Here is a 57,646-nt window from a genome sequence, read left to right as displayed (position 1 = left end):
TAAAGAACAAAAATAGAATCCAAAGCTAAAACATGAAAGGAAATCCTACGTAGTCAGAAGAGTGAGTATATGTCTCTGCTCAGCACGATCAAGCTCCAAGCCTGGAACTGACGAACACTTGAAAAATAAGAGTGGGCAGGCCCACGAGTAAGTTCTACTCTACTACAATCCATACAGAGACCCGATACACAGATACATTCTAGATAACTCAGCAATAACTAAAATAGTCCATATATGTATAAATACACATTATAGGATACTCATTATCCCATAGGTCTGTCTCAGCCTGAGTAGAAGGTAACATGCAAATCGCACATAACGTGGGAATGTATACCTAGACCTACCAGGGGACTAGGTATCTACTATATCCAGTTATCCATCCTACGCGATATACGCACCCTAATCATGATTCTGAGACTCAAGCTTATATCACGGTACCATAAGTATATATATAAATAAAATCCATCCAAACCAAGGTATGTTATTCAATTGTTCATTGATCTGATACGAAGTATAAGTAGGATTTAATATTATAATTAATTCATTCCCTTATTCCAGAATAGGTAGGACTTAGTGTTTTGAACTAATCCATCCCTAATATGCCACCGTCCCATACCGGTGCATACTATCCACAATAAAATCCATTAATTGATAAACAGATATAAATATTTCATCAATTAAAATCCAAAGCTTATGCATAATAAAAATATGGTAAATATATGATCATATTATGCATCCAATACAAGATTTAGAAATCATGTCACAGTTGTTTTAATTGCTAAAATAAGATTAAATAATTAAATCATCTATATCCATTAACAGCATGCAAACTTATTTAAACTTTCATACTGTTCAAATCATTAGCATATAGATAAAAATTATGCATCATTGGATCCTAATATATCATGAAAATTATTTAGAATCCCCATTTATTAACCCAAAACAGTTCGGAAATCCCAAAAATATTTAAACAGTGCCTAAAAACACTTCCCGTACACATCGTATCAAGATAGCAAGCTCTCAAAAGTTGAGAGCAGGCTTTGCACCAATGGGAGCCGGCTCCCCTACCCATGAAGCCAGTTATGTACCCCTTCACCATGGAGCTGACTCTCTCTCTCTCACAGAGAGCCACGGCCAAAAATATTTAGGGAGCCAGCTCCATCCCCTTGAGAGCCGGCTCTGTCCCTGTTTCCCATCATCGTCTTCATCTCCGACGATGTTAAAATCCCTCTGTAAGCCTTAGTTAAAGTCCCTAGATGTCCGACCATGTCCCAAATCATCCAGAAAAAAAAAACATATAAACCCAGTACGCATCGTTAACATGAACTAAAACATAATATGAAACAATTTATACAAGAAATCTATTTCAATTAATCGACACATAATATAGTTTAAAGTCTGAATTAACATGCATACAATAACAGTTTTAAAGTCCGATTAAACCCTGGAGACCATTTAGGCATGCACAGAACACAAGTCTAGGGGAGAGAGTAAGAATAAAACTTGCCTTTGAAATTTCTAGTTCAAAACCTCAAACTCCTTCTTCGCTAATTAATTCGACGAACTTAGTTCCTTTCACAAACCCTCTGTTGCTCCTGGTTCAACCCACGAGCAAGCTTCAACCACCCCTCCTTAGTTCAACCATTGTTCCTAGCTAAACCCTAATTTTCCCTCTCAGTTCTTTCTCTCTGCCTCCACTGTTCGTGAATAGGGTTCTCAAACCCTTTGTAAACACATAACGATATACATATATATAGGCTTCTATGAAAACCTAATTCTAATTCCAACCCAATTATAAGTTGGCTAGCCCAACCCACTTGATTTTATAAACATATATAAAACCCTAAACCTATAATAATACATATATTAACTAATGTTACTAATTTAAAACATTTACTCAAAACAAACAATTTATTTAAATTGTCACATAAGCTTATAATAATGAAAACAAATAATTCAATTAAATAAATAAACAAATACTTCAATTAAATAATTAAACAAATAAGTAAATAATCAATTAATCAAATATGTAATAAAATAATTAATTAAAATATTGAGACTATCTTTTTAAAATTAGGGGTATTACACTTTTGAGATTCCAAGATGTATTCAAGGTGGTATAACTGCTCATTCTGTAGGCAACACATGCTTTTGATGTATTTCATTTTCGATGATTCTTGAAATGAGAAATCTTGCCTTTTTGACAAAAAAAAAAAATAATAATAATAATAATAAATAAATATAAAGATACTTTTTACATTTTGTTCTTAAAAGATAGTGATGTAATTGAGAAAGAAAGTGAATTAGAAGGTACAGAAGAAATATAATGTTAGAACAAATTATTATTAATATGCAAAAGAATCTCAAAATTAGAAGGAGTCCAAAAGGTGATATTGTTGAGAGAGAAAAATAAAGTAATCATGAGATTAAAAAAAAAAATCGGTTAAAAAAACTTGTATTAATAAAGATAAAAGTAGTTGTATTTATTTGAAAATTAACTTAATAAACAAAGCATAATTAATACATTAACAAAAATATGTAAAAAATATATAATAAATTCACTTGTACGGGCTCTTCTTTCATTGGAGGCCTTCTGATTGAGTCAGCAATTCATTTGGCATCAACTCATCAACTTTTTACAAAATATTATTTAGTTTGAGAATAGTCCTTAGTTTGAGGTGAAATATAAAGAATATAATTAAATAGAAGACCAATCCACCAAAGTAGCTTGAATGAAAAGGTTTTTAGAGTTTTAGTATTTTGAAATATCAATTTCCATAGAAGATTAAGTACATTAAAAATAATCATAAATAAATAATTACACTCCCGTACTTTCTTAGTTGTACCATTAGTTTCCCTGTTCCCCTCTTAAATATCTTACACTTGTTATAGAGGTGGGATCCATCTTATGACTAATTTGAAGAAAACGAGTTCACTTATTTATTATTCCTTTAAATGCGTTGAAAAAAATGCAATTTATAGAGAAGACTTTGAAATATGAGATGTATCAGTATTGTCTTGGTGAAATGTAATTGGTGGAAGGAGAGGTGAAACTTGTGTGTGTGTGTGTGTGTGTGTGTGTGTGTGTATATGTATATGTATATGTATATGTATATGTATGTGTGGGTGAAGGGTGTTAAAAGGAGTAGGTCGTGTACGTATGATTTCTCACTGCGGTCTTGATAAATATAATTGCACGTATCTTCTGATTTTGATGAAAACTCAGACCACATTCAATGATTTATTAGAGAAATATATAAAATAAGTCACGCAGTTAAAACACCAAATTTTTTTATATTATTTGTCCTTAATTGGTATTATTAATTTATGATCTGTTAAAGATATGTCATTAATGTATTGATCGTATTAAGTTTAAATATTACTAAATTGAAAGATTTTTCAGTTATAAAAATACATTTATTTTTGCTTCCAATACAACTAATTTGAAACATTTACATAGACAGAAATCTACCTGCATTTAATGTCCTAAATATTTTGTCCCCTAATAGAAAGATTCCATGCACACTTAGCAGAGTCAAACCCTAATCTTCCATTTAAAAGGAGCTGTAGGCTCTTGTTCCTCGTTCAAAATCTTTTTCCTACGTACTGTATTTTTTTTTCCTTATATTTTTATTTTTATTCTTAAAAAATTCAAGTAAACACATACGAAAAGTAATCATACCATCTAAATTAACTTCCACAGGTACGTATACATGCTATCTTTTAATATAAAAGAATGATAACTAAGTGATATAGACATATATATTATGCTGTTTTATGCAACATTTTGTTGAATAATCAACTAAGCTAGGTGTCTCTGATTTGAATGAATGAAACAGAGCAATGATGGTGGGGAGAGTAGTGTTTCAAATGTTGGTTCTGATTGCAGTAGTTGTGGATGCTAGGCCTCAAAGGATTCTGGTAGATACTGATGTCAATCTGGATGATATCTTAGCTCTCTTTTATCTGTTGAAGCAAAATAAATCAGAATTCAACTTGCAGGTAGTATCATCACTTTTCAATCTTCTAATCTATGTATATGCATAGTATATATGACTGATATATATATATATATATATATATATATATATATATATATATATATATATATTGTAGGCAATTACTGTGAATTCAAATGAATGGAGTGATGGTGGACATGGCATTAATCATGTATATGACATTCTCTTCATGATGGGTGGTGATGACATCCCTGTTGGAGTTGGAGGTGAAGGTGGAATATTGCTGGATGGCACCATTGTTGGTGATGTTGGTGGATATCTTCCTATTATTGACCAGGTGGGTGCATCACCTTTTACTTGCCTACTACTTAACTTGTTTGTTTGGATGTAAAATAATTTTTAAAATTTTTTTATTTTTTAATATTTAGTTATCGTAAAATATTTAAAAAAAAAAATATATATATATATATATATATATATTAACACTTAACATAGGTAAATTTTTTATTAATTTTCAACAACTTATTTTACACGTCTCGCTCGAAGGATTAAACTTCAATCAATCTCGACCTAAATATTTATTAAATAAAATAAAATAAAAAACAAAATATTTTATGCCGAAATAAATGGAGAGAAACAATATTGGGAATTGGGAATTCGCCGCCTATGATGAATTTTCAGAATGAACCAAACGTTTGACCAAGGTATTCATGTTTTAATGTAGAGAGAAATATATATATTTGATTACTTGTCATATCAGGTTGGTTTCTCTTCAGTATGAACCAAATGTTTGACCAAGACATTCATGTTTTAATGTCACATTTCAACATTAATACCCTAATGGAGTAGAATCCTATGGACATAATTCATATTTGACCCATATAATATATATAAAATCAATGTCTTATATACCCATAGAAAATGGACTCAAGTTTCAAAACCGGATCTTTTTTTATTATTATTATTATTTTTTTTTATGTGTGCACTTATTCATGTCCGATCAAGATTTACGGCTAATATTAAAAAAAATCAATATCTGACCCAGTTTATAATCTGAATTCAAAATTTTAATCCAAACCCGATGAAATGGATTCCAGGTTGGATCAAATTTCAGGTCAACTTGTACCATTTCATGCACCCGATTATTATTATTATTATTATTTTTTCTTTAGTAAATTCTTTATTTTTCTTCAATGCATGAAACGAATGATAATTTGGGCTCCATTTTGGGTTCAATTTTTCCAGCATTCCTATAATTGGACCTTTGGGCTCCATTTTGCGTTTAATTGGCCCAATAATTTACTTGGGCTCAGTTTGCTTGGAAAGAAATTCTAGAAAATAGAAAAAAAAAAAAAATGGATGGATATGGTTTTAATGTTTGGAATAAAATTTTGAATGGAAAAGAAAGAAAATGGAAGGATTTGAAGAAGTAGGCTAGCATTTTTAATAAAATTTTATAAATACTAAATTTATTTTACAAAATATAAAAAAATGGATATAATAAGAAATTTATTAAAATAATTATTTTTCTTCAAATATTCAAACACGATTACTCTGGTTCCTTCTCATTTTCTTTGTTAATAACTTAATCAACCAAACAATCTAATGTCCTCTCCTCACCTCTCTTTTTATTTTCTTTCCTTTCTTTTCCTTTCCTTTCCCTTTTCTCTGTGACTAATGTTATTTTCTTTATTTTCTTTTCCACCTTACCCAAGGATAGGTTTATGACATTTTCCTTAATTTGGTGATGCCATTATTACACAGGACACTTCAACAGTTGGTGGTTGTAGATACAGACAAGCAATTCCAGTGGGCTCCAGAGGCCGTTTGGATATCAGTACTCTCTATGGCTTACGAAAAGGTTTTCTTCCTCAGGTACCAAAAATGGAAATGTTTGGTGAATTTTTTTTTCAGAACTATTTCTCTGTTTATTTATTATAGTGAAATTTTCTTGGTATATTGTATAGATATTATGACATGGGTTTTTATTTAAAGTTGATTTTGAAGTTCCTTTTATCATATTCTCTCTAGTTTTCATTGTCAATGGATCATTCAACTATGATGTCTATGTGCTAGATATATTTTTATTTTTTATTACACACACACACACATATATATGTTGTCTGTGTACTAGTATGCTAGATAGATTTTTATTTTATATTTTGTTTCCCAGTAAATAACACACTCACTCTCAGTGAAGACTTGAACCCTAAACCTGCTGTAGGTGAGAAAGTACCACCGGCCTGAGTAAATCTGATCATTTTAATTAATTAATTATTTATTTTTGTAGTTGATCAGAAAGTATTAAGAACAAGTAGATAACTTCATAATTTGTATAGATTGTACATAATATTTTATTGTTACATGTCGAATTTAAACATTGTTGAATGGAATGCAAAGAAATGGAGGGAAGAGAGAGAGAGGATTTTGAGTTAGTGAAGATCATAAGCTGGGAGCATACATATGGTTTTATGTTGATTATCTAATTATTGATTATTGATTCTTTTTTTAATTATGTAATGCTATAAATAGGTTGTCCTCTTGACAAAAGAGACATGAGCTCTCTTTATTAACCATAAGATCGAGATAAGATCGCTTTTCAATCTAGTAAATTAATAGGAGAGCTCACGGTTCTTGTCAATAGAGTGACCTCTTTATAGCATTACTCTTTCGAGCATCAATTTCCTTGTGCTCTTAACATTCATGAAATTCATTCATCATTGATGTTTTTCTTGCTCCATGTTTTGTTGTTTCTTTCATAAGGTTATGCACTCTAAATTTAATTTATATTCTATGCAAATATCTGCATAATGGTAGTTTTTCAAACTAAAAGGACTAATGTGTGTGCTGGTAATTTTTCTCACTAAACAGGGCAGCAGGAAATATGATCCTCTTCGGCAACCCACCGTGCAACAAGTGATGACTGATGCCATATCTGCAGGTCCTATTGTTGTTTTTCTAATGGGAGCCCACACAAATTTGGCCATTTTTCTTATGAAGCATCCTCATTTGAAGAAAAATATCGAGCATATCTATGTCATGGGTGGTTCTATTAGGCCAAACTGTCCCAAGAAGGTCAAGCACTCTTCCGGATCAGGGCAGTGTGGCAATGTTGGTAATTTGTTTCCAGACCACTCCAATCCATATGCCGAGTTCAATATCTTTGGAGACCCTTATGCTGCATACGTGGTAATACAAGTTATTTCGATTGTGCTTTTGGAATCTTGGTAAAAAGATTTTGGAGAATGTGAAATGGTGGTTTTAATGCATTTGAATTAGTCACCATTAGAGTGGGCGCCCCCTTAACCATGTAGACACGTTTTGAGAAAAACCGAAGCTAAGGAACCTATAACAGTTTTCTTTTGTTGTAGGTTTTACATTCTGGCATTCCGGTCACACTCATTCCACTTGATGCAACAAATACAATTCCGGTGAGTGAGAATTTCTACAAGGCATTTGAAGCGAATCAGATTACATATGAGGCGAAATATAGTTTCCAATCCTTAAAAATGGTTCACGACACCTGGTTCAGTGACAACTTTCATGAGGTAATGTCCTAGATGATTCATATTATTCTCCATTTTGCGTACACATATGAGAATGTAGGGTCTGTTCAATTTAATTTGGTGAATGATTAAGTGATGTCTTTCAGCAGAATTTCTTCATGTGGGACTGTTTTATGGCTGGTGTAGCAATATCAATTATGCGCAATTCACACCATCAACATGGAGAAAACGAATTTTCCCATATGGAATATATGAATATTACAGTAGTTACTTCGAATAAACCTTATGGAATATCAGATGGTTCAAATCCTTTCTTCAATGACCGGGCAATCCCAAAGTTTAATTTGCAAAAAAACGGAGATCAAAGTGGCCATGTGCAGATGGGAATGCGAGATCCTTTCTGCCTTGTGCTCAATGGGAAAGGGAGGTGTCAGGTATTGGTTCGCGGATTGTAGCAATTTTGGATCATGCCAAATTATTATATTGCTGATATTAGTTGATCATACTTCAGCTGATTGCGCGTAGAATATGCTTTTGCTAACAAACTTTGATACAATTCTCACAGGATGGTTACACAAAGGAGGTAACTGGTCCAGAAGCAGTGCGCGTTCTTGTTGCAACAGAAGCCAAACATACTGATGATGTTAACAGTATGCTTGACAAAAAATTTTACAAAAACTTCTTGGATGTAAGTTATTTCTGGGATTCTATCTCTAGAAATTCTCAATGCTTGTGTTGAACATATAGGAACACATGTAATGAATCGAACATGCTAGCAGTACAAAGGTGAGACACTAACATGACCGGACAATTATATGTAGTCAACTGCCATGCATTCTTTATGGTAAACTTGTAAATTTTGAGCTGCTGATGAATAGAACTCCCTGATACATATTTTGTTGGATGCAGGTTATAAACCGTCCCGAGCAAAGTGGGAGGTTTAATGTTGCAACACAATTTCCCTATTACAAGAGCATTACTCGCAAGCCGGATTATGGAACAAGAAAAACTGGAAAACCAATTCTCTTTGACATGGATATGAGTGCTGGAGACTTTCTAGCTCTTCTCTACCTCCTGAAACTACCAACGGAACTTGTAGACCTAAAGGTATGGAAGGTGGTATTCCATTTTTGATAATTTTGTTTGAAGTAGCGAAGTCCATTGAAACATGTCATTGATTGAAATTATCTGCAGTACAAGTTATTAACCTCTATGTTACTTCGAAGAACTTAGTTTCGTTCACACCAAATCTTGAATAAATTATGTTTCACTTCAACTTCAACAGTTACAAATTCTGTACTGTAAAATATCGGGAATTTGCTTCTTAGATGGCATTTCAATGTTTGTCCAGGGAATATTGGTAACTTCAACTGGTTGGGCAAATGGTGCAACAATAGATGTCATATATGATGTACTTCATATGATGAATCGCGATGACATTCCAGTCGGTCTGGGAGACGTATTCGCAACTGGCCAAACAGATCCATCTTTCCCTTCTATTGGAGACTGCAAGTATAGCAAGGCTATCCCATATGGTTCTGGTGGCTTCTTAGACTCCGATACACTCTATGGTCTTGCTCGTTACTTGCCTCGTAGTCCTCGAAGGTGGTATTCTTAGTCTCTTCTCTTACTTTGGGTATATATATATTTTCAAGGTCATCTTTGATGGTGTGCATGATTTGCTGCATGTTGAACATTTTAAGTTAATACTGAATATAAGCAAAATATGAGACAATGAAAGAAGGTTAGCCCTAAAAATTTGCTTTTAGGGCTAACCTTCTTGTTCATTTGTATTTTACTAGTATGTTATGGAATCTGCCTGTATTAAATTTGAATTGATGATTCAGGTACACAGTAGAGAACTCTGTAAAATTTGGAGCTCCTCGAGATACTGACCACCCTGAACTTAGACAACCATTAGCATTAGATGGATGGCCTTCTTTTTTTGAACCCATTTTTAAGGAACTCGAAAATCAAATTGGTCAATTGAAAAATAAGTCTTTTATAGTTCTAAGAGTTTTAAATGAAAGAAGGTTAGCCCTAAAAATTTGCTTTTAGGGCTAACCTTCTTGTTCATTTGTATTTTACTAGTATGTTATGGAATCTGTCTGTATTAAATTTGAATTGATGATTCAGGTACACAGCAGAGAACTCTGTAAAATTTGGAGCTCCTCGAGATACTGACCACCCTGAACTTAGACAACCATTAGCATTAGATGTATGGAAGTCCATCATAAAATCGCTTGATCCGGGATCTAGAATCACTGTGCTGACCAATGGACCGTTGACCAATTTAGCCCAAATCATCAGTTCAGAGAATATTAACTCCACAATTCAGGTTAGTTTTCTTATTTGTAGTTGTAGTAATTGTCATTTTAAGTAATATTCATCAGTCATGTCAGTGTATGAGTGCAGCTGCACCAATTCCAATGAAGGGATAATTGATTCAAGAAACTAAGATTGTTCTAATAGAGAAAGTACGGAAGATGCACCGGTTAGGAGAGGAAAGGTCTTTTGCCTAGAATGTAAGCGACTGAGGGCTGCCAAAACTTACATCGGATGAAGTAATTAAAAATGATTTTAAAAAATCAAATATTGTAAGAGACATGATTTATAATAGGAAAGAATAGAAAAGAGAATTCATGTAGCCGAACTCATTCATATGGGACAGAGGCAAAGATGACGATGATGATTGTTGGCTCTGTAGGTTGTTAGTCGTTTTTGGACATACCGGATAACCAGATGGTCAAATGTTCTGATTCCTGTTGCAGGAAGTGTATATAGTTGGGGGACACATTAGCCATGAAGCCCATGACAAGAAGGAAAAAGGAAATCTCTTCACTGTTCCTGCAAATGACTATGCAGAATTCAACATGTTCCTTGATCCTTTAGCTGCAAAGGCAGTTTTCGACTCAGAAGTGAACATCACACTCATTCCTCTCGGTATTCAGAGGACAGTTAGTTCTTTCAGAGAAGTTCTTGAAAAACTGCAGCTCACTAATAGGACTCCAGAAGCTGTGTTTGCTCGGCATCTCCTTTCAACGCTGTGGCAGTTGCAACAGAAGCATCACAGATATCATCACATGGTAAAGCTATTTACTTTCAAGAATCTAAAAGAATTCTTGTATTCTTTTACAAAAATGAAATTAAATTCATTAAATTCGAAAGTTGTGTACACTGAATTCATGGATAATCCGTCTCAAAACATAGAAAAACACACTGAAAGTATAAAGATCATCATCCAAAAGAGAGGAGAAAATGGAGAACAATTGCCACTAGACATGAAAACACTTTATGACATACAAAGTATAGCTAAACAGGTTACCATGAGAAAATTTTGAGTCGAATGATTTAAACTTGTTCTACTAGGTTTCTGCCAAGATAGAAAACATGTTCTACTAGGTTTCTGCCAAGATAGAAAACATGATGGGATGAATGGTAATAAATGGAAGGGCTGGCACAGTGCACAAGGCTCCCGCCATTGCGGGATCTGAGGAGGGTCAGACGTACGCAGCCTTATCTCCGCATGGAGAGGCTGTTTCCGGTTTTGAACCTGTGACATCCAGGTCACAATGTATGAATGGTAATAATCCTATATGAAGAAACCTAAACTAGGCTAAGAAGATTATAGAAAGTTTACCATGGGTAAAAAGTTTTTTCTCAGCAGGAGTTTACTTTTATCTGATTGACACTTCACAGGATACTTTCTTGGGAGAAATCCTTGGTGCAGTGATGTTGGGTGGCAACCATCATCTAAACCAGACCTTTCAATTTAAGCAGCTCGAGGTCTCGGCAACTGGTGACATTTCAAGAGATGGACAGATAATTATAGATGGAAAACAAGGAAAATCTGTCAGAATATTAGATAGTGTTGATCATGAGGCATATTATGCTCATTTTGCCAGTGTTTTAGGTGATAAGAGGAATGCTGCTGTTATAGGGAGCTTTGATGACCAGAAAAGACTGTGGAATACACCACCAAAACATGACTGAAATGAGAACAGTTCATATTTTGCTGAGAAGTGGGATATATATATATGTTGACATGTGATAGTCTGTATTTTAGATGCTGACATTTTGAGAAGGAAAAAGGAATACAACTACAGATTTTTCACCCTTTTCTAGTTCTGCTTTGTTTTGTTTCATCCATCTTGTTCTTTACACACGCACACATGTATAATAAAAAAAAAAATTAAAAGCAAACTATGAATATCATTGCATTGTGATTTGTGAGGCTTGACAATGGATCAGATCATCGTTCAAATAATTTTTAGTTGAACTGGCTATGCTCCTGTAAACAGGCATATATTTTTTTAATATAGTTCAAAAGTAAGCTATGCTCCTGTATTTAATCATTCTAGAACTTCTAAACTTTATCAACAGATTTGCCAATACCTTCAACTTCAAGTAAATAGTTTTATGATAGTTTATTTGGCGAAAAGAGATGGGCACTGACTGCAATAACAATAATTAAAAATATATAAAAATAGACAAATCATGGTCACGTTAAAAATAACTCTCTCCACACTGGAAAAAATTGTTAAATTTTTTTTTTTTTAATTTCTTTAAGTTCCATTTGAAATCCAAAATTGCTCCAAAGTTCCTAAGAGTCAAACAAGTTGAAATTGTGTGTCAAAACAGTCGAACAATTGGAAAAAGGACTCCCAACTCTCTTTCGAAAACTGAGTGTCAAAACACACACACACCACAATATCTAACTACTTAATATGAATTTTTGTATACATATTTTACACACATTGGCTACTAAATCATCAGATTATAGATGAAAATTGAAGAGGCCATTACCCACCTTCAAGATAATTGCTTCTTTTAAGACAATTTCTTGCATTTAGAACATGAGGCTTTAAATTTTCACAAATAGAATATATATCTACACACGATTTCAAAAACAATAATGCTTCAGCAAACTTCATTTTTGTAAATCAAAATGAGCTCTTTTTCAGTTTCCTTCTTATTTTTTTTTTTTTCATTGAAAACAAATGGTGTTACACAGCATGAAAGAACATGTTTACACAAATAATGTCTCATGAATTTTTATATACAAAATGTACATGTCCATTTGAAGGGAAAAAAAATTAGGCATTTTTTTCCTCCAGCGAAACTTTGATGAGCAAAGAATAGGTGTCACAACTTCTGTGAATTAGCAGCATTTGGTTCTTAAAGCAGCAATAGCAGCAGCACTATTTACAAATAAATACGCACAACCTTCATCCGGCTGACCTCAAACCAACCTTTCGACGACATTTTTACTGCAAATTTTGGGGTGGCATATGGCTAGCGTGCGGGAAGGCAGGAGTCAGCCTGCAGTAAGAAACAAATGTTTAGTTAAATTAGGTAAAAACTGTAAAACTTTATGGTATGGAGCTTCAGGGACTATAAATCAATAGCTCCATATTGTAAATTAATTTATGTGATTTATACCACAAGTAACAACACCTGCAACATATAGAAGTAAGTGGCATGCAATCAGACCATCTTCCTTCAACATCCATAACTAAATTGAAATAGCCTCAAAATAGTTTCGCAACCCTTTAAAAGATCCTTCACCCTTCAAAAAAAAGAAACAAAAAAAAAGAAGAAGAAAAAGATCCTTCAAACACAGTCTGGATATTTTAAATGTCTATTTCAACACATTTTTAAAAGAAAAACTACAGAGAAAAAAAAAAAAAAAAAAAAAAAAAAAAAGGTACCAAAATTACGATTAAGCTTTAGATTTGTCAGATGAACCTAGTGGCTAGTGTGTATGAAAGGTGAATGCATTGTAACTTGAGTCCTTTTTGGTAACTTGTACATATGCTTATCCACTTTGGAGGTCCAGGGATCATAAGAAGCAATTTTTATGCCTCTAAAAGATACCAAGTTTTGGCTCAATTCATTAGCATGATATGCATAAAATAACGAAACATAAACCAATTTGAAAGAAACAAGAATATCATGCTAAAAATTGCAAACGATTAATATGTAAGAAAATCCAAACTGCATAATTTCCTTCAGATCCCTACCTTCTTCAGAGAAGGCAAACATAACTCCGAGCATGTCATCGTTGTCCTCATCTTCCTCAGCTTTCGCCTTGCCACAAGGACTAATGCTGCTGTCAACATCAGTAACAACTTCTGTTGATTCAGAGTATCCATCACGAGTTGATGCTTTATAGTACCCCTCTTGAAAACACTGTCCAAAATCTAGTGGGTCGTGCACATCTTCATGCACTTGCCCGTTATCAAGAATTTTCGTAGTCGAGTCAGAAGGATTAGAACTTGTGTTTAAAACTTTGCTGGTCACAGCACTATTTGAAGGCTGAACTTCCCCGGTATCAGTTTTTCCAGTAGAAAGTGAGCCACTCTTTGGAGTAGATGGACTATTTACATCATTACATTCTCCACCAGAAGAAACTCCATTTCTTGATAGTTCCAGAGAAGTTAAAGTGTCACCTCTGCTAAAGGAGCTTTGGTTCAGTGGAGGTGATGATAAAATTGCACTCCGACTTTTTAACCCATCCTTCCCATTTGCAGTTGGAACAATAAAATGATAAGACTTCCCTGTATCTATTTTATCTAAACCATGCACAGGTGCAGGTGTTCTTGGTGACCCTGATGGAAAAACCAATAATCAAGTCGTATTAATAACCAATTTTTAACAAAATTATGTAAAAACATAAGGTGCATTTCAGGGACAAATAAGTGTCTTACCAACTACTACTTTTTCAACAAAGCCAGGTGACACCAGATTAGGGTGGGAAACTACACTATCTTCTGCAAACTTATCTTTACCACCATGAGAATAAGAACATGTAGTTGAATAACTTCCCCCAACAAGGCCACTCTGAGAATAAGAAGATGCAGCTGAAGAATATTTGCCTCCAACAAGACTCCTGCAGAAACACGTAGTAGGCATCAGATAAATATATCAACCATCAAACACCCGTTGGGAGCCACCCTAGCTGATTATGGTCTTAGCTCATGTTAGTAAAGCATAATGTGGTACATTCCCATGACTGATCCTTATAAACCAGTGCATACCCATAAATGATAGCTTGAGCAACAACTTTTCAAATACGTTTCTGGTTTATACCACCAAATATAAGTATATGTTCAAGTATGATATGCACAATATTTATTGTTTAAGTTAAACAAAAGTACCAAACGACCATTAGGCAATGGGAAAATGAGACTGTCCCTTTGTTAAACACTTGGTGGAAGGGAAAATATACAGGTCACAGACTCTGACAGAGCCATATTAGTCACTGCAGTGTAGGATTTCTTGAACGAATATTAAAGTTGCTCCACCCTCTTCCACTGCTTTCGATTATTTTATCATTCTAAATTTCTAAGCCTAGAAAATCAGCTTCAAGCCAAATTCACTAGTCCAAATGTCAAACTTAAAATCTAATACTCCGTATTCAACTTGAATTAAGTGATTGGGCTGCAAGGATTGCCATTATATATTACTTTGAAGAAACCTTTTTTCCCAAATTGATTTGTGATGCTGAGTCAAGATTAGTTGAATCTCGTGATTGACACTGTAACCTTAATACATTAGATTTTCCGTCATTTTTAGTTTAGCTATATTCTGATTATTCTACTTGTTAATTTAGTTTTTTACTCTTGGGAACTTTGTTGTTTTTCTAGTACTTAAATCCTAAGGGAATAGTACTTAAATTAATATGTTAATCATTTAATTAATTGACTTTAGCACATTAATCGTTTGACTTTGGTGCTCAACTTAACAATATATGATAGCTATTTAGCTACTAAGAGAATTAATCGAAAGCTATTAAGAAAAGAAAATAGATCTCCATATGGAGTCATTGATTCAGGGAAAGCCTATAAGAGTCCCCGGATATAAAATATGATGGTTTTACAAAACAAAATAAGTCATGGATAGATTTGGTGATATAATGAAATGGGTATATGATAGGAATGTGATTGTAATAAGAATGGCTGCAGTAGAAACAAATGAATTTTAAATTACTTAAAGTTTCAGTTAATTAAGAAACCACATAAATTCCCTGTCTTTTTTGCCTTGATTACAAATGATCGAAATGACGGTTTATGGTGTACTCTATTTACTGATGAAGTTTCAGCCTTGGAGCTTCTACTACTATCAGCTACCTACCTGTCTTGGTCCAATGGTTTGATTGATGAAACTAACAGATGAATAAGAGATAAAGTTAGAGGTCTGGACAGATACTCCAAAATCAAGAGAAGATGAGTAGAAATCAGATTGCATATGCAGAAAGTAACATGAACAAAACTAGAAATGCAAGTTGGGTTGTACTGAAGGTCAATGATTGCAAGATACCAGAATGCGATAATTTCATACCTAAGCTTGATTTTTCACACTCGTGCAGTGATCCAAGATAACGTTTCTCATATAATAAATCCAAGATGAGTTAAATGAGTACTTCTATCATATTGTGTGATCAATCTATACATCCAAGACTAAAAGGTAAATTCTAAAAAAAATAGTTATTAGATCTAACATACTTCCTGATGTGTAGTTATATACAATGAAAGCCAATAATTAAGATATTGTAGTTATATAAAACCAAAGCATCTTCTGAAGATGTCGTATACTATTACATTTGTTAAAAGGTCAAAAAAGCATCTTTGAAGATTAAAAGGTAGAAAAATAATTAAGATAGTGTAGTTATATGCAACAAAAGCCAATAATTACTCCAGTGAAGAAGAGTAATGTGGTATATATTGAAAGTAAAGCTAGAGAATCGGAAGACTAAAATTAACATGAATTGAGATATTAGAAAGAGAGATGATAGGATGTGACTTAACCAAATTATGGCATAAGTAGAGCATAATGGAGAAACACGATTCATGTAGTCAATCCAAAATAGTTTGGACAAGGCTTGCTTGATTTCAGTTGAGTTGCCAATTAAAGAGTCTTAGCATCAGGATTAGCAACAGATATATATATCAGGTACAAAGCTTAAAAAGTAAATTCTTATCCAAGAGGAGTTATAATAGGATAATTACTAAATGGTCAAGCTAGATTCAAACTACCAGATTTCCAAACTAATTCCAACAGCAAACGTCCACATCCAAAAATGTACAGATAGCATTCCATCTTAACCAATTCTTTAAGCATGAGATCTTTGAGATCTGACAGCAGGAGAGAGAATGATATAGAAAGTATGTAAACAAGGCCGGCCAGAACAACACCAGTAAAATGGCCTGGAATAACAACTGGCATTGTTAGCAAAATGTAGAATCTCATTATCCAAAAAATGGATATTGTAGAATGCTCAAGTAGGAATTGTTCATTCATCTGCTAATGACTAACGTAACATATCATATAAATGATAACAAGTTAGAACTTGCACAAAGATAACTAACAATTACCTATCATCAGTCTGATAGGACTGAGACCTGTGGAAATAGTCAAAAACAGGAAGTAAATCCTTTTTCTTCATTTCAACCTCGTGAATAGGAATCTTTTCAATTTCAATCTCTCCACCAGTATAATCTTTAGCGAGATTCTGCTCTTCACCCCCCAGTAGACTCATAGTCAAGAAATTTATCTAGAATACACATCGAAGGATCATAATCATACATAGAAAGAGTCAAACATACGAGCATTTCAGAATCGAAAATATAATTCTTTTTGTGATAACTAGAATGAAACTTATGGTTATTACCTTAGACTTTTGCCAAATAGGTATTCTCCCAGTCCGCACCTGTACCTCTGCATTGGAGAGATACCAATGAGATCGTTCATTTGTCTTTACCGAATCTGTTTCCCCAATATCATTATCTTCACAATCAGAAGTATCTGTGACTGTCTCTGCAGCTTGTTGTCCACAAAGAGCAATCTCATAAATGCTTTCCTCTCTTTCTGGCCAATCTGCTCTTCGACAGACATCCCACCATTGAACAGGTTCACCTTTCACCCGTAACTCCTCCTCTTGCATCTGCACTGATGAACCTGTTCCAGTTCTTGAAATAGATTCAGCTTGTTCTCCCGCCATTAAAGGCAGAAGTTCATGTTTAATTACATTACCAGAAGGAGTATAAACCAATAGATGTTCCAAAGCACTGGCATTTAAGAGAGTAGGCTGTAAATGAGTTCGTAAAGAATTGTGAAAAACTGCAGCAACTACACCAGATGACGTAGAGACCTTTCCGGCTGCAGAAGTTGCAGCATTACTCACTGTATTAAGCCAACCAGAATTACCCGTTCTTATCCTGCCAACCACAGAAAGAGTAACAGGCAGTGGTGGGGGAACTGACTGCTGGCTTATCATAAGAGATGAAGCAGACCACCATGGTAGTGATAGAATAGGAATGAGGGTAGGCCCATCAGTATAAGAATTTTGTATTTGAAGGCCGGTCTCGCCACCAAAAGGGGATAAAACAAAAATATGGCAGGTTCCCTTGGATGAAACAATTGCTATCCATTGACTATAATGACTAAAGCAAATGTCTTGAATTACCTGTTAGATAAGCACAAGGTATTTAAGTCTCATATAAACTGTTACATAAACAAAAATAAATAAATAAAATAAATGCCCCATGAGTATATAGAAAAATAAGGAATATGAAACAGCTAGGGTATGAACATACAGCCGAAGTCATCCCACGATGAAGCTTGTAAAGGTGAACATGAGAAGAACTCCAATCATAGCTTTGAGTGCTAGACCCATTTTGGGAGTAAGCCGGAATGATCCGAAAGATATTTATATTGTTCCCATGTATGGAGGCAGTAACAAGAAGAGTCCCACTTGGGTCGAAACATAGAGCAGATATAGGACTGTTATGAGCCCTAAATTGTGACACAACAGTTCTTGATACGAAATCTTTTATAACAACCTGCAATTAATGAGAAGAAATAATATTATCATGCTAGCTTTAATGATTCTAATTGCTGGCCAGAACACAAAACCGCATCACTTAGAATGTAAAATTCTCTAGGCTGTGAATGCGTGGTCAAGAAGGGCAGCAATTTGTACAAATATGTCAAAAGTAAGTTTATATCTAGTCCAACCCTCCCAACACCCTCGGCCACAAGTAACCACATTAGGTAATGGCCTTTAATCTCTCTCATAATTTGTAAATCTCCAGTCGTCAGAGAGGCTTTAACATCTAGAGAAGTAATCAGATTCACAAAACATTTTCTTTTTTCTACATATATTGTATGGGTAAGTTGGCCTTGAAAAGATGAGATATTGGCAAAATTGTAGATTCCCGCCCAAACATTTAAAATTGAATTTTGTATTATAAAAAACAACAAAATTAATTATATTTCATGAAGACTAAAAAAATGACTTTTGTGCAAAACAAATTGATATTGAGTCTTTTTCTTCATAAACATCGACTGTGACAAAAAACTGACTTTATTATACTGGTTGTAAATTGTGTAAAAGACGAACCATCCCAGCGATATCTGTTTCAGTTGAGTGCGCTGCATTCCTACCAACTTTCCAGTTGGAATTTGTTGACGTAGGAGAACCAGAAGCATCAGGAAGAAGCTCGTGACAGTATTTAGAGAAAGTTTTGTAGCCCATATCCCCCAGATTAATTAATCCCGCAGCTAATTGCTTACTTGATTCCATGGCGTACCGAGCTACCAGATTTCCACTGCTAGGTGAAGTAGAAGGACTAACACCTGGAGAAGGACTAAGACTTTGGGGACTAAGGCGTCCTGTGTTTGACAATATTGGGTTGTTGGAAGCATACGCTAACCACCTGGTGCCCACAGCCATTGGACCATAGCCAATATTAACTCCAACCATCCCGTGGCCTCCCAACTGAGGAACAGGATAAGTAAGGACGCTGAATTTATTCTCAAGGGTGAGTGCATCAAAACAGTATATCTGCCAGAAAACATAAAAACAGATTAGCCATATCTTGATTGTTGGCACCAGTAGTAATCAAAATCATGTAAGCTTTGTTTCAAGATGATAGAACCTTCCTTCTGGTATGTTAAAGAGACTCGATGAACAATCCCTTGAAATTTTTTTTTTTTTTTAAAGTTTCAATCAGATAGCAATGAACATTTGGTCTGTTCAATTTTGTCCAGAATATTTTCCCATGAAAATTATAATTAAATAGTCCCAAACTAAGGTTTATGCATACCATAATCATCACTATTCGCAAAGTTAGACCTGTAGTAGATGAATTACCAGATATGATATTCAAATAATAAACAAAACTACTACCTAAATAAGAAAATTAATATAAGTATATGCTTACTTGCGATGCGAGACCCACGGCCACTATTTGTGGACTACATCTAACCATATAAACAGCTGACCGGAATCTAAGAACGTGGACATAACTATGAGACCTAAATGAGTAAAACCGAACAGCTGTAGGAGAGTTAATAAAGTTTCCTGTTTGAGGTTCGATATAATTGTCTCTGACCAAACCATCTCTCCCATTTTGCATCGTACTTGAGCTTCTTGTTTCATCACTTGCAACTACTAAGAGCAAAGGATGTGATGCTCCAAATCCTTCACAACCTTCAGATTTTGCAGGGAGAGGCTGCATCTGTAAGAAAGTGACTGGATCATCACGCCTTGAAACCAGTTCACGGACATTTGAAGTATCTTCAATATCAAGAACTTGAAAACCATTGGAATAACCAAGTAAGAGGACACGATTGACGGAAGAAGAACCAAGTTCTAGTCTGTCAAAGCAAGCCCATAGCACCTGTTTGGCCAAAACAATTCAGAGCATGCTGGTACACGTGATAAATATAAAATAAATACAAAGATAGCAGAAAAACTGGTATTCATGAAAGCAGAATGCAACAAAACAAGAAAACGAGTGGGTATATCAAACCTATCAATACAAATTATGTTAGAACAAATCATTGACTCGGCGGCAGTATGATGCATATGTAACAAATTGGAGCATTTGAGCCTACCACTCCAACTTCTAGAAGTTCACACCTTTTGCATGAACAAGATATTTTCTCGCTAATTTTATCCATGTCACTTGTGGCTATCTTGTCCATCATTCAGCAAGCAATGTTGTAGTGTAACTATATGTAGGATGGAGGGCAAAATGACAAAATAGGAGAGTTCCATGGAAGGAAAAATGCAGCCACCTGTTTTATATTAGTAGATACATATATGCACAAATACATACATATATATAAATCATGTTCCTTTCATCGGTTAATCAGTTATGACCTTATTTAATATTTTTATTTTATCTAAATATAAAAATAAAATTTACGTCAAATAGGGCCTAAAATAGGGATTTAACTCATTTTCAAGCTATAATCAAATGAAATTAAATTATTCGGTATGATTTTTAGATAAATGTCCAACCAAATGTGTCGACACATTCCATATCTCTGTCCTGACATTTGTGTCTGACACAGGTTCCTCATATACTTTTGAAGAGTACAATTATCATAGTTATGTTGCACATGGCATAATTATACAAACTTGAAGAGTGATCCTCATTTTGACTTCAAAATGCACCGTCTTGTCCTATCTTTTTCTGGTTTGGCTATCCATTCACCTTATTAAACTTGTTTCAGCGACGCCTATTTTTCAAAGGTAAGTTCTTCAGTGTAGATACCATAAAAAATGGCTAATCTTTAAGCCATCTCATAACAAATCAGCCTTCAACATTTTGTAGATGAGTTATTTGGAACTTATTCTTCATCAATTAGGCTAAAGCATCATTAATTATGCACTAAGAGTCCACATCAACACAACTAAAGGCATAAATTGCCAACTATAATTTAGAAGTAAGATATTTTATATGGACCTAGGCACTTATATTACATGCAGGTACAAGTGGACCTCCCATCATACCAAATCTTAGTAAATGCACACTTGGCGTGAATCATGTCCAAAAGTTAGGGGTGGATACTTGGACACATCCTAAACATAATAGGTTATGCTAATAGTAACATATGATACTACTGTTCTTTAAAACATACTGCATTATAATTTAAATTAAATAGGATGAGATTAAAAAGGGGGATTCCATATCAAACTTAAACTTTTCTTTAAAAGGGGGGATTCCACATCAAACTTAATCTTTTCTTCTTCCTCATCATCACATGTAGAGGATCCAAGTGTTCAACATGGGTGCGAGTGTCGATGTTGGGCGAAAGGTAGTTGTAGAGGAGCAGTTGTGAAATGGCAATTCCACCCTTTCCATTGTAGGGATTGGATCTTCCATAGACACCTGAGACCTCCCTAAGGCAGGCTAAACATATCCTCTACCGATACACAGCATGAAAGGAAACAGGAGAGTCCATGTAACAAAAGGAACATAAATCTCAAGTTTTGACAATGGAGTGTATGGAGGCAATGATTTTTTTCATATATTATGATATATAAGACTATGTAGATTATTGTGAAGATTGATGTCGTCATTTAGTTACATTTTCTTAAAGCAATGAAATGATGAATCTTCAACAATTATAGAAATAAACAAATGTAAGTGAAGGAGGTAGTGATAAAATATTATGAAGATCATATAAATTGTAGATAAAAAAAACCAGGGAATTATGGCCCGAGCAGTGGAATAGGAACACAGTTTTTACATGAGATGGAGAATGCTTATCGGCGTTATAATATTTGAAAGTTTTGAGTTAAAAAGTTGAGGATAGAGAGAAGTAAACCATAGATAGAATTGTCGATTTTACGAGGCATTGTATATATGAGTCCAACTGATCAAAATAAATAGTATGGATATAGTATAAATTAAAACCAGATTGATAATGAGGGCAAATAATGGGGTAGAAAGGCATTTTTTTCAAGGCAGGAATAATGGAACTATTGTATCAGCTTCCAGCTGTAAAACCCAATCTAAATGGAATGACTAAATGTTTCCTCAGAGGTGTTGGAGAATGGTAAAGAATGAGGTGACGCATTTCACTGATTTGATTCCACATAAGAGCATCACAGATGATATCAGGGGCTTTAGGTCAATTGGTCTCTTGGAATGAATTGACAAGCTCTTTATGAAGGTGTTGGCCATCTTGTCTCAAAGAATGGCGTTCAAAATGGTTATGGAAATACCTTTCTGAGTTTGAGGCAAATTTTGGATGCAGGATTGTTAAATTATGTATGTTTCAATTCAACAAAAAAGAGTGAGGAGCCAGGTTTGATTTGTACATTGGGTATTTAAAAACCTGTGATCATATTATTTATGTTCTGGAGAGGCCAAGTTCTCAAAACTAGTACAAGAAAATAAAAAGGCCATCTAGTATCTAACAAATAGTGACAGATATTAATCTATATTGCTCAATTCTGGTGAAGGGAATGAATCTAATTGTAACTTCCATAAAAATTCTTGCATCATCGTTTTCCTCTTACACTGATTTCAAAATTCTTCTTGAAAATTGGAACTACCACACGGCCCACAACTATCAATTTACAATGGAGAAAATGACTTTGGGATGTTTATTTGACATGATGTTACACGGACACTTCAAAATGTGTGTGGTATTCAACTCAGAATTGACACAACAGATAATGTGCACAGTATGTCTTCAACTAGTTCTTTTTCACTAAAAGTTTTTCAATGAAATACTTTCCTAATTTCTATATCGCATGGATATTCCATGATAAGTGAAGTACTTTTTGAGTTCATTATGTTTCATAAACATGTGACCTACCATAAAAGATAGAAGAAGAACACTTGACAGTTGAACAATTCAACAATATTGCATGTACTAAGATTTGAGTATAAAATTGAATCCGATAATCAAGCAAACAACCATATTTCAATGTGAACCATGTCTGAATACTCTCTCTTATCACAAGAAACATAACAAGAACAACCATGCACAAGAATACTTATGCTTGGTACTCAAATTGGTACTAGCATCCTGTGACCAAGATTCATCAACACATTCAAACTCTGTATCTATCATTCTATGAGCTTTAAAAACCACTAAGTTGTAATATTTTTGGGTACCAAGAAACACAAGTTAGAAAGATGGAAAAGAAGTGAGGAAAGAAGAGTCTGTTGATGTGACAAAAGAAAATGAATCGGAAGAATGATGAAGAAAATAGTAACATGGCTACATTAGCATGAAGACAACTGCGACTGTCTCCTTTACTTTTATCTTTTTCTTCATACATCTAAACATATTCATGACTAGTTGAGTATGACAAAGCTACTAGTAAAAAATAAGCTAATCAAGTATTAGCGCTGTAACTAGTGTGGTTCAAACTGGAAGCTTTTCTCATAATTTGAAGCACTCAACTCACAGATTATAGTAAATTTTCAAGTTACAATATATAAATAAAACAAGAAAGTAATTCACAATTGAAAAAAGCAAAAGCTTTATAGATTGTAGCATACAAAATTCTTATTTCTTACTAAGTAATGTTTCCTAATACAATCACATAGAAAGTGCAATATATGCTACCAACTAAATATCAATAAGTGCAAGATAAAATGTTGTGCTAATTCTTTTTATTTGTGCTTTGAGTCAAATCAGGAGTTTAATTCATTTCCTCCAATAATTGAACTGGTCAAGAAACAACAGGCGGCAACTAAAAACAATCAATGCCCATCTGGTTGCAAATGCAAACAATATTAACAACAAAAAAGCTCAACTCTTTGGTTCCCAGTTAAAAAAGAACAAAATGAAGAACCTCCAAAAACCTTTATATAACCAACCACAATACAACTGCTTAGCAGAAATAAAACTTTTCTTTGGTAGGTAAAGATGCATGCTTTATTTTTCATTTCATTAATCAGGAATTATGTCCTGATTTCTGTTATTCATTGATCAGGAGTTTTATGCCTATAAAATCATTCAATAGTAAATCACCATTTGCAACAAATACAATCAACTATGTGGGCTTACTTGAACTGACATTTTCAATTCTCGGAAAGCAAAAAGAAAGCTTTCCTTTCCTTTGCCTCAGTTTTACCACCAACCAAACACAACCTCAAATAATTCCCCGGAAACAAACAATTCAAAAGTTTCAACTATTGAACCAGAACCCAAACTATTATCAACCAAAGCACTGTTTCAAATATACATGTGTTTTAAGAAATGGAACAAAAATCACCAATATTGATAAAAATGAAGTTATAACTAAAAATCAATCAATGATTAATCGAAAAACGATCATCAACAACACCTGGTCCTTGTGGTGGTCATCGGAGTCGCCGGAGATCGAGCCAGAGACAGAAGCTCCGGCGGAGCGGACATTCGAGGATACGGTCTTGATACAAGAGGAAATAAACCTGAAAGAATTGGGGATAACGCCATTGATGCTATTGTTCTTGGCCAGATTTTTGTTGCTGTTTAGGTTTTTCTTCATAATCGAAGACCTCTACAGCTTTTTGTGGTCACCGGAAAGTTGCCGGAAATATCTAAACCTTCGCCTCCTCCTCCTCCTCCACCGCCTCCGCCACCGCCTCCTCCAGCCGCCGGCCGCCGACGAAGACTGACGATCAGATATAGCATTAAATCAGAATCCAAAAAAAATATCTGACACACAAATGGAGATAACACCGGCGAGATTGTGGTGTCTTTGTTGTTTGTTGTTGTTAGGTTTGACCTTAACTGAGATGGTTCCTCTCTCTCTCTCTCTCTCTCTTTCTCTCTTTCTCTCTCTACGCTCTCTCTGTTTAAACTGCTGTATGCAATTTTTTGGAAAATGTCAGAGACCTCCTATGATCTTCTTTGAAATGTCAATGACTTCCGGTGGCAATATATTTAATTTACAATTTTGTCCTCCCTAAAGATTTTATTTTTTAAAACCGGATCACTCACATTTATGTAGAATATTCCCGTCTAATTCAAAATGTATTTTTACAAAAATTTGTAATAATATATATTTTATTAATATATATACATATACATAGTTGTTGTATTTATAATAATTGCGCTCATAATGTAAAATTGTTGTATTAAGCACAAAACAATATTGAAGAATATATAACACACTTAAAAAGTTGCTACGAGATATTTGCAAAAGATTTACTTGGAAAACAATTATCACAATACACTAAAAAAAAATTCTTAAAAATAGTTCTTATATATTTTAAACCCCACTTATGTTATTCTTTGATCAATCAATTGAAATTTAAAAAATGCCCTAAAAAAAAGAATTAGGTTTAAACACTGAGTCACTGACAACTGGATCCTTAGCCGATTTAGGCATCCAAGTCCATCCTATACAATGCATTTATTAGGCCTCCAAAAAAAATTGTATTCTTTTATTTAGGTCTCTACTAATAATATAAATTAATGTGAGCACTATAATTTAATTATCCTATTTTCTTTTCATTGGATTAGGTTTTTTCATTGGATAAGTTGTATAGAAAAGTGATAAAACTTTCCATCTATTCTAGAATTTTCTCCACCTTCTTACTATTCTCTTAAACTCCTAATTTTTATTTTTTGATTTTGTTCTTATCCTTATCTCTCACTTTTTTTTCTTTTTTTTTTTATTTATTATTTAGAGATGTTTTCTTTTTTCTTTTTTCAGCACCCATATAAATTTTTTTTTTATCTTATATTCCTAGACCCAACCATTACTATATAATGTGCCGCTATAATTTATTTTCTATGTAATGGGTAATTTGTATTGAGAAGGCATAAAACTTCTCATCTACTTGTTTTTCTCAAATTTCTTACTTTTTTTTATTTTTTATTTACCTCCTAATTTTTATTTCTTATCTCTCCTTCCATCCTTACCTCTCCTCAAGAGAAACACTTTTTTTATCTTATAAAAAAAGAGATATAAAAAAAGAGCTTTTAATAAATTTGTTACAATTAATAATCACAATATTGATAAAAAAAAAAAAAATCAACAAATGAACAATTTAGTAGTGACGCACTCTAATTAGTAACTCAGCATTTCAAAAAGCAAAAAGAGTATTTTTTAAATAAAAATTATTAACTATATTAATATTTTAAATATTAAAATATCACTTTTATATATTTTGCCTAAACCCTCAAATTATGTTAAGCTGACTCGGAATTAAACAACACTACTGGTCAATGTGACATAATATTTTTTTTTTTTTTTTTTTTTTTTTTTAACCTTGTAAAGGGCATAACATTTCCATACTCTATATTAGAAAAGACTTCTTTTTTAAAAAAAATGTCTAGGTTATGGAGTTCACGAGTAGTTTCTTTTATGAAAAATAAAAAGTTAACTTGGTGATCTTCGTATTTTTTATTATGTGCAATTATTAGCAACCCACACATATCTAATTCATACTCTTTTTTTTTTTTTAACCACGTGATAGTTGAATTCAGAATGTTTGGAATTATATTCGTGTTTTAAACAGATGGATCGGAAACTAAACTATGTGGGAAGGGGTTTATGGTGTTATTTTGAAAAGAATAGGGGAGGTATTTGATATTATCCGAAAGATGTAATGTGATAGAAAACAGTTGAAGAATACTCTTTACGTCACGACATTGGATTAGAATATCTTAAAAAAGAGATGCTGAAGCTATGAAAGAATTCACGGCTAGCTAGCTTATATTGCACATAATGATTGATCATATAGCGTGTTGCCAAACACGTCACAATCGAGAGAGAGAGAATGCTAACTTAACGGGGCTTGTCACGCCTCTCTTAAGACACTCACCTTACGTGTCGTATTTTGTTGATTTCCATCAATTTCTAAAGCCAATTATACCACAACACGTCATCATAAAGGTTGTGTTTAGAACCCGCTCTCTGCTCCACCTAAGGTTCCAGACGGATCCAAGCCATTCACTTTTTTTAAACCACTTTTTTATTTATTACATTTATTTATTTTCATTTTCGTTTTTTCATCAAGTAACTCTCTTGTGGGAAAGACTTGAGACTTCCATCATTGGAATTGGATGGAGAGGAGATACTATTTACCACTAAATTATTTGTTAATTATATGCATAATTTTTTTTTTTTTTTGGGTATTTTAAAAATAAAAAAATAAATAATTACCTTTGAGGTATATATAAGGGTTTTGATTCTCTCCTCTAAACTCATTCATGCATCACTTAGTGCAAAATAAAGCTATTAGAATATGTCAAAGTAGGAAGGTGTTAAATGTAGGTGACTTTACCCAAGCAAAAATACTATTTCCTTATTTCAATGTCATTTTTAATATTAAAAAACTAAAGTTAAAGACTTTGAATCTGTTTGGTACGCGTTTTTATGTTTTTGTTTTAACCGAAACAAAATAAATGTTTTGAATGGTAATTGAAAACATGTTTGGCAACGTCCATTCGTTACAAGAATTTTGAAAGTAAAAATATGAAAACATGAAACATTTCATGTTTTGTAAAATAATGTTGTTGGTTTGAAAAATATAATGGTTAGTTTAAAAATGTTAGTTAGAATTTTTTTTTTTTTAATTTTATTTTATTATCCATTGCTAAGTATTCGTTGTTACCGTGCTAAAACATGTAAAATTACCAAATTGGTGTACGTTTCGATTTTTTGTCACTATTCACAAAACGTTTTCGACAATATCTAAAATAAAATAAATAATTCAAAAATTTTGTGTAAATCTATTATGGCACATGGATTTACACAAAGAAATATACACAAAAATTTTGAATTATTTATTTTTAATTCCAGCGATTGTTTTATACATTTTGTGTAAAAATATATCCCTTATAACAACCCACTAGTGTCATACCTGAACCCCACATAATTTTTACAAACTTACTTAATATAGGGTTGATTTGAAATACACAACAATTTTACATATTAGTGACGTGGCAGTTTATCTTAACAAACTACTATAGATAAAAAAAAAATTACACATCATACGTTTGACAGTGTATATTTTACACAAAAGAGTGTTTTAACATAATTCTGAAGATGCTTTAGTGTTAAAATACACAAATGTGTAAAATTGTTGTATATTTTACACAACCTTTTTATATATCAACATCATCGTATTTCCTTTCTTCTCTCTCTTTCTCATTCTATTAACGAATTAACCCTATATTAAGTAAGTTTATAAAAATTATATGAGGACACGTAGTTGATTGTTATTGGCGGATACAATCTTTACACAGAAGGCATAATATAATGGCTCGAGTTAAAGAAAAGTAGTCCAAAATTTTTGTGTAAATCTACCATGATATATAAAATTTACACAAATATATATATATACACACACACACACACACACAAGAGATGCTCTATCCAACAGTCTGTTAAAATATTATTTTGTGTAAAAATATACACTGTCATGTATGATGTGTAATTTTTTTTTTTTTTATCTCCAGGCATCTGTTAAGATACATTGTCACATTACCAATGTATAAAATTGTTGTATATTTTATATAACCTTTTTACATAGTCACATCAACATATTTCCTTTCTCCCCTCTCTTTCTCATTACATTAATAAATCAATCTCATATTAAGTAAGTTTGTAAAAATTATATGGGATCCAAGCATAACACTAGTTGGTAGTTACTGGGACATATATTTTTACACAAAATATATAAAACAACTGTTAGAGTTAAAAATAAGTAATCTAAATTTTTTATGTAAATCTAAAAAATGGTATAATAGTGTGACAGAAAAACTCTGTTTAAGCCAAAGTGGGTTAAAAAAACCATCTTTTGTGGAAAACACATCACTTTCATTTTGCACCATTGGACAACTTTACTCCTGCACTTCTAATTTTACAACATGCCCTATAGACTCACTAAAAAATTTAATAAGAATAAATTGAAGCAACATCAATTGTGAAGAATAATATAAGAATATTAACGCTTCAAAGTATAGGATTTCACTTGTCGATGGAAGACCAATCTAATTATATTCTGATCATAAACTGAGTCAAAGACACTTTAATTAAATTTGTTGTCAAATTAAAAGCACAACTTGCCAAAAACACATAAAGTGGAGTTTTTCACATGTCGTAAAAAAAAAAGGGATAATTACACTTACCTCTCCTGAAGTTAGGCGTAATTACATGCAATACCTTCAACGTTTCAAAAATATCAGTTACCTCCCTTCAATGTGATAGCAGGTAGGTTGCGTTAGAAATCTATGTAAATGTACTAATATACCCCCATTATTATATTAATATTAATAACTGATTATTAAATTACTCTTTTACCCTAACAACTTCTTTTATTTGGAATTATTATTATTTTTTTGGAGCCTTAAATCTGGAGAGCCACCATCTTCACCACCATCGTAACGGCCATAGCCACCGCCTCCGCCATTCCTAACTCCACCACAACCACCACCATAGCTCGAGTCCTAGGCTTCATAAGCCGTACAACGATTTCTAACGTACAGGTGAATGATGTCAGATCCATCATCGAGCGACCCAGTGTAGAGACTTGCAATCTGGGCCCATATCAAGCAGAGAATCGACTCGTTGGCGGCGATCGGAGTAGCGGCTTTGACGAATCTGTTTCCGGCAAACTGGAAGAGGAACCCCCTGCAACGGCGAGCTAAGGATGAGGCGCGGTGCTTGGCGGGTTGGCTGTGAGCCGTGGCTGTGATGGCAGCTGGCACAATTGATCAGAATTTCCCAGCTGATGTGGTTCTCGGGAACGGACAGAAACTTGCCGGTGTGTCACTCTACGCCGAAGAGCCTCTAAATGGGAAAATGTATCCTCGAGAAATGGCTTTTATGTGATTTTCAGCGCCGAAAAATTGTGACGTCTGTCTGGGGCTATGGCGGCGACGACGGCGTCAATTCCGATGAGAATGATAAAAGTGTAGCAACCCGGGACGGAGGTGGTGAAATCAGAGCCGTCGGAGAGCAACGATCGAAGCAGTGGTGATTGTTGGAATGCCGGTGAGACAGACTTGGGACGATTCGCGGCTGCTCACGGTACCGGCTATAACAAGAAGACGGCTGTGATGTCCGGCAACAGCGAGACTGAGTTCGACAAATCCGGCGAAGACTAGATGGATGGGTCGGCAGATCTTCGGAAGGTCGCAGAGAGGGAGAGAGAATGTTTTCTGCTCCTTCGGAGTCCATGGGTACTGATTCAACCCATATGGCGGTGAGGTCGCCGATGATTGGCTCAATCAGGGGTTGCGCTCGCGCTGGAATTCTAATTTCAAGGAGGAACTCCAGCGAAGGATTATTATGTATGCCTCAGTACCTCTGTCAAGCCATCGCTAACGCCAATCAATCAAATACATCAATGCCAGTGATCGCCACTACCCCCTATCGCCGCCGCCACTCTGCCTTCCTAAGCTCCTTAGTCTCCATGGTCATGTTTTTTGAACCCTTGAGGCTCTGTAATAATAAGTTTTAGAGAGAGAAAATGTATACACAGAAGAATCAAATGTGATATTTGATAGTGTACGAGGGTATAAATGTCTTTGCAATTATAATAAGGGTAAATATGGTACTTCATGTTCAAAATTTGCTGACATCATCAAAAAAATTTATTGATCGGCATTGACTATCACCGGAAGGGGCTAAGTGTTACGACCGAGCAAACCTTGAGGGAGGACGGTGTAATTTTTGAAACGTTGAGAGTACTGCCTGTAATTACGTCTAACCTCAAGGGAGGTAAGTGTAATTATCCCAAAAAAAATTTATATATATATCAAATGGCATTCAATTGAAATGAAAGTGTAAGGGTGAATAATTATCTCTTCACGTTCTCCAACACACCGACACACACGTGTATAATATATATATATATATATATATATATATATATATATATTAAAGGGTAATTTTTATTTGGACCTAAGGTTTGTCTATACATCATATAGATCTCCTCAAATATGCATAATTTCAATTAAGTTCCTTACTTTTTCTAACACACGTCATATTCCCCTTATGCAACGGTCAAAGATGTTTTGTGCTGACTTTATCAAAAAGTAAGCCATAATGCCAAGACTACCCTTCTCATTCCCCCAATTTCTTTAACAATTTAACTCCAATTTCCATCCACTTTGAGTTTATTCACTCCAAACACAATATTATTTATTAAAATTGCAGTTTATTTCATAATTTCATAAAATTAGAAATTTAAATCATTTCAATTCCCAACCTTTGTAAAATTTAATTTCAAATAAATTTAATTTCCGAAAATAAAAAAGTAGTGAACATTACCAATTTAAACCTTTCCTTAGTTGATCCGAATTTCATAAGATAAATTTTAATCCTTTCAAATTCCAACCCTTGTAAAATTCAATTTACAAAAAAAAAAGAAAAAAAAAATTAATTTTAAAAAAATTAGTGACTAATTTAAACATGTCCTTAGTCAATAAAAAATTGATAAAATCAGAAATTTAAATCCTTTCAATTCCTAACCTTTGTAAACTTTAATTCCCAAAAATAAAAAATTAATGACTAATTTAAACCTTTCCGCAGTCATTCTAATATGATAAAATCATAAATTTAAATCCTTTCAATTCCTATTCTTTGTAAAATTTAATTCCCAAAATAAATTTAATTTCCGAAAATAAAAAATTAGTTACTAATTTAAACCTTTCATCAGTGGATCCTAATTTGATAAAATCATAAATTTAAATCATTTCAATTCCTAAGCTTTGTAAACTTTAATCCCAAAATTAATATAATTTTCAAAAATAAAAAATTAGTGACTAGTTAAACCTTTCCCTAGTGGAACCTAATGTGATAAAATCAGACCCTTTCAAATCCTAATCTTTGTAAAATTTAATTTCAGAAATAAAAAATTAGTGACAAATCTAATTTCCAAACCTTTACGTTGTGATCAATGTGAGAAGCTGGAGTGTTTGTTCTTGAATGAAATAAAAATGAGGGTAGATTGGTTATTTTGTTCTCTCGACAAAACTGATAAGGGGTCTGACTGAAATTATGCAAATTTAAGAGGATCTCATTGATGTATAAACATACCTCATGGTCTAAATGAAGAATACCCTATATTAAATATTGGTGTATTACATATAATTGTTATTATATATTAAATGTAAAGATTTTCTTTTTTGTGTGTATTTAATGTTCAAGTATTAAACCTAGATATGCATTATCAATGTTTAATTATGGTATTTGGATAAGGATGAATCCTAATCCTTTTCTTTTCTTTGTTGTTGAGTGGTATAGCAGATCGATGAGAGGTGTTGAGTGGGACTCAAAGCTATCATGGCAAGATGTCTCTTCCTTGTACATTTTCATGATATTGTTTAAAACTTTTTCAAATTAGAGGCAAAAGTGTAAATTTCTTACAACATAATGAATTCGTTTTTTCTTTTCTAATCTGGCAAGAAAGTGGTACCACTCAATTTTTTGTTTGAAGTAGACGTAGATTTTTTATGATAATTATATTATTTTAGACAATTTAAAAACTTTTTATTTTTTATATATACAATTTTATCCCTAGTGTTAAAAGAATATACAAATATTATGAAAACCAATTTGAGTTGTATGAAAACTGGAACTTGCTAGTATTGTTGTTATCGTACCTTTTCCTTTTAGAAACCTATATATATTATAAATTCTTATCCTTCCTTTTAAGAAACCTATGCATTATAAATTTAAGTTATATTAGAAGTTTAGTTTAGTAGGAGTTCAGTTCCATAATCATCCAATTTTTTTTTTTTTTATTTATCCACAAAATCTATATTTATATTATTTCTTATCCATATATCAGCATCTTTTTTTAGATCAACTTCTTAAATCGGGTAATTATTACTTTTGATTAGAGTTGCATTGGAAATTTTTTGAATTTCACTCTTAGGTTAACTTTAGTTAAAACTAAACTCCTAAAATTAGTATATTCATGAAAAAAATGAAGCTTTTATTAGTAAAAATAAACTTCTATTTTGAATCTTATACAATTTGCATTTTATAAATATGAGTGTTGATGTTCTATTTTTTTCCTTTGGTAAGCAAGAATTCATATTATATAGAACCAAAACAAAATATACGGAGGATAAGAATTCTATTAGTAAATTCAGTAGTAAAAGTGCTTTAAGCAACATTGTTACCAAACAAATTTAAAAATATTATAAATATAAAAAACGCTTTATAAAATACATCACCAAACACATAAAAACGTTTTCATAATTTTAACAGCAATTCCAAACGGCACATATTTAAACTAAAAAGGGCAAATTTATAATTTTATAAAGGGTCAATACATTAATTACATGTTTCCTTAAAAATTTCAAATTTTAAACATGACATCTAATATTGGAAGAGAAGTGGGCGTAGAACAAAAAAACTGATATATTTGTTTTCTTAAAGTGTTTGTAGCCGTTCGTTGTACTACAGGATTGTTGCAACTGTTTTAAATAGAGAGAGTAGTATTTTTCAATATTACAAAGGCTAATTAAAAAATAAAATATTGTTATTAGGGTTAGACTATAAAAATTACAATATAAAATTTTCATAACCTTAATGGATGACCCCAATCACTAACTTAATGGTACATTCCCACCATGAAAAGTAAAAGATCCAGGGTTCAAGTCTGTTAGTTAGCGTGTTTTTAACTGAGATTGAAAATAATACTAATAAAATAATGAATTGTCCCAGGTGCATTTTTATCTATCCACGTTCGAATTTAAATTGGCAACAATTTGAGAATTATCCCAATACAACTCATGGTCCGAAAATAGTGGAATTTTCTATTAATATGTGTCAATACTACAATGAAAACCATCATCAACCCATAAATTGCGGTTAATTCGGATTTGATAAAAATAGAACACCCTCTTGTTGGAGTTTATCCACTAATCATCTCCCCCTTTTCTTCCATTTATACATTTTGATATTGGTCATATATCTATATATGATTACATTACACTAAGCTTCTCCATTTTTGCCTCTTCTTACATTTTGATATTTAGATATATCTAATGTATATAGATATATCTACATATATCTAATATATATAAATACAAACCATAGGTAAAAAGCGCCATTTTTTCTTTGTTGCTGCAATTGTGTTCAAAGAATTCAAGGGCATTGAATAAAGTGAGCAACCTCTTACATGGTTCATGGGTTTTTTAATTTTTCAAAGTCATTCTATTTTTCTTCAACTTTATTTTTTATTTTTTATATAGCTTTTAAGCTAATTAATTTTTTGTGGGTTTTTATTTTATTTTATTTAATTGCTGTTAGATATGGACCCCAACAGAGATGTAGAGAAGGTTGGTGAGAAGCATGAGGAATTATCACAACCCCTCATTGGGCAAAAGACAGAAGGAAAAGAATTGCAGCTATGGTTTGTTCTTCTCAGCACATTTGTGGCTGTTTGTGGTTCTTTCTCGTTTGGGAATTGTGTAAGGAACAAATCATTTAAGCTTCATGTCCTTAAAACAAATGTCATTAGTCATTTGAGTTTTGATTAGGAAAAAGTCATGTGATCATAAAAAATTGTTGTTGATAAATGGGCTCCATTTTCTTATATTTTACCTTTATTGCGAAATGACATAATTGCCCTTATTTAAATTCATTAAATTCAATGTAAGGGGGCATTTTTGTCACTTAATTTAAGGAAGAAAAAAAACCACTCCCAATTGTCAACAAATGGTTTACTTTTTTTACTTTAACCCTGACTTTATACTTTGAAAACTATAGTGTACCATTGATAAATTTGTTTGAATTAGCTGATGGGACTTCTAATGGTTTTTTTTTTTTTTTTTTAATGGGATTTTGTTTGCAATGTCTAGTGATGGGTGATTAGGTTGTTTTACTCATTTTTGGTCATGTTATAGTCTAAAAATACTTCATTTCTGAAACATACCACGCATTATATTTTTACCCATATACATAACAATACTATATCAATTTTTTTTTTTTTTTTTTCCCTGCATTATATCAATTAATACATGTGAGTTTGTATATATATATATTTTTATCTTAATAAGTTCAATATGGGCTTTGCAGGTTGGATACTCGTCACCTGTGCAGTACGCTTTAATGGATGAACTTCAACTATCATATTCTCAGGTTTTTCTATCACTTCAATAAATTTTAACTTCAATTTTAATTTGTTTACCATCCAAATATTAGTTTTTGATGAGAAACACTATCATCGTTAATTGCAGTACTCTGTTTTTGGATCCATATTGAATATCGGTGCAATGCTGGGTGCAATCACATGTGGTCGGACTGCAGATATTTTAGGTCGAAAAGGGGTAAGTTTACTGTGCAAATTTATTACAGGAAATTATTTTTCAAAATGAAAAACTAAACCATGCGGGACTTACATGAAAATTACTATGAGTTATATGATATACATATCTATATAAATAGTGTTGTTTACGAGGTTTTTAAACTTGTAAGAACAGTTTTTGAGGTGGATACCAAGGCGCTCCACCTGCTATGCTACAAGTGGTATCAAAACAGGTCAAGTCCTTGATCGGGATGTCACACGATTTAGACAGAGTGTGGGGTCGACCACAATATTACCATTTAAATATTAATTAATGTAACAACACAAATCTCTCCCTAATGAAAGAGTGAGTTTTTCACAAAAATGATTTGCATTTCTTCTGTTGTGTGCAAGCAGGCAATGAAGCTGTCAGCCATTATCTGCATCATAGGGTGGATTGGAATCTATCATGCTTCGGTAAGTGATATCTTCATTCATTCAACAATATTATCTATATATATATATATATATATATATATATATATATATTAACTATAAGAACAACATTGTCTAATACTCTGCATGTGGCATTCTCTGAAGGAACCTGTTTTGCTAGACTTTGCAAGATTTTTAACAGGCTATGCTGCAGGAACTATTTCGTATGTGGTATGCATTTGTTTCTCTCTGTTGCTTCTCTTTCTTTTAGATAAACTACTATAAGATATGCATTATATATGCATACAATAACATATTCATTCTCAAGCAATTCTCTCTTTTTCTCCGTGTGGTTGACTAGGTGCCTATGTTTATCGGTGAGATAAGTCCGGTTAGCATTCGAGGAGGACTAGCAGCATCAAATCAGGTTGAATAAAGATTGTATTTAAGTCATTTTGTACAAATTCTTAAAATCACTCTCTCGATTTTTCTTTTTTGGAGTATTAGATATGTGAACTTTGGAGCCATTAACTTGAAAAGGATTAAATTCACAAAACCCCAATTTTTGATAGTCCAAAATTTATAGAGTACGTTTTGTGAATTTAACACTACTTAAAATTACCTAGGAACATGTTGTCAATAACTGTAAAGAAGTTGAATTTTAAAGCCATACCTTTCGTGAATTTGTATGGAAAACAACCTAAACATGCAAAAGATTAATTGGTTATTAGTTAATTTTTCTTTATCATTGTCTGCTGCAGTTTACTAACTACCTACTTATATGCTTCGCAGCTCTTTATTGTTATCGGCTTGTCCGCCTCCTATGTAGTAGGTGTATTTGTAACATGGAGGACACTTGCTATAACTGGTACAATCAAATATTCTTGGCTGATGCACTGATAGCAAGTCATTTGAAATCTATATGTTATCAAAATTCTAAAAGCATTAAAAGAACCAGTTAAATGAAATTTAATAATTGGTAACACATTTTTTTTGCATTTTTTTTGCATTTTTTTTTTTTTTTTTGCAGGAGTTATCCCATGTGTGGTTCTGCTTGTGGGGCTCTTTTTCATTCCAGAGTCCCCGAGATGGCTGGTAAGATTGTCTGCATTTCAAAAATCTTGACGATTTTTTTTTTCTTCTCTGAATTTTGATCCTTTTGATCCTCTAATAACTTGAATTTGGGCGAAACTTATGAATTTTGGGTTACCATAGTTCATGACCATGCCGGGGGAAGATTTTACATTAAGTACCTCATTTCACCTCCTTAAGCGACTAGAATATGAAGATGGTACTGATAAAATCTAACCACATTCTGTGCTGCAGGCAATGGTTGGCCAAGAGGAAGAGTCTGAAGCTGCATTAAGAAAGCTTCGAGGACCAGATGCTGACATTTCTCATGAAATGGCTCAAATACGAGTATATCATCTTCTTGATTCGTCAATATCATTTAAACCTTCCCTTTATCTTATTTCAAATTCGGAATTCAATTTTGTTGAGATCCTCCTTTATTCTTGTTAGCTTTTTTGGAATGCACTAGACCATAAGAACGCGTTTAAACCCCTCTAGCCCCTCTCTCTTTTATTTATCTATGGTTTGGTAAAAAGGGATTTTTTTTTTTTTTTTTTTCAATTACATTTCTCATCTTCTAGTTTAGTTTCTTAGTTTCAGTATGCTTAGATAAGAGAAAAAGTGTAAAGAGGTTATAACTCATCTTTTGTTATTAAACAGGAGTACTTAGAGACTCTTGGAACACTCCCAAAAGTTTCAATAATAAACATGTTCGACAAAAGTAATATCCGTCCAGTTATTGTAAGCATCATATCTCTCTCTCTCTCTCTCTCTCTCTCTCTCTCTCTCTCTGATTCTTCTTTGTTGGTTAATTTGTTCTTTAATGCTAACGTTTCCTCCTTCCATTCACTTGATCAATAGGTCGCGGTTGGATTGATGGCGTTTCAACAGTTTGTGGGAATCAATGGAATAGTGTTCTATGCTAACAAAATTTTTGTATCAGCAGGTGAATTCACATTGATTAAGCTCATTTATCAATGTTGATCAAGCTTTGTTACTGAAACTCCCTATGCTAATTGTTATCGGTTCTTTGGTATCAGGTTTCAACCCCAATATCGGAAGTATTACCTATTCTTGTCTACAGGTTTCACTTTGCCATCTCCACCTCTGTTGAGTGTGTGTTGTGTGTGTGTGTGTGTGTGTGTGTGTTTAAGTTATAAAAATGATTTTATTCCCTTTCCCAGGTGGTTGTAACCGCGTTTGGTGCAAGCATAATTGATAGTGCAGGAAGAAGACCAGTTTTATTGGTACATTGTTCGAAATTATCCATCTTTTGAATTCCCATTTAACCCTCTTAAGAAAGATTGAAAAATTAAATATAATGGAAAGAGATTTTATTTTTTTGATGAAAAATAAGTTCTTGATGTCCCATTTCAGGCATCTGCATCTGGGATGCTCGTTGGCAGTCTAATAATTGCGACGTCCTTCCTATTTAAGGTAGACATCAATCAAGCTTGCATATTAGAAACTTTGTTTGTCTTTGATTTCTTCAGTTTCTCATAACGCGGCGTTTGATGTTTGTTGACAGACTCATCAATTGGCAACTGATTTGGTTCCGATTGCAGCAGTCATCGGTGTTATGGTAAAATGAACTGTCCTTTTCATATTTAAACTCAACAATGGTCACTTGACTTTTGTCACTGGATTGATATGCTAACACCACCAGAACAAAACTTCCAATTTTGGCAAATAGTTCGTTTTAAACTGCTGCATTTGTTTGATTCTTGGAAATACTGCTCAAAATCTTACCTCATCCATATGCTTAATACATTAATATTATGTTCATAAATAATGTAATCTGCACAATGAGAAAAAGAAGGTTCCATCTAATATCACAAACATTAGTTTTTCTTATCCAATACCATCATGACACAGACACTGTCCCTGGTTTTATGTTCTATTTAATGTACACAACTTTTTTTGAGAAGAGAAAAAAAAAAACCGACCTTATACTTTGGAAGGTGAAGAAGTACTACTAAGCTAGTGTGCACAGCTTTCTTATGTGTTTCATACTTTCAGGTTTATATAGGCTCCTTTTCAGTTGGAATGGGTGCAGGACCCTGGCTTATTATGAGTGAGGTAAAGTCGAGATTGTGAAAAATAACCCTTTTTCCTTTTTTACCGGAAAGTTCAAGCAAATGCACACACTCACAATATTGCTCCTAGCAAAGCTTGAACTCTCAACCTCCCCTTTGGTCTTCGATGCAGGTGTTCCCTCTGCACGTGAAGGGAATGGGCGGAGGCATGGTAACATTGATGAACTGGTTTGGTGCTTGGGCTGTTTCTTTCTCCTTCAACTTTCTCATGCTATGGAGCTCATATGGTAAGCTCTCTTTAATTTTAAGATACTAGTATCGCGATTTAAAAACATTCAAAATTTTCTTAACAAACTTAGAGAAATTTGGGACTTTTTTGTGTCAGACCATTACTGCTATTTCATGTAACAACAAAAATTTCTGAACTAGAATTAAATGAATATCGTCAACGAATTTGTTTGATTATATAAATTTGTTTTTGTTTTGTTTGTTTTGTGGTTGTTCAGGTACATTTTACATTGATGCCTTTGTTTGTGCACTCGCTATCCTTTTCATCTACAAGTTGGTTCCTGAAACAAAAGGTCGAAGTCTGGAAGAAATTCATGCATCCATGAATTCATAGAAACGTAGAAGGGGTGGGTTGAGTCATTTTGTTCTGTGAACTTGCCATTGTAGTATTGTGTACATGTTAAAGTTGGTGGTCCCTGGAACAGAAGGCCATATCCTTTCTTCCATGTGAAATGACCCTCTTGTACATGGGTTCTTGTGTTGGTGGAATACTCTGCAGAACTATTGTGTTCCAAAACCAAAGCAGTACAACTACCTGTTTGTTTCTGAAGAAATCATTTTCCCGCGGAGAAATTATTTGACAGCCTCATGTTCACAAATTAAAATTTCTTTCATTTTCTTCCCCCAGTTATTTATTTTTTATTATTATTTTTTTTTCTTGAAAAGTTCAAGCAAACACACGTGCTCATTACTTATATTTTTGCCCTCACCGAGGTTCGAATACTCAAACCTCTCTAAAGAGGAGGAGAGAGCTTTTATCATTTAGAATAGAACCCATTGATCCATTGCTATGTTGTTAAAATTGCGTTACGTCTCTCCTTTATCATTTATGTACGCTTATTTCTTAATAAGTCATTTACATACCGAGACATTTTTTGGGTTGGACTTGACTATATCATTAATTTATTGATGTTTAGCTTTTGATTATGTGATAAATTACTTAAAACCCTTTTGAAATTACTATTAATTTGAAGTTATAAATTTTTTAATTTGATCACCTCTCCCTCCTACCTATAAATATCCTAGCTCATTAAAAAAGGCAACTCCTAGAATAAATTAGTGGATTTTTGTTGGTTCAAGAATCTTAGCATGAATTCTGATGAGTGTTTAAATATACATGCTAATATACCCCTTTTTACATTGAGAATTATTTTTCAAAAGTTAGGTACAGAACCACTTTCCTTTACTTGACTCTTGAGTATAACTTATGTTCGACTTAGCTACTATTACTTTTCGGTCATTCGGTACAGCCTTTGAAATATTTGTTTATTTATTTATTTTTTTAAATATTCGTTAGGTTCAAGTACTTTTGTGCACATCACCATGAAATGATGCACTTAAAAGTAAAGGGCATATTAAGTAATTCAAAATAATTCATAATGTTTTTTCATGTTTACCAAATTCACCTATTTAAAATTTACTTCATTCTAAGTTTTAAATTAATCCAATAAAATGAGAATAACAATTTTATTTCATTCCATTCTCATTATAATCACGCTTATATGAGAGATGAAATCCACTTTGATCAATGCCCCATAATATTAGTAATCAAATAAAAGATATTTTTATATATTATTTACACCAAAGACTTCAAAGAATGACAAATCTTTTGAATAAATAGGCGTGTTGTGGGTCCATCGTCTTCATTACACCATTCTTTCTTTCTTTCTTTCTTCAGTTTCATCTTCATCTTCATGTCTATTCTTTTTTTCCTCCTAACATAAACAAATCTTATGTATCCTTTCTTTCTTCTTCTTTTTCCCATGTTACACATAGCCTAATTAAGTACTGGTCATGAAAAGCATCACATGAGTTTATTCTAACAGTTTTTTATGGCTTGAGGGAAGCTTTTGAAATAGTAATCTAGAAAAGGAAAAAGTTTTTTAGAGATTTTTTTTTTTTTTACCATTTTTGCCTTTAAAATAAGGAGGCAAAAGTGTAAAAAAAAAATCTGAAATTTCACCAAGCGAGTACAATACCTCCTATAGTATAAAAGTGAGCAAGTGTATAGTTTCAAAAGTGAATAATTTGTCGGCTTCCAGCCACTTTCTTTTTATGTTGTAATACACGTGATTGTTACTTTTTATTAATTCCAAAAGTATCCTCCCATATGACCGATATATCCCATTTTCCTATAAAAAGACTTTTGATTGCATCAGCTCTGTATGTTCTCCCTCCAAGGTTGGTTCATTTAAACATTTTATATATATATTTATGTTCACGTGTATTTCTTTCATTTCTGTCTTTTCTAAGCTGCTAGAAAAGTTTTGGGAGCTAGACTTTATGATTATATCAAATTGTCTATAATGTAATACTATATAACTAAAGATATAACACAACCATAAAATGTACGTAGTCAAAGCCTCTCTTACATATGATTTGAAGTGTGGGATTGTAAATCCCTTTTTGGCCTCAAAGCCTTTCTCATTCTTCACATTAAAATAATTTTCAAGGATTTCATTTGCTTGAAACTTCAATAAGTTGCTAGTTAGTTTTGTGTTCTGAATAATTTTTCATCTTTTCGCTCCCTACTAAATTAGGCCATGAATATATATGAGGAAGTGTTATAAAAAAATAATAATAATAAAACACAGATGAGGAAAAAGTTAATGAACACGTGTTGTCCAATTCTGTAGAAAAAAAAGAATATGAAATCCATTGGACCCAAGTTCACATAAACCAAGCAGAGGCCCACGTGAGAAGTAACAACACCTAAGTCAATTTCGAGTCATGTAATACCTCTGTTTTATATAGAGGGCATTTAAAATATTTTGTTTTTTAGTTATAGGGGTAGTATGGTAAATACACAATGACATCAGTTAGAAAATGATAGGAGGTGAAATGTAAGGAGTCAAGTTACTCTCTTTTCGAATGTTAGAAATTAGCTTATTCACTTTTATACCACAAAAAAATATTTAGTTCACTTGGTAAAACTTAAGGGTAATAATCTCATAATTGAGGGATCCAAACCCACCTACTCTTAAGCTAGAGTTTTTTATTTCTAAATATTAGACTCTGATTGAGAGTTGATTGTGGGGAGTGGTCCATTTATAGGAGTAGTTGTGTAACACATGGCTTGTCCACAGGGACAATACTTTTTTAATATATATAACGTACGGATATAATTTAATAATACAAGCCATATATAATAAATTAATGCACGTCCGTCAGTGCATGTTCACTGTACACATTTTTTTGCCTTTACGTTATTTATTTATTTATAAATATATGTGTTAAATTTGTTAAGATTTTTACTTGCGTCGATTAGTATAAATTTAACAAATTATATACAAGTAAATATGATAAAATATGATTCAATTTGCACGTTAAAAATAACCCTTGAATACATTAATACCACCTTCACATAAACGCATCATTGACCGAGTCACAAAGTTTTTACCATAGGTAAAGGAATATAGTGGAGTATATATATATATGTTTGTGCTAATAATGATAATATACAAACTCATTAATCCAAACTAGTTCAAACCGCACTCAATGGTAATTATTGAACATTAGAATATATATTTCTGGGTCATACATTTCAAAACCTAGCTATTACCAAACATTCTACTCTGACAGTCTCACTGAAAACAAACTCTCTATAGATGTGTGTATGTATATATATATATATATAGTTCTATCAGTTATGATTTTTTTTTCTTGTGTCTCTATAGATATGGAAAACAAGGAAGTAAGGAAAGCTCTGCTTGAAGGGGATGAAGAAACAGCTAATGGAAATGGAGTTGATGATGGCAATGAGATCAGCTCAGTCACGCTCTCTCTTGTGTTCAGTACCTTGGTTGCTATCTCTGGCTCCTTTGGTTTTGGGACTGCTGTGAGTAATTTTTTTTTCATTTCATTTAAAGAATAGTTATTTTTTTTTATTTTTAATTTTAAATAACTGATCATCCAATACTAATTTTCGAAACATCGTGCAAAGCAATAGTTAGTTTAGCTCCTCCTTAGTTTTGTTTGTGGGACAAAATTTTGAACCTTCAACTCTCTCAGAAATGATCTGTGCCAGGGAATGAAAAGGAATGGTTATAGAGATATTAGATTTATGACTATGAATAGAGGAAGAAGCTCATACCATAATAGTAGCATGAATAAGAGCTGAAATAGGACTACACCCTTCCATAACATCGGTGATGGATGGTGTATAACCTGATAGATATGGTACATTTTCGGTTGGAATTTTTTGAAAAATATTTTAATAATTTTTACACTTGTTATGCTGATATAATGAGAAATTATTTATTTATTATAAATTCTCTGTGGTGTCTCATCTCTTAAGGTTGCCATAATTTAAAAAAATTCGAGTAAAAAATCTGTATAAGGCGATTAAGGGAATTGTGCAGATTTAGCACACCCAGTGATAAATAATAAAATCAGTCTCATTTTTAGAAAATTATTGACTATTTTGAATAAATTCTGAAATTACTTGTTATTCAATATAAACTTAAAATTTCTAATAATAAACAAAACTTACAAAAAAAAAACTTTTGGCGGAAATCGACAGCTGAAAAAAAATGTTAGTGAAATAGAGAAAGACCAAAATATCCTCTCAACACACTTAGGAATCCTTTGTAATACACCGCCGCCACCATCATAGGCTCCCGCCGCCGTCACCTTTGTTTCCATCAACCACCACCACATCTCGCTCGCTCACACACGTAATCTCTCTATCTGGCACGCACACGCAGAGAAACTCTCTCTCTGCCCAACCAAAAGCTCCAATCTTTGAGATTTTGTGAACCTTTGATGGGAAGCTAGGGTTTATCGGTTGATTCGTCGATTAAGGCGAAGCCAAGTCTCATTGGTTCGATGGAAAGCATGGTGGCAGAAGGTTCAAGTCAGAGAATATTTCTGATGGTGGCCGTGGAGGTGGTCGCCGCGGGGGGCAATGGTGGCGCTGGGACGACGAACTTCCCGTGGAGCAGCATGCGGTCTTCCAGGTTGCTAGTTCCGCGTTGCAAATTAAGAATTGGACAATATGCCCTATGTTCTACCTGAGTGTATATACAAATGATTGTAGGGGAAAACCATTACTTTCCAAGTCCAAAAACCACCATCGCCACTGCCACTGCCACTGCCACGGCCTTCTACTGTCGCCTCCTCCTTCCACCACCACTACCGTCCTTACCACACCCACACCGCCACCGCCACCGCCCACTGCCTTCCACTACTTTCACCATCAATGGTAATATTATTTCATTCCTACATCATTTCATATTTATAACTAAATAATAGAATGAATTTCATTCCATTCCCAATTCGTTCCATTCTCATTTCATTTTATTTTTGCCCGCCAAAGTGATATTTACTCAAACTTTCAAAATAGAAGTCAACTTCATTAAAAACAAGAATTGTGTGTTAATCCTACTACTTATTTTCCCCATATATATTTTTTAAGTACTTATTTTTCTTTCACCAACTTAAGTTTCCCTTGCTTAACTTTCTAGCAAGGTTTTCTTTTTACTTTTTCTTTACCTTTATTTTTTTATTTTTTATTTTTATTTTTTAGATAAATATATATATATATATTTTCCTTTCATGCTCATCAGATGGACCCTTATTTTGTCTTTTTTCCATTCCCTTCACTAAATTGTGAACGTGATCCAAATACAGGCCTAAAGTGTTCTCCTTTATTTTCCTTTGATGCTAATGGTAAACATGACCAAGTAACTGTGATCAAAGTTCTTTAGCATAACACATGAATTGGAAAAGGATCTTAAGTTGCACCAATTCTTATATGATTCTTAACCGTTCAAAACTTAATTTTAAATTTCCATATATAAATTTGATAGCTAGAAATGACATGAAGGGTCAGTAACTAAAACTGAAGGAACTTGGGAGGCTGTTTAATCATCTTAGTTGACATTGAAAACTGAGGAATTTTAAGGTTCTGATAATTTAGCCAGATATGCTCAACTTTTCGCCAAACAGCCTTTTAAAATTTATCCTTAAAAATTATTGTGCTACCTAGAACTCTTCAGTATTCAATATTATCGATAATTTTTCAGTGCCAATCTATTTTTATCAAATATGCTCTTAAATGTGGTTCTTATTTAGTAAGCCTCTTTTTTAGATAAAAAAAAAATGGTTGTCATTTTATCAGATAGTATTGGCAATTTGTTGCATTGAACGCTAGCTTTGTAATCAGCTGACACTGATTTGGCATGTGACCTATGATCACTTTGTAGCTGGGATATTCATCTCCTGCTGAGTCTGGAATCATGAATGACCTGGGCCTCTCGACTGCAGAGGTAACTGTTTAGTATTAACTGCTCCTTTTTCTCTTTTTCGCCCTGTGTTCTGTTCTTCCTAGAAAGCCATGGATATAGATAATGAATGAAACTATTAATCATGTGGTTCTTCATGTTTCCTTGTTAGTTTTGCACATGATATGGCCGACCCCGTTTGTATGGGATAAAGGAAAGGATGATGATGATGATGATGAGTTTTGCACATGATCCTTGAGTTTTGTTGCATTACCCGAGTCCAGACACTTATTATTAGCTCATAACCATGATTTCTACTTTTCTAGCAAAAAAGTAATGCAAACGAACATAAATTCAGTGCAAGAAAGAATTGAACCTGCTAATGGCATGCCAAAAATTTCCTCTTCTAATAGTGAAATTCATCTCATCTCATCTTTGAGGTAGCAGCTATACGACTGAATCTTGTGAAGTCATGGTTTAATGTGATTTTATTTTTCTTTGCTTCATAATAGTTAAAAAAATGGGATTTACTCCTCCATTACTCATAGAACTGTGTTGTGGGCTTTTACCCTTCTTTTATAGATAGTAGACGATAAGTTTAACTAATTTAAATTCGTATCATGCATAGTCCTCGACAAAAAGTAGCACATATTAAATGTGTCTCTATTGAATTGTGTTATCCACAGTTCATTGATGAACATGGTTGTGACTTGGGACTGTGATAATCACTAAATGCGGTGACTGTTCACATGTAAATTGATGTAAAGTTCATAAATATAAAATGATATAATGAACAGAAAATTGATCACAATAATTCATTGCTTTAGATGTAACAAATAACTTTATACATAGCTGCGAGCAATAGATCTAGTATCTTCAGTTTGTGTCTGAAGTCACTGCTGCGTGATCAATGCAAAAGTCACATGTATTTTGTCTAGCTTTAAGCATAACTTATTCATTCTGAGTTTTTGCATTTCTTCACTTTACTGATATTTCTTGCTTATGTTCCTCATTTGCAGTATTCTGTTTTCAGTTCCATACTGACAATAGGGGGAATATTAGGTGCAGCATTAAGTGGGCGAATAGCAGATTTCTTTGGTCGGAAAGGCGTAAGTTCTTTTTTGCCTTTCACTTATCTATAGGATTATTTAATTTTCAGCAACACAATTGTGTGCCAACATCAAGCTTATATCAGTCTTGATTGAACTTTTATGACAGGCGATGTGGTTTTCAGAAATTTTCTGCCTCATGGGATGGCTTGCAATATTATTTTCTGAGGTTGCTAATCTTCTAGTTTCCCCACAATGTTTCTTTTATTTAAGTTCCGCTTTATCCAATCACCAAGGAGAACAATAAATAATAATAATAATAATAATAATAATATTGTGTTGCATACCTTCTAACATCTCTTTATAAGCTGTAGGCTCTCTATGAATCAGCTTTAGGAAGAATTAGATTTAGTATGATCTTTCATAAATTATTTGTATTGCGTGCTTTGGTTGTATGATCTGTAAGTTCGACTAGAAAAGATGTTTTAACACTGAAAATCAATTTATTAGTATTAGGTGTCTTCTTGAGATTGCTAAAATGGCAAAAATAATGTCTAGAAATTACAGTTTAAGCGAAAGTCACCTTAATATTTTCCTTCTACTATATTATTTATGTTTTCGTGGATTTGTAAAATTTGTTGAAAGGATGCTGTGTGGCTAGACATTGGAAGACTGGTATTGGGATATGGAATTGGGCTACTTTCTTATGTGGTACTTCCAGTAACTTTTTACATTTCATATTTGATTCAACTTGTCTACATAGCAGATCTCAGTATTTGCATTTTATTGCTGAACAGGTACCTGTTTATATTGTAGAAATATCACCCAAGAATCGAAGGGGAGAATTTACAGGACTTAGTCAGGTAGATATTGGTATTATTAATTTGGATGAAAGGATAAACTTTTTCCTCATGTGCTTAATTATGTATTGACAATTCTATAGTTAATGGTAGGCTGTGGCCAGTCACTCTTCTTCTTCATCGGTTTATTTGTCAACTGGCGCACCTTGGCGTTAATTGGTAACTCCTTTTTGCTTATTTGATGGATATGAAGGTAAAAGGGCTAGTCCAGTGCACGAGGCTTCCGCTGTTGCGGGGTCTGGGGAGGGTGACCTTACCTCTGAATTTGAAGAGCCTCAAAATCGAACAATCTTAGAGTTGTGCCGAGGCCCACATCATGTAATCAATAATTGTCTTCTAATTTGAATCAGTTTTCAGGAACTTTACCCTGTATGGCACAGCTTCTAGGTCTATTCTTCATTCCAGAGTCTCCGAGATGGTTGGTGAGTTGAATACAAAGTCGTGTTAAAATTGATTCTTAGGTTGTTTCTCAAGCCATTTTTAGCCAAAAACTTGTTATAACCAAATTTAGCAAATACATGGCACTAGATCAGCTTTTCTAGCACAAGCATCCACTAAGAGACTCAATTCTTAAGTGCACTCACTTGCAGGCAAAGATTGGCCGTGAGGAATACAAAGCTGTTTTACAGCGTTTTAGGGGAGAGAATACTGATATTTCTCAAGAAGCAGCTGAAATTAAAGTAATAACTACCAGTCAGGAACAAATATTTTTGATTTTTGATTTTTGATTTTTTTGGTGCATATAAATAGAAGTGTTTTCCTTTCATTTGTACAGGATTACACAGAAACACTCCAAAGATTATCAAAAGCTGCATTTATAGACTTATTTCAAAGGAAATATGCATATTCAGTCATTGTGAGCCCAACAGAAGAATCCTGAATTAATGTGCCTAGTTTTTTTTTTTACGACTTATTTAATCTCTATAAAATTCAAAAATTGGTGCAGGTAGGAGTTGGGCTAATGGTGTTTCAACAATTTGGTGGGCTGAATGGATTTGCGTTCTATGCAACCGAAATTTTAGAATTGGCTGGTAAAACTATGGCTATTAAGTGAAGGTCCTAATAATTATTGATGTAAAAAGAAGAAGATATATTTGAATCTTTGGTTTTTGGCAGATTTTAATAACGAGATTGGGAAGATGGCAGTGGCTGTTGTCCAGGTTCTTCTTTAATTTTGATGTAATTTGAATGTTGAATATATATTTAAAATTTCATGCGTAATGCAATATAAACATTGTATATATTATTTTATTCAGATTCCAACTTTTATTCTGGGTGTCCTTTTAATGGATAGATCGGGAAGAAGACCACTTCTGATGGTTAGAATGTAAAATAGCTTTCTTTTGAGTTTGTATGTAGTTGATCTAAAAGTCGGTACTAATGTATTTGTGTCTTCAGGCTTCTGCAGCTGGAACATGCTTGGGTTGCCTCCTTACCGGATTGGCATTCTTATTCCAGGTTTCTTCTAAATCAAAATTCATATACTTCACCAATGGGCGTTAGTCCAGATGGTGTGATCTCTCCTCTCCGAATGAGCGGTGTCATATCCCTGTTAGCGGCAATATTGTGGGTGTATATTAGTATATGTGTTTTCTGAAATTTTGACAATTATTATTTATTGAATGACTTGCCTCATGTAGGACCTTCAACAGTGGGAGGAGGTCACTCCCATTTTGGCATTTAGTGGTGTAATGGTAATGCACTGTGACTGAAAATCTTTCTTTACCTACTTCTCAATAAAGGATAATCTAATGGTGAGGCTCACCTCACATGTTGGACGAAGTTGGTTGAAATTTCCTTAGGGCCACCCTCGGGAAATTTTTCAGTAATTGTTATGTGGGATGAGAGATTGTTTTTGCCCGGTGGTGGACTATGGGGTGCTTTAAGAGACATGACACCACCATCGTTGAGATGGGAAAAAAAGAAAAAGAAAAATTATTTCGTTTTTGTCTCACTTTTGTCCTATAGTTGATCGATTTGACTGTGGGATTGAAGGTCTTTGGTTTTTAGCTGAGCTTTGGCTAATCAATAATTAATTAAGTCATTGGGCTGACTGATTAATATCTTGTTTAGGTGTATCTAGCATCTTTTGCATTAGGCATGGCAGGTATACCATGGATTATAACATCAGAGGTTAGTGAACATACTTTTGGCTTTCTAACTCTACATCCTCAGATGAAATTACAAAATTTTATCTTAACATTACAAAATTTTCATTTCAGATATATCCTATTACCATTAAAGGTTCAGCTGGAAGTCTTGTGACTTTGGTCTCCTGGTTTGGTTCTTGGCTTATTGCTTACACTTTCAATTTCTTATATGGATGGAGTTCAGCAGGTGATCTCTCTCTCTATATATTTGTACATGCATATATATATATATATGTATGTATCTGTGTGTGTCTTTATGTATAGTTTTGTAACATAATTTATTGTGGACAATGTTTCAGGCACATTTTTTGTATATTCATCCATTTGTGGGTGTGCTGTTCTATTCATTGCAAAATTGGTGCCAGAAACCAAGGGGCGGACACTAGAAGAAATACAAGAATCAATTACCCATACTTTTTCACTAAGAGGAATCTAGCATAGCATCTGTGAGTTTTACAACAAATATCAAATGCAAGGATACATTGGTAAATTCATATTAATAAAAAATGGAATGCATATTGATATATATATATATAAGTTTGATTATCAGTCAGTCTAATAAGATCATCAATATTTGTGAATGAGCACAGCTGATGTGATTATTCTTGTAAGGGTTAAGTGCAAAAAAAAAACCTCATAATATACAAAATGTGCAATTAATCCCTGTTGTTCGAAAAACTCTCCTACATTTTACAATTTTTTTTTTTGGCAAGTAAAGCAACTGAATATATATATGAATAGAATAATTACAAGAAGGCCTTTGGCCAGAGACCAGCCCCAATGAAGGGGAAAACAAAGCCCAAATAAGCAAGCCCAATCTAGAGAACTGATAAGCCTAACCTAGCCCAGCCCAAACAGATACAACAACAAGCATTAACGTATCAGACCGTTAATGGTGGTTCCAGTGAAGCAATGATGATGAGTTGCATCTGCAACTCAAGAAGCAAGATCAGGTGGACGAGGTGGCGGATGGCAACAAGATGGAGACAGGTTCCACTCACAGAGGATTTTCCGAGAGCTTGAACAATCATGTAGGAATCCCAGCTTCAGAATCGATTTTATGGTGTAACAAATTTTGTTTGAGACCACTCTGGTGGAAAACTTTTTTCTATTGAAGATTCTTTCGTTCCTCTCTTCCCATGTGTGATAGATCAAAGCTGAGAGATATACCTTCCGAAGAAGGTTCTGTGCTGAATTCCTCTTCCATTGTGAGGAGAGCCATCTTATTAGGTTTTCCCAATTCACATTCGGTGTAATTAGATTGCATCTGTCACGGATGAATCGCCAGATAGGGGAAACAAAAGAACACTTGAAGAAAAGATGATCATGAGATTCTTGGCTGCTGTTGCATAGAACACACATGTTGTGATGAAGTGCCATAGCTTTGGAGTCCAGGGTAGGTAATCTTGATTGCACAGCCAACCACATATTGAATTTCATGCGAGGAATTATAGGAGCCTTCCATACCACCTTGAACCAATGGACCGCTGGGGATTGACCTGTAAGAAATAAGGTGGTTTTCTTCAAGTTGTACTCACCAGAATTGGAAGCTACCCAGGAGAGCTTGTAATTTCTTGTGGAGCATAGTGGAGGCAGAGAAAGTAGCTCAGGGATTACAGTTGATAGACATTCAGGAAAGGACCAAGTAGAATTAACAATGAAGATATTGACTTTGATGTTGACATTAAATCCAGCCTCTGTGAGTGTGGATAGTGGAAACCTTGCGCATAGTGGACCACCAATGCTCCAGTTATCCCACCAAAAGAGTGTGTCATTGCCATTACCAACTCTCTGCTTGATCAACTGCCTTGCATAGTGCCTTAGCTGCAGTATTTTCCTCCAATTCCAAGAACATGATTGTGGAATATTGGTGGACCAAATATTGCTGGATTTAATTAAGTGTGTGTTGCACCATGATATCTAAAGCCTGTCCCTGTCTCTAGTTTTCAAATCCCAAATGTGGTGAAGAATGCCAGCTTTGTTAGCCAATTCAAGGTTATGGATGCCCAGACCACCACTTTCCTTTGGTGTGCAAACTTTGTCCCAAGAAACCTTAGCTCCAGATGACTTCATTTCAGGCCCTGACCATAAAAAGGATCTAAGTATCTTGTTCAATTCATTGATAACTGCCTTTGGGAGAAGGAAGATGCTGGACCAGTAAATTTGGGATGATACAAGGACAGATTTGATAAGTTCCAACCTCCCAGCATAAGAAAGGCTTCTAGAGGTCCAGTGGGATACTCTACTTGTCAATTTTTCAATGAGTAAGCTGCAATGGACAGACTTTAGGTTTGTAGATATCAATGGGACCCCAAGATACTTCACTGGAAGAGCCCCAACTCCATTACCAAGTAGCTCAGAAATTGCAGCTTCTGTGTGACAGTCCACACCAGAGCAAAAAAGGTTGCTTTTTGAAAGATTGATTTGCAGACCTGACATGGTGCAAAAATGGTCAAGGGCACACTTCAGAACTGAAACAGAAGAGATATCCCTATGGCAAAGCAGCAACAAATCATCAGCATAAGAAAGATGAGTGATCTTAAGGGCATCACATCTCCAATGATATTTAAAGGTACAGACCCTTGCCACATACTCTTTGATTATGAATGATAAAACATCAATTGCAATGATAAATAGGAAGGGTGAGATGGGGTCTCCTTGTCTCAATCCTCTCTTCATTTTGAAGTAACCTTGAATTTCCCCATTGAGGGCAATTGTGAATGAAGGAGTAGAGATACATGCCTGAATTAGGTTAATAAATTTTTCTGGAAAATTGAACAGCTTGAGGCTATTGAGGATGAAATCCCATTTAACAAAGTCAAAAGCTTTTTTCAAATCAATTTTGATGGCACACCTTGCAGGTTTTGAATCCTTGTGGTAACCCCTTAGTAACTCATGTGCTAGAAGATTAGGGTCAGTTATTTTCCTCCCTTTGATGAATGCTGCCTGTGATTGGTGTATGAAATGAGGTAGGGTAGATTGCAGCTTAAGGGCCAGTAGCTTTGCTATGCATTTGTAAACAATGTTGCAGCAAGAGATTGGCCTATAGTCATGCAATGAGGTGGGGTTTTGGCATTTGGGAACTAAGGATATATAAGTGTTGTTGATTTCAGAGAGAAGCTTGCCATTGTGGAAGAAATCAAGGATGACTTTAGTAACTGATCTTCCCACAATACCCCAAGTTTTTTGGAAGAAATTAGAGTTGTAACCATCAGGACCAGGAGCCTTATCCTTGCTTAGGCTGAACATACATGTTTGAATATCTAGTGGAGAAGGAATTTCAAGTAGGTAGCCATGTAAGTGATCAGGGATGAGGTTAGTGATGAATGGAAGTAGGTCAGTGAGAAGGTGAGTTGTTGGAGGTGGATTTCCAAGAATGTTTTGAAAATGTGAAACCACTTCTTGTTTGATGAGGTCCATATCATGTAAAACTTGACCAGAATCTGTAGTAAGTGAGATAATTTTCCTGCAATTGTTCCTTGATGCCACTGATTTATGGAAGAAAGATGAGTTACAATCATCAAGTTTGAGCCAGGTCATTCTAGACTTTTGTCTGAGCATATATTCTTGGATTCTCCCTAGCCTTAGATACTCATGTATCAGTGATTTTTCCAACTGTCTAAGATGGATATCAGATGGAGTGTGGTCAAGATCCAGTTGACAAGTTTCTAGCTCTACTGACACAACTTTAAGCTTTAAGTCCACTGCAGTAAACTCTTTTTTGCAATTGGCTCTGAGTGAATGCTTAAGGAGTTTGAGTTTCTGAACTACTTGGGACATTGAAGTTCCTCTAATGAAGGTACACCAAACATCATAAACAGTTGGCAAGAACTTAGGGTGAAAAGTCCATGCATTGAAGAATCTGAAGGGGATACACCTTTTGGGAGAATTGAGATTAATGTTGACAAGGATGGGGCTGTGATCTGAGATACCAGGAGGTAAGAGTGAGCACTTTGAGAGTGGGAAAGATGAAGTCCAGCTTGGATTAACAAGAGCTCTGTCCAATTTCTTTGTAATGCAAGCATTCCTTATACTCTTATTACACCAAGAAAAGAGGATGCCACTGAATTTGAGATCTTCAAGTTCATTTTGATGTATATTTTCTTTGAAATCAGAAATAGCTGGACACAATCTCATGGAAACACCAAAGGTCTCAGCAGTATTGTGGATAACATTAAAATCTCCCATGAGTAACCATGGAGAGAGAGAGAATAGGCCTGCCTGCATTAAGAGATCATCCCATAGAGCTTGCCTTTCAAGTGCATTGTTAGCAGCATATATAAAAGAAGAGAAGAAGTTAATGTTCAGGCCTGTGATAAATATCTTACAATGAATGGCTTGCCTACTAGATGATATAACTGACAAATCAATGGTAGATGGATTCCATAGGATCCAAATTCTACCAAAATCTGAGTGAGAATAATTGTGAGTGATAGACCATGAGGAAGCCAAAAACCTGTGGACTACTGCCACATTGTGTAAGGACACCTTTGTTTCAACTAAAAAGACTAGATCAAGCTTTTTTCAGAGATTAGTCTCTTAATCTCTGATTGCTTAGAGGGTTGATTTAACCCTCTAATGTTCCATGTGAGAAAAGAAATCATTTAAAAGGAGGATTGAAAGAACCTCCTGGATGTGCTTGGCCTGCTGGAGAACCAATGTACATCAAATCCTTGCTGCAGAGAGGCATCTTCCCTGCCTTCTCCTCCAAAATACTGAAAGATCTCCTGTTATTATGCACTCTGGTGTGATTATCAGAGGTGTCAGAATCACTTAATGAGGATTGAACCAGGCTGGGGTATGCTGCATACTTGATGTTTTTGCCATGATATGTTCTTTGTTTCTTGTACTTGGGGGGGAACGTGATAAGGCAGGACCTGCTGATTGGTTGGTTCGGTTGAAGAGGGAGTGGACTGGTATTAGAGAAATTGAATTTCTTGATGTAAAGTGGAGAGTGGATAGGTGTATGTGATTTTGTGGGAGAGGTGTTATGGTCAATGAGAGGAGATGATGGGAAGGTTTAGGAGTGGAGGAGGATGGGGAGGTGGCTTGTGAATTTTCCTCAGGATCCAAACTGTATAATGGGGAGAAGTGGTTAGTGGTGATTGCAGCAGGTATTGATTTTGGAGTGGAAGCATGTGGGACATTCTTCTTCTTCCTTACTGTGATCCATTCATTGGTTGGAGGGTTGATAAGGTCTGTTGCAAGGCTATTATGCTTCTGAGGGGTGTTAATACCTCTGCTCTTGTGTGGTAGGTTGATGAAGCTAGGGGGCAGCTTGCTTTAGTGTGGTTTAAGTGGTTGCATTTGGTGCAGAACTTAGGGAGCCACTGGTATTCCACCTGATTTGCTCAAAGCTATTATCTTCCATTCTCAGTTGAATTTCATGTTGAAGGGGTTTAGTCAGGTCAGGTTAACACATATTCTTGCAAACCTAAGCTTAGTCACATTTTCTGTAGCTTGGTCAGCATATAGTGGTTCACCCACAGAGCTTACTATATGGCTTAATCCTTTGGCTGTCCAATAGTTCATTGGAATGTTGTGAAATTTAATCTAAGTAGGGATGCAAGTAGGGTGTGTGGCCTGTGAGGTTGAGTAATGGTTCTATTTCATAAGGGAGAATGGGTGACCTGCTATTGACTAAGGGCCTAAAGAGAGAACCTTTTCAGCCTCAGCAATGGAGCTGAATCTAAAGAGGAAACAATTATTCTCTCCAAGAATGGTATTTGTGAGCCCCATTGATCTCCAAAGCTTTGAAGCTGCCTCTTGTATGACTTTGAAAGGGATTCTTTTGTGAATGCAGATACCAACAAAGTGAGATGATGCCCAGAACTGCTTGCCTTCTTCAACAACTTCCATGGGTGGGTCAATGAAGGATGATGAGGTAGGTGGTATGAATTCAAGAATCATTTTACCAATGGGTTGTTTGACTACCTCTGTCTATGGTTTAGTCTGTTGGGTAATGGTAGGATTGTTGTGGAGGGGAGTTGGTTTGACTGTTGTGTTGTCTTGTAACTGTTGCACATGGTCAGAGAGAGGGGGTGGTGGGGCCAATGCAGTCTGAGGTGAGTTTGGTTGAAAGCATAAAATAGGTAAAACAGGATCATCAGCATTTGTAGAGGTGGGAAAGCATTCCACTGCTATACCAATTTGGGAAGGCTGAGCTGAGGAGGCTACAGTAGCCTGCAGAGATGAATTGACCAGGGGGATGGGTTTTAAAATTGAAGTTGAATTTGAATTTAAAATCAAACCTGCTCCCTCTTTGGGTGGTGGTGGTGGTGGTGGTGGTGGCTGCCCTGAGACTGAGGAGTTAGCTAGTAGCTTGTTTTTCTCCTTGACTTCTGCAAGCTCAGCTCTTAGCTCGGAAATGATCACCTTTAGGTTGTTGTACATCTCCATAGCTCTCCCCAAATTTTCATCTTTCCACTCTAGCTGTTCTTATAACCTGTCAATTTGGTTTGCCGGGGAGGAGTATAACACAGAGTTGAAAATTCTTGGCAAGTTGAAGTTAACAGATGAACTAGTGGGGGGAGAATGGCATGGAGATGAGTTAGGAGCAGATGAATTGCATAAATGAAGTCTTATCGGATTGACTGTTGATAGAGGGAAATGTAAATGAGGCTGTCTTGAGATTGACGATGGGATAGGTGGGTGATAAACTTGTGTATGGAGTGTGGAGGTTGTCGGCTTTTTAAGGATAGTTTTCAGGTTTTTCTGCTTAGGTTGAGTTTTCTGTAGTGAAGGGTGAGACTGACTAGACTGTATTGAGTGGGTTTTATGATGGTGGGAGTGAACTGTATTGAGAGGAATATTGTTTGGGGATGATATAATTAGTGGAGGGATGGTGGAAGTATTATTCTGTGGAAGGAATGGAGGTTTGAGGTGGTTGGATTTGGTCTGCAATGGAGGTTTGGGTTTGTAGAGAGGTTTCTTCATGGGTTTGTGTATTGTGTTTTACAATTTGTGCAAATAAAGACATTACGTCAATTTAGCCATTGAAATGTCTAAAATACCCAAATAACAAAATTTAAAAAATATATAATAATAAAAATCAAAATGTCTTTATTTATATATGACAAAATCAATAAATATATAGAAAGTCGTTGGATTATATATATATATCATGAATTCACACCGTTATCAATATTTTTTTTCTAAAAATCTTTCCTTCTCTCTATATGGTGCCAGTAACAGAGATGCAAAATCTCAAGTTTCTTAACTAAATAAAGTAAAACTAAAAAGAAGCTATATAATTTATTTGCAAATATATGTGTGTGACGCACATTTAATATTTTTAGACTATATATTCTTTTATCAACCGGTAAGAATATCACTTATCTTTTACTAAAATTTACCAAGTAAATAACGAAGCAAAAATAGTCAATATAAAGTGAACAACAATATGACAATAATTTGTGGTTCTTTTTTTTAATATTGTAAGTTTTATTATTAATTCTGCACATTTTTAATTATTTTTATTCAATATTAGGTATATTTTGATAATTGCCATAAATAAATGTCACTAATTTAATAAATGAGAAATTACCGTGAATTCGGAGATTCAAAAATTGAATTTGAGAATTGACAAAATTCAATTCGAGAATTCAAGAAAGATTTGGTTTTAGAGGCGTGAAACATGAAAACGATACTTCCTTAGAAAGATTGCGTGACTTAGACTACACCATAATGTTCTTATTATAATTGAATTTAATTAAAGTAAATGGTTATTGCAAGAAGGGTTAAATGCAAAAAACTCCCTTGCTATACAAAAATTGTGCAAAAATACACCCTACTAAAAATTAAATGTATATAAATCCCTATATTATTAACATTTTGAGCAAATTACCCCTAATTATCAATTTTGACCAATTTTTTTAATAAAACCCCATAATGCCCTTATTGATATATGAAAAGAAAAAGAAAAAAACAAAGAAAGAAAACTCTCTTTACCGTCTCTCTCTAAACCGTCTCTAGCTTTCTCTCTCTCTATGTATATTTATATTTTTGGTAAGCCTTTTTCTCTCTCTACAACATAGAAGATCACAGACTTTTCTTAAGTTTTAG

General features: G+C 34.0%; 4 protein-coding genes across 6 annotated transcripts; 2 read left to right on the top strand and 2 right to left on the bottom strand.

Moving 5' to 3' along the window:
• The first annotated feature begins 3,841 nt into the window (after positions 1–3,841).
• On the top strand, positions 3,842–11,639 carry LOC132294667 (nucleoside hydrolase 3-like). Its single transcript, XM_059792602.1, has 12 exons — positions 3,842–4,002; positions 4,117–4,296; positions 5,724–5,834; positions 6,831–7,148; positions 7,331–7,507; positions 7,615–7,899; positions 8,031–8,153; positions 8,375–8,572; positions 8,817–9,070; positions 9,602–9,803; positions 10,237–10,551; positions 11,165–11,639. Exons 1-12 carry the CDS (start codon positions 3,844–3,846, stop codon positions 11,456–11,458), a joined length of 2,616 nt encoding a protein of 871 aa, XP_059648585.1. The 5' UTR covers positions 3,842–3,843; the 3' UTR covers positions 11,459–11,639.
• Positions 11,640–12,366: 727 nt separating this feature from the next.
• On the bottom strand, positions 12,367–25,103 carry LOC132294666 (autophagy-related protein 18h-like). 3 transcript variants are annotated; one of them, XR_009478136.1, is made up of 10 exons: positions 24,573–25,103; positions 19,693–20,151; positions 18,870–19,313; positions 18,064–18,309; positions 17,139–17,933; positions 16,843–17,021; positions 14,176–14,357; positions 13,489–14,076; positions 12,908–13,034; positions 12,367–12,787 (listed from the first exon to the last, which is right to left on the bottom strand). XR_009478136.1 is itself a non-coding variant. In XM_059792601.1 (9 exons), exons 1-9 carry the CDS (start codon positions 24,753–24,755, stop codon positions 12,783–12,785), a joined length of 3,081 nt encoding a protein of 1,026 aa, XP_059648584.1. In that variant the 5' UTR covers positions 24,756–25,103; the 3' UTR covers positions 12,367–12,782. The 3 variants fall into 3 exon arrangements, 1 of the variants encoding a protein (XP_059648584.1); XR_009478135.1 differs by having other exon boundaries at positions 12,923–13,034; XM_059792601.1 differs by lacking the exon at positions 12,908–13,034.
• A 9,243-nt stretch (positions 25,104–34,346) lies between these two features.
• On the top strand, positions 34,347–50,052 carry LOC132296032 (uncharacterized). Its single transcript, XM_059794281.1, has 37 exons — positions 34,347–34,654; positions 35,262–35,324; positions 35,423–35,512; positions 35,887–35,946; positions 36,070–36,135; positions 36,266–36,331; positions 36,666–36,810; positions 36,935–36,999; positions 37,231–37,323; positions 37,636–37,716; positions 37,837–37,921; positions 38,016–38,059; positions 38,160–38,222; positions 38,353–38,412; positions 38,504–38,557; positions 38,995–39,054; positions 39,184–39,298; positions 39,518–39,572; positions 39,706–39,836; positions 42,977–43,137; positions 45,506–45,568; positions 46,543–46,632; positions 46,742–46,801; positions 47,218–47,283; positions 47,370–47,435; positions 47,516–47,591; positions 47,790–47,854; positions 48,023–48,112; positions 48,208–48,288; positions 48,379–48,463; positions 48,549–48,592; positions 48,689–48,751; positions 48,831–48,890; positions 49,073–49,126; positions 49,506–49,565; positions 49,655–49,769; positions 49,882–50,052. Exons 1-37 carry the CDS (start codon positions 34,496–34,498, stop codon positions 50,016–50,018), a joined length of 2,991 nt encoding a protein of 996 aa, XP_059650264.1. The 5' UTR covers positions 34,347–34,495; the 3' UTR covers positions 50,019–50,052.
• Positions 50,053–55,522: 5,470 nt separating this feature from the next.
• On the bottom strand, positions 55,523–55,981 carry LOC132296031 (protein YABBY 3-like). Its single transcript, XM_059794280.1, has one exon. The coding sequence runs from the start codon at positions 55,979–55,981 to the stop codon at positions 55,523–55,525; it is 459 nt and encodes a 152-aa protein (XP_059650263.1).
• Positions 55,982–57,646: the final 1,665 nt, after the last annotated feature.

Source organism: Cornus florida, unplaced genomic scaffold (assembly GCF_030987335.1).
Source record: "Cornus florida cultivar Cherokee Brave unplaced genomic scaffold, ASM3098733v1 CherokeeBrave_3.0.0_Hap2_Chr02, whole genome shotgun sequence".
NCBI lineage: Eukaryota > Viridiplantae > Streptophyta > Magnoliopsida > Cornales > Cornaceae > Cornus > Cornus florida.
This window is presented reverse-complemented; position numbering and strand designations above follow the sequence as displayed.

What these genes read in the sequence shown, in the direction of transcription:
- LOC132294667 (XM_059792602.1), top strand. Translation starts at nt 3,844, where the DNA reads ATGATGGTGGGGAGAGTAGTGTTTCAAATGTTGGTTCTGATTGCAGTA. An exon ending in AATCAGAATTCAACTTGCAG is followed by an intron (nt 4,003 to 4,116) that starts GTAGTATCATCA and finishes TATATATTGTAG; the next exon opens with GCAATTACTGTGAATTCAAA. An exon ending in TTGCCTCGTAGTCCTCGAAG is followed by an intron (nt 9,071 to 9,601) that starts GTGGTATTCTTA and finishes TTGATGATTCAG; the next exon opens with GTACACAGCAGAGAACTCTG.
- LOC132294666 (XM_059792601.1), bottom strand. Translation starts at nt 24,755, where the DNA reads ATGAAGAAAAACCTAAACAGCAACAAAAATCTGGCCAAGAACAATAGC. An exon ending in AAACAGATATCGCTGGGATG is followed by an intron (nt 18,310 to 18,869) that starts GTTCGTCTTTTA and finishes CATTAATTGCAG; the next exon opens with GTTGTTATAAAAGATTTCGT. An exon ending in TCCTATCAGACTGATGATAG is followed by an intron (nt 14,358 to 16,842) that starts GTAATTGTTAGT and finishes GTGTTTCTGCAG; the next exon opens with GAGTCTTGTTGGAGGCAAAT.
- LOC132296032 (XM_059794281.1), top strand. Translation starts at nt 34,496, where the DNA reads ATGGACCCCAACAGAGATGTAGAGAAGGTTGGTGAGAAGCATGAGGAA. An exon ending in GACTAGCAGCATCAAATCAG is followed by an intron (nt 36,332 to 36,665) that starts GTTGAATAAAGA and finishes TGTCTGCTGCAG; the next exon opens with TTTACTAACTACCTACTTAT. An exon ending in GAAGAAGACCAGTTTTATTG is followed by an intron (nt 38,223 to 38,352) that starts GTACATTGTTCG and finishes GTCCCATTTCAG; the next exon opens with GCATCTGCATCTGGGATGCT.
- LOC132296031 (XM_059794280.1), bottom strand. Translation starts at nt 55,981, where the DNA reads ATGGAGATGTACAACAACCTAAAGGTGATCATTTCCGAGCTAAGAGCT.